The sequence below is a fragment of the Ranitomeya imitator genome, chromosome 3 (assembly GCF_032444005.1).
Source record: "Ranitomeya imitator isolate aRanImi1 chromosome 3, aRanImi1.pri, whole genome shotgun sequence".
NCBI classification, from domain to species: Eukaryota; Metazoa; Chordata; class Amphibia; order Anura; family Dendrobatidae; genus Ranitomeya; species Ranitomeya imitator.
The window spans coordinates 21,456,256-21,528,344 of NC_091284.1; positions in this window are offsets into that span (position 1 = coordinate 21,456,256).

The following is a 72,089-nucleotide window of genomic DNA, read 5'->3' on the forward strand; positions in this document are numbered from 1 at the left end:
AAGAGTCACTCTCATTCATCAGTCCATAAAACCTTCGAAAAGTCAGTCGTAAGATATTTCTTGGCCCGATCTTGACGTTTCTTGTTCACAGGTGGTCATATTTCAGCCTCCTTACCTTGGCCATGTCCCTGAGTATCGCACACCTTGTGCTTTTTGTTACTCCAGTAACGTTGTATCTCTGAAATATGGCAAAACTGGTGGCAAATGGCATCTTGGCAGCTTCACACTTGATTTTCCTCAATTCATGGGCAGTTATTTTGCGCCTTTTTTGCCCAACATGCTTCTTGCGACCCTGTTGGCTATTTGCCATGAATGAAATGCTTGATTGTTCGGTGATCACGCTTCAAAAGTTTGGCAATTTCAACACTGCTGCATCCCTCTGCAAGACATCTCACAATTTTGGACTTTTCAGAGCCGTCAAATCTCTCTTCTGACCCATTTTGCCAAAGGAAAGTAAGTTGCCTAATAATTAAGCACACCTTATATAGGTGATGTCATTAAACAACACCCCTCCTCATTACAGAGATGCTCATCACCGGATTTACTGAATTGGTAGTTGGCTCTCAGCCTGAACAGTTTGGAGTAGGACAACATGTATAAAAAGGATCATGGGATCAAAATACAACTTGCCTAATAATTCCGCACGCAGTGTAGAGCTCCGATCTGGTGTTTTATATCGATGGGGTCGTCCACTAATAGAGGACCCTCTGTTATTAGGATCAGGAAGGTTTTAAAAAAAAAAAAGTAGCGATAATTCCGGTACATTATCCAAGAGACTGACAAGGAACGTTGAGCATTACGGAGCACGGGGAAGTTGAGGAGATCTGTATAGTTTTTATACATGTTCCCCCCCTTACTAGGCCCTTTAACATGAGGTTGTCCGCTACCCTTTAATTTAGGCATCTGGCTGATGTCGAATTATTTTAGGGGTCTGATATTAACGTAGGTGGGTCTGATATGTGGTTTATTGGTCAGTACGATTGGGGGATATCATTCATTCCCATGATTGGGAGAGGCCGAGTATAGCTCGGTACCTGGTGCCCCCCGAACTCGCGGTTTGGAGACCTGGGGGGCCGCACTGCACATTCCTGTTCCATTAATGGACGACCTTGGCATGATAATTTCTTATTAATATGGAGGAGTCGTTTCCTGCCGCTCCTCATCAGGAGACCCCCGGGAATCACATCTCCTGTCTACTAAGAAACATGAAGCTTCAGCAGATGCTCCAAGGTGGAGACGGAGCGGACGGCCGCCCCTCGACCACCGCAGGGGGCAGGACCGCCGGGTCCGATGTTGTACGGTCGTGTCAGCTCAGGAGCAGCGATCCCAGGATTACACTGTACTCTGGAACTGAACGGGGGCTTCAAATAAATAAGAAAACCAACAACATAAATAAGGATTGGGGGTCCGAGGAAAGAGGAGGGTCTTCATTTCACTACTCTCTGCAAATGGAGCAGTGGGGCGGATTCTTCTCCAGCAAGAAGGCGACCAGCCGAGGAACAGCAGTATGTGAGGGTCAGTACCACACAGGAGTGGATTAGATACACAGCTCAGCAGACAGTATCACACAGGATAGGATTAGATACACAGCTCAGCAAACAGTATCACACAGGATAGGATTAGATACACGGCTCAGCAGTCAGTATCACACAGGATAGGATTAGATACACGGCTCAGCAGACAGTATCACACAGGAGAGGATTAGATACACGGCTCAGCAGACAGTATCACACAGGAGAGGATTAGATACACGGCTCAGTAGACAGTATCACACAGGAGAGGATTAGATACACGGCTCAGCAGACAGTATCACACAGGAGAGGATTAGATACACGGCTCAGCAGTCAGTATCACACAGGAGAGGATTAGATACACGGCTCAGCAGACAGTATCACACAGGAGAGGATTAGATACACGGCTCAGCAGACAGTATCACACAGGATAGGATTAGATACACGGCTCAGCAGACAGTATCACACAGGAGTGGATTAGATACACGACTCAGCAGACAGTACCACACAGGATATGATTAGATACACAGCTCAGCAGACAGTATCACACAGGATAGGATTAGATACACGGCTCAGCAGACAGTATCACACTGGATAGGATTAGATACACAGCTCAGCAGACAGTACCACACAGGATAGGATTAGATACACGGCTCAGCAGACAGTATCACACTGGATAGGATTAGATACACGGCTCAGCAGACAGTATCACACTGGATAGGATTAGATACATGGCTCAGCAGACAGTATCACACAGGATAGGATTAGATACACGGCTCAGCAGTCAGTATCACACAGGATAGGATTCGATACAAAGCTCAGCAGACAGTATCACACAGGATAGGATTAGATACACAGCTCAGCAGACAGTACCACACAGGAGTGGATTAGATACACGGCTCAGCAGTCAGTATCACACAGGATAGGATTAGATACACAGCTCAGCAGACAGTACCACACAGGAGTGGATTAGATACACGGCTCAGCAGTCAGTATCACACAGGAGAGGATTAGATACACAGCTCAGCAGACAGTATCACACAGGATAGGATTAGATACACAGCTCAGCAGTCAGTATCACACAGGATAGGATTAGATACACAGCTCAGCAGACAGTATCACACATGATAGGATTAGATACACAGCTCAGCAGACAGTATCACACAGGATAGGATTAGATACACGGCTCAGCAGACAGTATCACACAGGATAGGATTAGATACACAGCTCAGCAGACAGTATCACACAGGATAGGATTAGATACACAGCTCTGCAGACAGTATCACACAGGATAGGATTAGATACACAGCTCAGCAGACAGTACCACACAGGAGTGGATTAGATACACAGCTCAGCAGTAAGTATCACACAGGATAGGATTAGATACACGGCTCAGCAGACAGTATCACACAGGAGAGGATTAGATACACAGCTCAGCAGACAGTATCACACAGGATAGGATTAGATACACAGCTCAGCAGGCAGTATTACACAGGATGGGATTAGATACACGGCTCAGCAGACAGTATAGCACAGGATAGGATTAGATATACAGCTCAGCAGACAGTATCACACAGGATAGGATTAGATACACAGCTCAGCAGACAGTATCACACAGGATAGGATTAGATACACAGCTCTGCAGACAGTATCACACAGGATAGGATTAGATACACAGCTCAGCAGACAGTATCACACAAGATAGGATTAGATACACGGCTCAGCAGACAGTATCACACAGCATAGGATTAGATACACAGCTCTGCAGACAGTATCACACAGGATAGGATTAGATACACAGCTCTGCAGACAGTATCACACAGGATAGGATTAGATACACGGCTCAGCAGTCAGTATCACACAGGATAGGATTAGATACACAGCTCAGCAGACAGTATCACACAGGAGAGGATTAGATACACGACTCAGCAGACAGTATCACACAGGATAGGATTAGATACACAGCTCAGCAGACAGTATCACACAGGATAGGATTAGATACACGGCTCAGCAGACGGTATCACACAGGAGAGGATTAGATACACAGCTCAGCAGTCAGTATCACACAGGATAGGATTAGATACACAGCTCAGCAGACAGTATCACACAGGATAGGATTAGATACACGGCTCAGCAGACATTATCACACAGGATAGGATTAGATACACGGCTCAGCAGTCAGTATCACACAGGAGAGGATTAGATACACGGCTCAGCAGACAGTATCACACAGGATAGGATTAGATACACAGCTCTGCAGACAGTATCACACAGGATAGGATTAGATACACATCGCTCCCTGCTCTGCATCACACACATGTGCAGCGGCCATTGCCAGGGAGATGGAGCTCCATCCACTCCTGGGGTCTATAGAAGCCATGGTGGTCTGCACCTTCTGTATTACCTTTCGTCTAGTCTGTTCTTCATTTCCTCACAGCTTTCGTTACATTACGAGTAAATAGAAACATTCATTGTTGGAATAACCTGGTCCGGTCCTGTTATACACCCGCCTTCTGCTTGTAACAGGAGCAATAGCAGCTGGCTTCTGTAGCTGCTGTTTAGCCATTTAAACACATAGCACAAGCAATCAAATGATCAAAGGTTCAAGTCCCGTAAGGGGACTAAAAAACAAAAAAATCTAATGATAACCAAAAATTGCTTTTAAAAATAGGATAAAAATAAAAACATAAAAGTCAAACCTCCCTGCTGTTTCCTGTAGAAAATGGATTAAGAAGAACAATAACCATATTCGGCATCACCGCATTGGTACAAAGTCCGATCTATGAAAATATAAAATTATTTAATCTACTATGTAGACTTCCTATAAAAAAAATAGAAAATTGTGACATTTTCTTTTTTGTTTTACAAAGTTTATATATATATTTTTCTTAATTTTACACAAGTCTGTTATCACTGTAATCGTAGGAACCTGGAATATCATGTTACTAGATCATTTTTATTCTAAAATTAAGCCCAAATAACAATGACGGATTTAAATTATTAAAAAAAAAAAAAAAAAAATTGCAGCAATTTGTAATTCTTTACCCATTTTTCAGTGAGTTGTGGCCTGCAAATAACGAGCCTCTTACGGCTGAGCGGATGGAAAAATAAGAAATGTTTTGGATGTTTAAGGAAACAATAAAAGTGCAGAAACTAAAATTGGCTGCAACGTTAAGGGGTTAACGAAGGACATTTCTGCACATTTGGTGCCACAGAACAAGATATTTCTCGAGGATCAGAGTAAGGAAACAATCAGCCTTCTTTGTTTTTATATGAATCTTCCGTAGAAGGATTCGAGCTTTATCCCCTCCGCTCGGAGTGATGGTACAGTGTTGTTTCCTGGCTGTTTTTGTGACCTCAAGTGTTATTTCTCCAGAGGTCACAGCAGAAATTGCTTCCTCTAGAAACACACAAACCGTGTCCTGCGAGGCAATGATAGGAGGCTCACCGGGACGACGGGCGCAGCCGAAATCCCCACCGGATGAGCCATACCGCCTGCTTCTGCAGAGGTGAGGACGAGTCTATCCCCAGCTATAAAGATATTGCTGCCGAGGATGAGGAAGGTAATAAAGTCTGAAGATGCGACGGTGTCAGCAGAAGACAAGGAGGAATACAGGGGACGATACGAGACAGGTCATCTATTAAAGGGGTCCTCCAGGAACATGATAGACAAGCAGGTAAGGGGCAAGAACAGTGAGGGTCCCATATTTTATCACACTAATCCCCCGACCTGGATACAAATGATAACTTAGTATTTTATGTATAACACTTAATGTTAGAGACATAGATAGTACCACCAAAACACTTAATGGTGCATAAATGTCTTAAAAAAGACAATTTCTTTATTAATAAATACAGGTATATGCAAAAAAAATGTGTTTAAAAATGCCAGATGAAGCCTAGGGCGAAACGTCAGGACCGTATCGCTGTCAGAATATTTTACCTGTATAGGATGTAAGTATTTCTACTTTCATAACTACAGTCTATTATTTCACTGTAGTAAATATGTCTAATAGAATATTTATCTGCACTTGATACTTTATAGCCTTTGTAACATACATTGTATACCTTCATTGGATTACCGCAGCCATGTATGGCCCGCTGTTGCGTTACTCTGCTTTTTTTTTTAGACACTTTTTTTAAAAATATATTTGCATTTACTAATAAATAAATTGTTTTATTTGAGCCATTTATTCTCCATTTTGTTTATTTGGTGGTATGACCTTATTATTTCGGTCCACGCCCCTTTTTGGGGCAATCACTGGAAACAATCAATTTCAGAGACTTTTAGGCTATGTGCACACGTTTAGGATTTATCGCAGAAAATTCCTGAGAAAAACCGGACATTTTCTGCAAGAAATTCGCAAGCGGTTTTGCTGCGGCTTTGCCGCGTTTTTTTCCGGACATTTCCCAATGCATTTTGTAGTGGGAAATCCGCAAAAAAACTGCAAAATTAATGAACATGCTGCGGTTTTTACCGCGATGCATTTTTTTTCCGCGAAAAAAACGCATCACGGAAAAAAACGCATCATGTGCACAAAACATACGGAATTCATTCTAAGTGATGGGATGCTTATTGTATGCGTTTTTTTTTTTTTGCGGTTTTATAGTGTTGTTATTGGGAAAAACCGCGAAAAAAACGCAATGTATGCACACAGCCTAACCTTTGTCGACAGTTATTTTGGCTCCTCCTGGGCAGACGTCTCCTTATGTCTCAGGGGTGGAGTCGTCTTCTCCAGGCTGCAGGTCTCGGCTCAGTCCACAGACGTTCTGTGGGATTTAGGTCAGGGTCTACTGGGCAGCACGTTTGGCTCCAGATGCCTTACTAGTCCGTCCAGATTCAAGATCTCGTGCGCCAGATGAGCAGATTCATCTCAGATCATCCCGGATCTCCTCCAATGGTCACAGCAGGTACAACTCTCTCCTCAGCTTTCTTTGCTCCATGCTCAGTGTGGTGAACACCATGATAACAAACAGCACAATGACTACTTTTCACCCTTTAAACAGACAGGCTGGTTCCAAGTTTGATGCTAATTACAGAGTCATATGTCCCTATGATCAAATGATTTTCTATCTATCTAATAGGTTCTTGGGTATTAGATTTTGCGATTAATCATATTTTATATAGTAATAAACAAGTGATTAAACCCCAAACGACAGCACCTTGAGGCCACTTAATAATCTGCTGGCGAGCGTCAATCAGGTAATGGCGCCATCCATGTGCAGCTTTTTATCAGAACCGCTCCACTCCCCCCCCCAATCTGCAATCAATCGCGTCTCCCGTTTTCTGCGTGCGACCCTCTAGGGCTGCCGGCGCGGCTCTTTATCTTAGCCCTGAACGTGTGATTACACTTTATAAATAAATGACGTCTTTATGATCTCGGCCTCGAGTGATTTAATAGTTCGCTTGATTTTTTTTTAACAGCCAGTTGTTACTTTACTTTCAGTCCTGGATTTAGTGCAGGTGACGGTTTAATGGGACGGGAGGTGAAGGCTGCAGTCAGTCTGTGGCACGGATATGGCGAAGGTGGTCGCCGGATATGAATGATGGCAATTATTGGGGAGGAAATGCTGAAAGTGAAGACAAACTTTCTAAAGTCCAATGTGTGGCGCTGATCATCACAGGCGCTGATGGAGTATGCTACAAAGTTTTATTGAAGTCACAACATTTTTAATCACCAGTTCAGTTGATCTATGATCAGTTTTTGTATCTGAGAAACCCATGTAATGAGAAATGTGAAGATTGTCTGCAGTCACCACTAGGGGGAGCTCCCTGTATACAGATACATGATAAGATCCTGTCTGCAGTCACCACTAGGGGCAGCTCCCTGTATACAGAGATACATGATAAGATCCTGTCTGCAGCCACCACTAGGGGGAGCTCCCTGTATACAGAGATACATAAGATCCTGTCTGCAGTCACCACTAGGGAGAGCTCCCTGTATACAGAGATACATGATAAGATCCTGTCTGCAGCCACCACTAGGGGGAGCTCCCTGTATACAGATACATGATAAGATCCTGTCTGCAGCCACCACTAGGGGGAGCTCCCTGTATACAGATACATGATAAGATCCTGTCTGCAGCCACCACTAGGGGGAGCTCCCTGTATACAGAGACACATGATAATATTCTGTCTGCAGCCACCACTAGGGGAGCTCCCTGTGTACAGAGATACATGATAAGATCCTGTCTGCAGTCACCACTAGAGGGAGCTCCCTGTATACAGAGATACATGATAAGATCCTGTCTGCAGCCTCCACTAGGGGGAGCTCCCTATATACAGAGATATATGATAAGATCATGTCTGCAGACACCACTAGGGGGAGCTCCCTGTATACAGAGATACATGATAAGATCCTGTCTGCAGTCACCACTAGGGGGAGCTCCCTGTATACAGAGATACATGATAAGATCCTGTCTGCAGCCTCCACTAGGGGGAGCTCCCTATATACAGAGATATATGATAAGATCCTGTCTGCAGACACCACTAGGGGGAGCTCCCTGTATACAGAGATACATTATAAGATCCTGTCTGCTTCCACCACTAGGGGGAGCTCCCTATATACAGAGATACATGATAAGATCCTGTCTGCAGCCTCCACTAGGGGGAGCTCCTGGTATACAGAGATACATGATAAGATCCTGTCTGCAGCCACCACTAGGGGGAGCTCCCTGTATACAGAGATACATGATAACATCCTGTCTGCAGCCACCACTAGGGGGAGCTCCCTGTATACAGAGATACATGATAAGATCCTGTCTGCAGCCACCACTAGAGGGAGCTCCCTGTATACAGAGATACATGATAAGATCCTGTCTGCAGCCACCAATAGGGGGAGCTCCCTGTATACAGAGATACATGATAAGATCCTGTCTGCAGCCACCACTAGGGGGAGCTCCCTGTATACAGAGATACATGATAAGATCCTGTCTGCAGCCACCACTAGGGGGAGCTCCCGGTATACAGAGATACATGATAAGATCCTGTCTGCAGCCACCACTAGGGGGAGCTCCCTGTATACAGAGATACATGATAAGATCCTGTCTGCAGCCACCACTAGGGGGAGCTCCCTGTATACAGAGATACATGATAAGATCCTGTCTGCAGCCACCACTAGGGGGAGCTCCCTGTATACAGAGATACATGATAAGATCCTGTCTGCAGCCACCACTAGGGGGAGCTCCCTGTATACAGATACATGATAAGATCCTGTCTGCAGCCACCACTAGGGGGAGCTCCCTGTATACAGATACATGATAAGATCCTGTCTGCAGCCACCACTAGGGGGAGCTCCCTGTATACAGAGACACATGATAATATTCTGTCTGCAGCCACCACTAGGGGAGCTCCCTGTGTACAGAGATACATGATAAGATCCTGTCTGCAGTCACCACTAGAGGGAGCTCCCTGTATACAGAGATACATGATAAGATCCTGTCTGCAGCCTCCACTAGGGGGAGCTCCCTATATACAGAGATATATGATAAGATCATGTCTGCAGACACCACTAGGGGGAGCTCCCTGTATACAGAGATACATGATAAGATCCTGTCTGCAGTCACCACTAGGGGGAGCTCCCTGTATACAGAGATACATGATAAGATCCTGTCTGCAGCCTCCACTAGGGGGAGCTCCCTATATACAGAGATATATGATAAGATCCTGTCTGCAGACACCACTAGGGGGAGCTCCCTGTATACAGAGATACATTATAAGATCCTGTCTGCTTCCACCACTAGGGGGAGCTCCCTATATACAGAGATACATGATAAGATCCTGTCTGCAGCCTCCACTAGGGGGAGCTCCTGGTATACAGAGATACATGATAAGATCCTGTCTGCAGCCACCACTAGGGGGAGCTCCCTGTATACAGAGATACATGATAACATCCTGTCTGCAGCCACCACTAGGGGGAGCTCCCTGTATACAGAGATACATGATAAGATCCTGTCTGCAGCCACCACTAGAGGGAGCTCCCTGTATACAGAGATACATGATAAGATCCTGTCTGCAGCCACCAATAGGGGGAGCTCCCTGTATACAGAGATACATGATAAGATCCTGTCTGCAGCCACCACTAGGGGGAGCTCCCTGTATACAGAGATACATGATAAGATCCTGTCTGCAGCCACCACTAGGGGGAGCTCCCGGTATACAGAGATACATGATAAGATCCTGTCTGCAGCCACCACTAGGGGGAGCTCCCTGTATACAGAGATACATGATAAGATCCTGTCTGCAGCCACCAATAGGGGGAGCTCCCTGTATACAGAGATACATGATAAGATCCTGTCTGCAGCCACCACTAGGGGGAGCTCCCGGTATACAGAGATACATGATAAGATCCTGTCTGCAGCCACCACTAGGGGGAGCTCCCTGTATACAGATACATGATAAGATCCTGTCTGCAGTCACCACTAGGGGGAGCTCCCGGTATACAGAGATACATGATAAGATCCTGTCTGCAGCCACCACTAGGGGGAGCTCCCTGTATACAGATACATGATAAGATCCTGTCTGCAGTCACCACTAGGGGGAGCTCCCTGTATACAGAGATACATGATAAGATCCTGTCTGCAGTCACCACTAGGGGGAGCTCCCGGTATACAGAGATACATGATAAGGTCCTGTCTGCAGCCACCACTAGGGGGAGCTCCCTGTATACAGAGATACATGATAAGATCCTGTCTGCAGCCACCACTAGGGGGAGCTCCCTGTATACAGAGATACATGATAAGATCCTGTCTGCAGCCACCAATAGGAGGAGCTCCCTGTATACAGAGATACATGATAAGATCCTGTCTGCAGCCACCACTAGGGGGAGCTCCCGGTATACAGAGATACATGATAAGATCCTGTCTGCAGCCACCACTAGGGGGAGCTCCCTGTATACAGATACATGATAAGATCCTGTCTGCAGTCACCACTAGGGGGAGCTCCCTGTATACAGAGATACATGATAAGATCCTGTCTGCAGTCACCACTAGGGGGAGCTCCCGGTATACAGAGATACATGATAAGGTCCTGTCTGCAGCCACCACTAGGGGGAGCTCCCTGTATACAGAGATACATGATAAGATCCTGTCTGCAGCCACCACTAGGGGGAGCTCCCTGTATACAGAGATACATGATAAGATCCTGTCTGCAGCCACCACTAGGGGGAGCTCCCTGTATACAGAGATACATGATAAGATCCTGTCTGCAGTCACCACTAGGGGGAGCTCCCTGTATACAGAGATACATGATAAGATCCTGTCTGCAGCCACCACTAGGGGGAGCTCCCTGTATACAGAGATACATGATAAGATCCTGTCTGCAGCCACCACTAGGGGGAGCTCCCTGTATACAGAAACACATGATAAGATCCTGTCTGCAGTCACCACTAGGGGGAGCTCCCTGTATACAGAGACACATGAGCTCCAGTCCCTAGTGTTTATGCTCAATAATCCAACAACATGTAATAATCTAATAATATTACTGCCCCTAGTGGTGATTTCAGGTAGTTATATAAACTTTCAGATATACTCTTCCTCTTGGCTCAACCTATCCAAAGTATTGTGAAAATAGATGACTAACTTTGGAGAAAAAAAAGACTTGATTCTTTCTGGGGAGAAGTTTCTGCTATACAAGTACTTCTCACAAAAGTAGAATATCGTCAAAAAGTTAGCTTATTTTAGTTCTTCAATACAAAAAGTGAATTTCATATATTATATAGAGTCATTACACACACAGTGATCTATTTCCCGTGTTCATTTCTGTTATTGTTGATGATTATAACTTACAGCCAATGAAAACCCAAAAGTTAGAATACTTTATAACGCCAGCTTGATAAATTATTATATAAATCTGAAATGTTCCCCAACAGAAATGTATGATCAGTAAATGCACCCAATACTTGGTCGCGGCTCCTTTTGCATCAATTACTGCATCAATGCGGCGTGGCCTGGAGGCGATCAGCCTGTGGCGCTGCTGAGGGGTTATGGAAGCCCAGGTTGCTTTGATAGCGGCCTTCAGCTCGTCTGCATTGTTGGGTCTGGTGTCTCTCATCTTCCTCTTGACAATACTCCATAGATTCTCTATGGGGTTAAGGTCAGGCGAGTTTGCCTCCAATCAGGCCCAGTGATACTGTTGTTTGTACACCAGGTATCGGTATTATCTGTTTATACCAAGCAGCAGTAAGTAGCAGCCTGCGATCCTCACATGTGCTTGGATTAGGTTGCACACGTCCTGTAATATTGACAGACTTCTCGTAGTATTTATCAACCTTCCGGAAGATTAGAGACGGATAAATATGTAAATAGGAGTTATTAATTGTAGCAATCTAAACTTGGCTACGCAGAAAAAATGGGATTATTTTCATAAATCTTTAATGATACAGTAAACAAAAAAACATCTTTTCTTTTCCATTTTCTTGGCACCAGTAAGAGGGGAGGTTAATGTTTCTCTTACAGTGCGGCAAGATTGTGCTTATTTGGAAGATTCAATACATTTTATGTGTCTGCATTCACTTTAGATAACAGATCCACCCGGCACGCAAAAATATCTACCGTGTTGTGTAGAGTTACTGGCAACCACTATGGTAACTATTTCAGCTCTTATGTGGTTGCAACTGTGCTTTCCAGTGAATACAATGTACCATTGTTCGAGTAAACATACTTTTTAAAAAAAAAATATATAATATGAGGACAATTAGCAAGTGGCAGTCTGTGTCACTTGCTAACTATCTGGTGGAAACTTAATGCATTGGAGTGTGCCATTGGTACTATATTACGCATTTAGGTTAGGTTTGAAAGAAACATAGACTAGCTACAGTCCTATAATAGATAGTCCTTGCTGTTTAGATGATGCCATTGCTCTGTGTTTGGTTTGCAGACACGGTACAGATAGGTCCCATAGACTTCTGTGGATGCCATATTATAAATCTGCATGACTCAGAGAAGATTAAGAAACAGCCACAAGATGCATTTCATCAGCCTAGGAATCATTTTGTTCCGTATAACCGCGCCAACCTGACCCTGTGTGTAGGTCACTATGCGCCACCCTGCTGACAGGTTTCCTTTAAGAGCCTGCAGACTCCTCTTGCCAATTACTCTACATTTTGGGGCAAAAAATGGGCTCAGTCCTATACAAGCCGACAACGCACCTACACCTTACCGCCGAGCCGAGCCTCAACCTCACACACCGTTTATCTCAGCGCCGCAAAATGAGCCGCCACTGCCAAGATATTAATGTGTTTTCTCTTTGCTGATTTATCAACCGTTGAAATGAATAGGAACTGGACTCCATTTATTTTAATGGACCAACATGTTAATTTTAAACACAGCCTCCTTAAAAAATAATGTGCTGTGGGGGGGGGAGGAGGGGTTACAGCCGGCCACGTTCGCAGCACAATTTGGCAGCTACGGCAGCCGCACGGTCGGGCAGATCCCATACAGCGTTGTTAGTGCCGTGGAATTACGTTGTATCATTGTGTGTTTATTGAAACGTTCCATCGCTTCATCCGAATTCTGTGTTACTGGGAAATTAATTTAATTAGACAATTCTAATAAAATCCGAGGATGCTCTGCTCACACAGGTTAAATAGATGGGGCGGGTTATCTAGCTGTACGTTTATTCGGAAATAATCTGTTTATGATGGGGAAACAAAAGGCGTCGATTTACAGGAAGAGGCAAAGAAATTTTGGAAAATTGGTAACATCTGGTTCAGTAGGGTGTTCCATGCAGATTGTTTGGAACCATACTCGACAAGACTCCACATGGCCGGTGGTCTTTAGAAGCGAGCAAAGGGATTTGCAATCAGTTATCCGTGGTCACCGTACGTGTGCACTAGGAATCTCTTCATATCTGCCGGCATCCCCAACTCCTGGTGACATGTGGTGACAATAATCAAAAGTGTAGAGAGGAGGTGGTCTTTAGAGTTGAACAAATGGATTTTCAAGACCCACATTGATATTCCGTGGTCTTCTCCCATCTGCCGCCATCCTCTTTTGATTAGTTGGTTTGGTGTAACTGTGTCTCTTTGATGATATCGTGATGAACTGCAAAAAGTGCATCGAGCATGCTCTGTGACATGTGCAGAGTACACTGTGGAGAAAGGGAGTAGCGAACATGCTCTGTGACCTGTGCAGAGTACACTGTGCGGAGAGAGAGTAGCAAGCATACTCTGTGACCTGTGCAAAATATACTGTGCAGAGAGGGAGTAGCAAGCATGCTCTATGACCTGTGTAGAGTACACTATGGAGAGAGGGAGTAGCAAGCATGCTCTGTGACCTGTGCAGAGTATACTGTGCGGAGAGAGTAGCAAGCATACTCTGTGACCTGTGCAGAGTATACTGTGCAGAGAGGGACTAGCGGGCATGCTCTATGACCTGTGTAGAGTACATTGTTCAGAGAGGGAGTAACGAGCATGCTCTGTGACCTGTGCAGAGTACACTCTGCAGACAGGGAGTAGCGAGCATGCTCTGTGACCTTAGTAGAGTACACTGTGCAGACAGGGAGTAGCAAGCATGCTCTGTGACATGTGCAGAGTACACTGTGCAGAGAGGGGGTAGCAAGAATGCTCTGTGACCTGTGCCGAGTTCACGGTGCAGAGAGGGAGTAGCCAGCATGCTCTGTGATATCTGTAGAGTACACTGTGCAGAGAGGGAGTAGCGAGCATGCTCTGTGACCTGTGCAGAGTACACTGTGCAGAGAGGGAGTAGCGAGCATGCTCTGTGACCTGTGCAGTTCACTGTGCAGAGAGGGAGTAGCGAGCATGCTCTGTGATATCTGTAGAGTACACTGTGGAGAGAGGGAGTAACGAGCATGCTCTGTGACCTGTGCAGAGTACACTGTGCAGAGAGGGAGTAGCGAGAATGCTCTGTGACCTGTGCAGTTCACTGTGCAGAGAGGGAGTAGCGAGCATGCTCTGTGATCTGTGTAGAGTACATTGTGCAGAGAGGGAGTAGCAAGCATGCTCTGTGATCTGTGTAGAGTACATTGTGCAGAGAGGGAGTAGCAAGCATGCTCTGTGATCTGTGCCGAGTTCACGGTGCAGAGAGGGAGTAGCGAGCATGCTCTGTGATATCTGTAGAGTACACTGTGCAGAGAGGGAGTAGCGAGCATGCTCTGTGACCTGTGCAGAGTACACTGTGCAGAGAGGGAGTAGCGAGCATGCTCTGTGACCTGTGCAGTTCACTGTGCAGAGAGGGAGTAGCGAGCATGCTCTGTGATATCTGTAGAGTACACTGTGGAGAGAGGGAGTAGCGAGCATGCTCTGTGACCTGTGCAGAGTACACTGTGCAGAGAGGGAGTAGCGAGCATGCTCTGTGACCTGTGCAGTTCACTGTGCAGAGAGGGAGTAGCGAGCATGCTCTGTGATCTGTGTAGAGTACATTGTGCAGAGAGGGAGTAGCAAGCATGCTCTGTGATCTGTGTAGAGTACATTGTGCAGAGAGGGAGTAGCGAGCATGCTCTGTGACCTCTGCAGAGTTCATTGAGCAGAGAGGGAGTAGGAGCCAACCCCATAATCTGCCATCAATGGTGCATCATTTGTTTCCGGTCATCTGTAATGATTGTTAGATGATATATAAATATTGAAAATTTGGGGTAAAAAAAAAAATCTTTACATTTGACCCAACATTTAACATTTCATCTGTCCATTCAGTTCTATCAGAGAGGGCACTAATTATAAGACATTTCCCGCAGTCCGGGCCTTAATGCTGTGTAAGTGCAGATAATTACCAGAGCACTAATGAGCAGAAAGTTACAAAGTTCCAGTGCGTTCACCGGGACCTCAGTGGGTCCTTCAGATCTATAAATTAGTGGCTCCATCTTCTGCCTTTCTATATGGGGTCTTAAATGGACTCAGTGATTAGCCGGCCGGCTCAGTGATTAGAGAATAATGGTATGAAGGTAGCTCCGCGCTCCTCAGGAGATGCTTTCTGTTGAGTGCCATGACCTTCTGTAATGCTGACGATAAATCCGAGGTCGTGTTATATTACTCCTTGAAGATCTCAGCAGCTGATGGCAGGTACTATGCGCAGAAGGAACGAGCAAACCTCCTGGAATTGGTTTTGGACAGATTATCTCGATACAATTTGGTCAAAATATCTGCGATCCAAAATCAAAAGTGTTCCGACTGCCATAAGAACGATTTTATTATGCTCTGTGGGGTCTCTCCAGAAGGGGTTAAAAATAATAAAATGACATTGATACATTGTCTTCACCTGTCCTTACTCCATTTCCACCACTTTTCTTCTGGTTCCCCATACTCATCTGACTGATCTCACGAGACCACATGGCGGGAGGGCGACATATGTCAATGACATGCGTTGCCCCCCACGTCACCAATGCCCTCAATATTGGGACCTAAGGGTAATATTATAAGAGCCGCTGTCGCATCCACATGGGAAGTGTTATCGTTAGAACCTCTGATAACTGAAACAGCAGCTTGGTTCTAAAACAAGTTTTTCACATTTTTTTAAAGGAATTTTTCACGTTTTTTTTAGACAACTGGCAAGAGGGAAGGCAGGAGTTACCGTACTTTCCTATTTAACCCCTATCGCTCCAATGGTCCTCACCAGGACGGAAATGAATGGATCATCCGTCCATTCGGTCACCTGACTTTTATGCATTGACAAAATCGATCATCGCACGGTATCAGCTATTCCTAAGTCACCATCGTAAGTGGTCAAACTTTACAAAGATCAATAGAACAAGTGAAAGGAAAAGCTATTTTAGAAGAGAAATATTCTTTTCTCCACTTATCATCTCCTCTCCTTCCCCCACCTCCTGAGTTTATCCTTAACTCAGAACTGGTACAATCAATTTTGTGTCTCGAGCATCTCAATGAAGCATCATATTACAGCTTTCTATTGATATCTATGGAGAGTGGAAGGGAAGAACTGAGGAGGAGAGAGAGAGTGGTAGAGAAACACCAAGATCCCTGCTGTCTCTGATTTACCTTACCCTAGTTCTGGAGTCACAGCTACACTGCTCAATCCTCCTATATAATGTCCTCCAAGCTACAGCTTCTTTCTATTAAGTGTTTTAGCTTAACCCAAAGCTGGATGCACAGCTGCAAAGCTTAGTACTGTGTTATAATGGTACTTTCTAATAATCTCGCCTTAAAGCTTATCTCACAGCTCTTCTGCTCAGTACTGCCTCATATTCTCCTTCATGTTGATACTTTCTCATAATCACACTCTATAGCTGGATTCACACCTACACTGTTTAATAATGTCCTCCATGCTGACACTTTCTGGCAATCTCACCCTATAGGTGGATTCCCACCTACACTGTTTAATAATGTCCTCCATGCTGACACTTTCTGGTAATCTCACCGTATAGGTGAATTCACATCTACACTGTTTAATAATGTCCTCCATGCTGACACTTTCTGGCAATCTCACCCTATAGATGGATTCACACCTACACTGTTTAATAATGTCCTCACTTTCTGGTAGTCTCACCTTAAAGGTGGATTCACACCTACATTGTTTAATAATGTCCTCCATGCTGACACTTTCTGATAATCTCTCCATATAGGTGGATTCACAGATACACTGTTTAATAATGTCCTCCATGCTGACACTTTCTGGTAATCTCTCCCTACAGGTGGATTCACATATACACTGCTCATTACTTCTATGTATAATGTCATGAACATACGCTACATAGAGAAATTAGAGCAGAAATCCCTCATGCCTGTGTGTGCAGTATACCATTAGCTCAAAGTCCACTGAAAATTAGAGAGAGAATCTACAGAGGAGAAAACGTACGATACAATATACATCAATATAACGGCCAGAGATTATTGCACATGTACACACTCGTCAGCTTATTCTGGAAATTACTTCAATCTATAACATTTTTGCCAAAAATGCATTTAGTTAAAAAGTTGTTGACAACCAGGGAAATAAAGTTTTACTCCTTTATTACTCTAGACTCGGGCCTTGCAGACATTTTCTCCTGGGGTCTCGCTAGCCAGAAGTCTATGTCAAAATTGAAAATGTATTTTAAGTTTAACTTTTGTTTCCTTAAATAATATTATAAAAATTCATAATAAGAATTACATCATCAATCTCGGGACTCCCATGGGTCTTTCCAACAACTGAGTAAATCTTTACCAGTGAGGTTTGCTCTGATAATTTTCGTGGTGTTCTAGGGCAGTGCTTATTAACCCCTCAACTACCCTAGACCACCAGGGAAGGAAGCATTAACCCCCTCAACTACCCTAGACCACCATGAAAGGAAGCATTAACCCCCATCAACTACCCTAGACCACCAGGAAAGGAAGCATTAACCCCCATCAACTACCCTAGACCACCAGGAAAGGAAGCATTAAGCCCCTCAACTACCCTAGACCACCAGGAAAGGAAGCATTAACCCCCTCAACTACCCTAGACCACCAGGAAAGGAAGCATTAAGCCCCTCAACTACCCTAGACCACCAGGAAAGGAAGCATTAACCCCCTCAACTACCCTAGACCACCATGAAAGGAAGCATTAACCCCCTCAACTACCCTAGACCACCAAGGAAGGAAGCATTAACCCCCTCAACTACCCTATACCACCAGGGAAGGAAGCATTAACCCCCTCAACTACCCTAGACCACCAGGAAAGGAAGCATTTATCCAATCAACTACCCTAGACCACCAGGAAAGGAAGCATTAACCCCCTCAACTACCCTAGACCACCATGAAAGGAAGCATTAACAGCCATCAACTACCCTAGACCACCAAGGAAGGAAGCATTAACCCCCTCAACTACCCTAGACCACCAGGAAAGGAAGCATTAACCCCCTCAACTACCCTAGACCACCAGGGAAGGAAGCATTAACCCCCTCAACTACCCTAGACCACCAGGGAAGGAAGCATTAACCCCCTCAACTACCCTAGACCACCATGAAAGGAAGCATTAACCTCCATCAACTACCCTAGACCACCAGGAAAGGAAGCATTAAGCCCCTCAACTACCCTAGACCACCAGGAAAGGAAGCATTAACCCCCTCAACTACCCTAGACCACCATGAAAGGAAGCATTAACCCCCATCAACTACCCTAGACCACCAAGGAAGGAAGCATTAACCCCCTCAACTACCCTAGACCACCAGGGAAGGAAGCATTAACCCCCTCAACTACCCTAGACCACCAGGAAAGGAAGCATTAACCCCCTCAACTACCCTAGACCAACAGGGAAGGAAGCATTAACCCCCTCAACTACCCTAGACCACCAGGGAAGGAAGCATTAACCCCCTCAACTACCCTAAACCACCAGGGAAGGAAGCATTAACCCCCTCAACTACCCTAGACCAGCAGGAAAGGAAGCATTAATCCCCATCAACTACCCTAGACCACCAGGGAAGGAAGCATTAACCCCCTCAACTACCCTAGACCACCAGGGAAGGAAGCATTAACCCCCTCAACTACCCTAAACCACCAGGGAAGGAAGCATTAACCCCCTCAACTACCCTAGACCAGCAGGAAAGGAAGCATTAACCCCCATCAACTACCCTAGACCACCAGGGAAGGAAGCATTAACCCCCTCAACTACTCTAGACCACCAGGAAAGGAAGCATTAACCCCCTCAACTACCTTAGACCACCAGGAAAGGAAGCATTAACCCCCTCAACTACCCTAGACCACCAGGAAAGGAAGCATTAACCCCCTCAACTACCCTAGATCACCATGAAAGGAAGCATTAACCCCCTCAACTACTCTAGACCACCAGGAAAGGAAGCATTAACCCCCTCAGCCACCCCAGACCACCAAGGAAGAAAGTATTAACCCCCTCAACTACCCTAGACCACCAGGAAAGGAAGCATTAACCCCCATCAACTACCCTAGACCACCAGGGAAGGAAGCATTAACCCCCTCAACTACCCTAGACCACCAGGGAAGGAAGCATTAACCCCCATCAACTACCCTAGACCACCAAGGAAAGGAAGCATTAACCCCCTCAACTACCCTAGACCACCAGGGAAGGAAGCATTAACCCCCTCAACTACCCTAGACCACCAGGGAAGGAAGCATTAACCCCCATCAACTACCCTAGACCACCAAGGAAGGAAGCATTAACCCCCTCAACTACCCTAGACCACCAAGGAAGGAAGCATTAACCCCCTCAACTACCCTAGACCACCATGAAAGGAAGCATTAACCCCCTCAACTACCCTAGACCACCAGGAAAGGAAGCATTAATCCAATCAACTACCCTAGACCACCAGGTAAGGAAGCATTAACCCCCTCAACTACCCTAGACCACCAAGAAAGGAAGCATTAACCCCCTCAACTACCCTAGACCACCAAGGAAGGAAGCATTAACCCCCTCAACTACCCTAGACCACCATGAAAGGAAGCATTAACCCCCTCAACTACCCTAGACCACCAGGAAAGGAAGCATTAATCCAATCAACTACCCTAGACCACCAGGGAAGGAAGCATTAACCCCCTCAACTACCCTAGACCACCAAGGAAGGAAGCATTAACCCCCATCAACTAATAATAATAATAATAATAATTTTTATTTATATAGCGCCAACATATTCCGCAGCGCTTTACAAATTATAGAGGGGACTTGTACATACAATAGACATTACAGCATAACAGAAGTACAGTTCAAAACAGATATCAAGAGGAGTGAGGGCCCTGCTCGTAAGCTTACAAACTATGAGGAAAAGGGGAGACACGAGAGGTGGATGGTAACAATTGCTATAGTTATTCGGACCAGCCATAGTGTAAGGCTTGGGTGTTCATGTAAAGCTGCATGAACCAGTTAATTAATTTTTTTTTTTTTTTTTTTTTTTTTTTTTAATATAGGCCACACAGGGATCGTTAGGTTAATGCATTGAGGCGGTAGGCCAGTCTGAACAAATGAGTTTTTAGGGCACGCTTAAAACTGTGGGGATTGGGGATTAATCGTATTATCCTAGGTAGTGCATTCCAAAGAATCGGCGCAGCACGTGTAAAGTCTTGGAGACGGGAGTGGGAGGTTCTGATTATTGAGGATGCTAACCTGAGGTCATCAGCGGAGCGGAGGGCACGGGTAGGGTGGTAGACTGAGACCAGAGAGGAGATGTAGGGTGGTGCTGAGCCATGGAGTGCTTTGTGGATGAGGGTAGTAGTTTTGTACTGGATTCTTGAGTGGATGGGTAACCAGTGTAATGACTGGCACAAGGTAGAGGCATCGGTGTAACGGTTGGTGAGGAATATGATCCTGGCAGCAGCATTCAGGACAGATTGGAGCGGGGAGAGTTTTGCAAGAGGGAGACCGATTAGTAGAGAGTTACAATAGTCCAGACGAGAATGAATAAGTGAAACAGTAAGAGTTTTTGCAGAGTCGAAAGTAAGAAAAGGGCGAATTCTAGAAATGTTTTTGAGATGCAGGTAAGAAGAGCGAGCCAGTGATCGGATGTGGGGGGTGAATGAAAGGTCAGAATCAAGGATGACCCCAAGGCAGCGGGCATGTTGCTTTGGAGTAATGGTGGAACCGCAAACGGAGATGGCAATGTCAGGCAAAGGTAGGTTAGTAGAGGGAGAAAACACGAGGAGTTCAGTTTTTGACAGGTTTAGTTTCAGATAGAGGGAGGACATGATGCTAGAGACAGCGGTAAGACAATCACTGGTGTTTTCTAATAAGGCAGGCGTGAGATCAGGAGAAGAAGTGTATAGTTGGGTGTCGTCAGCATAGAGATGGTACTGGAAGCCAAATCTACTGATTGTTTGTCCAATAGGGGCAGTATACAAAGAGAAGAGGAGGGGGCCTAGGACTGATCCTTGAGGAACCCCAACAGTAAGGGGAAGGTGAGAGGAGGAGGAACCAGCGAAACATACAGTGAAGGATCGGTCAGAGAGATAGGAGGAGAACCAGGAGAGAACGGTGTCCTTGAGGCCGATGGAGCGGAGCATAGTGAGGAGGAGCTGATGATCCACAGTATCAAATGCTGCAGAGAGATCCAAGAGAATTAGCATGGAGTAGTGACCATTAGATTTAGCTGTTAGTAGGTCATTAGAGACTTTAGTGAGGGCAGTTTCAGTAGAGTGTAAAGAGCGGAAACCAGATTGAAGAGGGTCGAGAAGAGAGTTATCTGAGAGATAGCGGGTAAGACGGGAGTGGACCAGGCGTTCGAGGAGTTTAGAGATGAAGGGAAGATTAGAGACAGGTCTATAATTAGCGGCACAGTTTTGGTCGAGGGATGGTTTTTTAAGTAATGGATGTATGATGGCATGCTTAAATGAGGAGGGAAAAATACCGGAAGTGAGGGAAAGGTTGAATATTTTTGTTAGGTGAGAGGTGACAGCCGGGGAAAGGGACTGGAGGAAATGTGACGGAATGGGGTCACTGGTGCAAGTGGTCGGGCGAGAAGATGCAAGGAGCCTGCTTACTTCTTCTTCTGTAACTGGTTCAAAGTCAGAGAGTGAACTAGATGCAGTGGGGGAGGGAGGACAGTGCATGGTATGAAGAGATTGGGAGATGATTTCCTGTCGAATATGGTCAATTTTTTCTTTGAAGTAATTGGCCAGATTGTCAGCACGGAGATCCGTGGTTGGGGCCTGCGCTCTTGGGTTGAGTAGGGACTGGAACGTGTCAAAGAGACGTTTAGGGTTATTGGACAGGGAGGTGATGAGGGTGTTGAAGTAGGTTTGTTTGGAGAGGTGAAGGGCAGAATTGTATGTCTTTAGCATGAACTTATAATCAACTACCCTAGACCACCAAGGAAGGAAGCATTAACCCCCTCAACTACCCTAGACCACCATGAAAGGAAGCATTAACCCCCTCAACTACCCTAGACCACCATGAAAGGAAGCATTAATCCAATCAACTACCCTAGACCACCAGGTAAGGAAGCATTAACCCCCTCAACTACCCTAGACCACCAGGGAAGGAAGCATTAACCCCCTCAACTACCCTAGACCACCAAGGAAGGAAGCATTAACCCCCTCAACTACCCTAGACCACCAAGGAAGGAAGCATTAACCCCCATCAACTACCCTAGACCACCAAGGAAGGAAGCATTAAGCCCCTCAACTACCCTAGACCACCAAGGAAGGAAGCATTAACCCCCTCAACTGCCCTAGACCACCATGAAAGGAAGCATTAACCCCCTCAACTACCCTAGACCACCAGGAAAGGAAGCATTAATCCAATCAACTACCCTAGACCACCAGGTAAGGAAGCATTAACCCCCTCAACTACCGTAGACCACCAGGGAAGGAAGCATTAACCCCCTCAACTACCCTAGACCACCAAGGAAGGAAGCATTAACCCCCTCAACTACCCTAGACCACCAAGGAAGGAAGCATTAACCCCCATCAACTACCCTAGACCACCAAGGAAGGAAGCATTAAGCCCCTCAACTACCCTAGACCACCAAGGAAGGAAGCATTAACCCCCTCAACTACCCTAGACCACCATGAAAGGAAGCATTAACCCCCTCAACTACCCTAGACCACCAGGAAAGGAAGCATTAATCCAATCAACTACCCTAGACCACCAGGGAAGGAAGCATTAACCCCCTCAACTACCCTAGACCACCAAGGAAGGAAGCATTAACCCCCATCAACTACCCTAGACCACCAAGGAAGGAAGCATTAACCCCCTCAACTACCCTAGACCACCATGAAAGGAAGCATTAACCCCCTCAACTACCCTAGACCACCATGAAAGGAAGCATTAATCCAATCAACTACCCTAGACCACCAGGTAAGGAAGCATTAACCCCCTCAACTACCCTAGACCACCAGGGAAGGAAGCATTAACCCCCTCAACTACCCTAGACCACCAAGGAAGGAAGCATTAACCCCCTCAACTACCCTAGACCACCAAGGAAGGAAGCATTAACCCCCATCAACTACCCTAGACCACCAAGGAAGGAAGCATTAAGCCCCTCAACTACCCTAGACCACCAAGGAAGGAAGCATTAACCCCCTCAACTACCCTAGACCACCATGAAAGGAAGCATTAACCCCCTCAACTACCCTAGACCACCAGGAAAGGAAGCATTAATCCAATCAACTACCCTAGACCACCAGGTAAGGAAGCATTAACCCCCTCAACTACCGTAGACCACCAGGTAAGGAAGCATTAACCCCCTCAACTACCGTAGACCACCAGGGAAGGAAGCATTAACCCCCTCAACTACCGTAGACCACCAGGTAAGGAAGCATTAACCCCCTCAACTACCCTAGACCACCAGGTAAGGAAGCATTAACCCCCTCAAATACCCTAGACCACCAGGAAAGGAAGCATTAACCCCCTCAACTACCCTAGACCACCATGAAAGGAAGCATTAACCCCCATCAACTACCCTAGACCACCAGGTAAGGAAGCATTAACCCCCTCAACTACCCTAGACCACCATGAAAGGAAGCATTAACCCCCTCAACTACCCTAGACCACCAGGTAAGGAAGCATTAACCCCCTCAACTACCCTAGACCACCAGGTAAGGAAGCATTAACCCCCTCAACTACCCTAGACCACCAGGGAAGGAAGCATTAACCCCCTCAACTACCCTAGACCACCATGAAAGGAAGCATTAACCCCCATCAACTACCCTAGACCACCAGGTAAGGAAGCATTAACCCCCTCAACTACCCTAGACCACCAGGAAAGGAAGCATTAACCCCCTCAACTACCCTAGACCACCAGGTAAGGAAGCATTAACCCTATTTACCTTCAACCACCAGGGAAGGAATTTTCCCACCTACTCTTCTGGGGAATGCTAAGGGAAGTAGTCGGTAAGAAAGGCTTGAAGTCTTCCTTTTCTTACTCTCCCAGGAAACAAGAATAAACCACTCCAGCACCCTTAACCAATAGGAATGGTGGCACTAACCCCTTTACTGTAACAAACCCCTAAGAAAGCATTAACTATCTTAAGAAACAACAATAATTGGAATAGGCTTTTCACATCCCTAGCCCACCAGGAGATATAGTATTGATATCTTCAATACCTGAGACCACCAAATAGATTTCAAAGTACTTCTCTGATATAGCCTTACGTTGCGCTCATAGAAGGTAGCATGTAATAACTTCTATCAAGACAACTCTATACCCCAGATCACTAGAGAACCTGGCTTCCAAGCTTTCCTTACCCTAGCCCACCAGGAAATATAAGATAAACTACTCCACCACCCTAGATCACTAGGTAGGGAGTCATTCAAGTCTCCCTTGTTCTAAACACAGGTAAACAAGCATAGACCACTCTGTGTCTAACACCAGGGAAAGGAGGCCGTACCGCCTCCTACCCCACCAAGGAAGCAGGCTTGTATACCTCTCTTACTCTAGACCACCAGGGAAAATATAAAGTAAGCCACCGACAAGATCATAAGATAAGTCCTAGACCACCAGAGAAAGGAAGATAAGTTACTTCCCTACACTAGACCACCAGTTAAGCAGATATTCATGCCTCATTTGTTCTAAACAAATAGATAAAAATGCATAAACCACTGAACCTGTCCAGGCCACCAGGGAAGCAGACATCCAAGCCTACCGTACCCTAGACCACCAGGGAATATTGTTTAAACTACGCCACAACCCTAGAGCACTAAGGAAGCAGGCATCCAAGCCTACCGTACCCTAGACCACCAGGAAACATAGTTTAAACTACGCCACAAACCTAGAGCACTAGGGAAGCAGGCATCCAAGCCTACCGTACCCTAGACCACCAGGGAACATAGTTTAAACTACACCACAACCCTAGAGCACTAGGGAAGCAGGCATCCAAGCCTACCGTACCCTAGACCACCAAGGAACATAGTTTAAACTACGCCACAAACCTAGAGCACTAGGGAAGCAGGCATCCAAGCCTACCGTACCCTAGACCACCAAGGAACATAGTTTAAACTACGCCACAACCCTAGAGCACTAGGGAAGCAGGCATCCAAGCCTACCGTACCCTACACCACCAGGGAACATAGTTTAAACTACACCACAACCCTAGAGCACTAGGGAAGCAGGCATCCAAGCCTACCGTACCCTAGACCACCAGGGAACATAGTTTAAACTACACCACAACCCTAGAGCAGTAGGGAAGCAGGCATCCAAGCCTACCGTACCCTAGACCACCAGGGAACATAGTTTAAACTACACCACAACCCTAGAGCACTAGGGAAGCAGGCATCCAAGTCTCTCTTTCTCTAGACCCCTAGGTATACAAGCATAAACTACTACTCCTGCCGGTGGTCACCCGAGAAACAGGCATTCAAGACACCTTTATACTAGACCACCCAGTGAGCAGGCATTTAAGATTTCCAACCACCACCGCCAGGAAGACAAGAATAAGTGACTCCACCTCCATAGACCCTAAAAGAAACGAGGATAAACCACAGCACCCACCTAGACTATCAGGGGAAACCAGCAATAACCACTTCGCCACCCTAGACCACCAGGGATAATGATAATATATCCTTCTTTGCCTCAGACCATCAAGGAAGCAAATGTCAACTATCCCTACATTAGTGCAATGGAGTAACTTCTATTAGCTCTACCGCCAGTGGAGCAAACACTAACCCTTCCAATATCATAGACCGCCAAGGAAGGCGACATTAACCCAACGCTACAGCTGGGTAAGCGAGCAGCGACTATGTCACTACCTTAGACCATCAATGAAGTTGGCATCACCCCATCATTACCATTGACCCCCAGAAAATTAACTTGTACCCCTCAACTTTAGACCACTGGGTAATTAGGTATTAACTCTTTGACGACCATAAATCAGGAAATCCTGGCGACACACGGAACGTCTCTCCGACACACGGATACAATGTGTTTTGGGCAGATCCTTAGAGTCTCCCTTTATACCTGCAGATGGCAGAGCTTTCTCAGTCCAGGAGTCATTTTCATATTGTCATGTTTTATTTTGTTTGTTAGTTTTTTTTTTGCCCTGTGATTATTCTCCTAATTGCAGGTTAAGCCGGTCTGTAATCGGGCTCAGCTCGCAGTCCTCGGCGTTGTGCACTGATGTATATTTGTAAACACATGAAATAATATCTGAGAGTAATTAGTAAGAATTCCCCTATCTACTTACTCAGCCTAAAACTAATTAAGGAAGCTCCTCGTACGGGAAGATTCATTTAGGTAAAGTCAGGCAACAACAGGATGAAACCAAGTCAGGGAATGAAAGCATTTACAGCGTTTACACATAAGCTGACATTTAGGATAATTTGTGCTGGTGAGACGGCGCATCTAATCCGATCATGAGTGATACAATCCCCCTTATGAAACATTGTTGATTTTCAATATATGAATTTAAAGGGAAAGGACATCAATGTATCAGATCTTTTCATGTGTGCTCGTCTTATAGAATCATACAGCACTACAACTCCCATCATGAGGATCTGACTGATAGGTGATGTCACAGCTCACCTCCTCCTCCTGTACAATGACTGATAACACCTCTATATACAGTAGATAACACAGGATCCACCATTCACAATAGGTGATGTCACAGCTCACCTCCTCCTTCTGTACAATAACTGATAACACCTCTATATACAGTAGATAACACAGGATCCACCATTCACAATAGGTGATGTCACAGCTCACCTCCTCCTCCTGTACAATGACTGATAACACCTCTATATACAGTAGATAACACAGAATCCACCATTCACAATAGGTGATGTCACAGCTCACCTCCTCCTCCTGTACAATGACTGATAACATCTCTATATACAGTAGATAACACAGGATCCATCATTCACAATAGGTGATGTCACAGCTCACCTCCTCCTCCTGTACAATGGCTGATAACACCTCTATATACAGTAGATAACACAGGATCCACCATTCACAATAGGTGATGTCACAGCTCACCTCCTCCTCCTGTACAATGACTGATAACACCTCTATATACAGTAGATTACACAGGATCCACCATTCACAATAGATGATGTCACAGCTCACCTCCACCTCCTCCTGTACAATGACTGATAACACCGCTATATACAGTAGATAACACAGGATCCACCATTCACAATAGGTGATGTCACAGCTCACCTCCTCCTCCTGTACAATGACTGATAACACCTCTATATACAGTAGATAATACAGGATCCACCATTCACATTAGGTGATATCACAGCTCACCTCCTCCTCCTGTACAATGACTGATAACACCTCTATATACAGTAGATTACACAGGATCCACCATTCACAATAGATGATGTCACAGCTCACCTCCACCTCCTCCTGTACAATGACTGATAACACCGCTATATACAGTAGATAACACAGGATCCACCATTCACAATAGGTGATGTCACAGCTCACCTCCTCCTCCTGTACAATGACTGATAACACCTCTATATACAGTAGATAATACAGGATCCACCATTCACATTAGGTGATATCACAGCTCCCGCCTCCTGTACAATGAGATTTGCACACGCTCATTAGATGCTTCAATACAAAAGTAAATACAATGTAAAAATACATTGCTGCTAATGTACATGTAAATTTCCTGAAACAATAGAATTTTTTTATTGTCTAAAAAACCCAACCGTGAGAATTGTAAGCTATATATGTTTTTATAAAATTGCAACAATGTTTAAAAATATGCATTTAACACAAAAATTAGAGTTAAACAATGGGTGAGTTTCAGATGACACCTTCCCTTTAAGATGCATTGTATCAGATCCTGGGTTGAATGCACCCCGCTGTCTGCCTGTCCCTTTAATTCCCTCTGTAGCCCTCATCTTCATGTTGTCGGTGACATTCATTGCCGTTTATGAGGGTATCAGCCCCGGTCCATGTCGCGCCGCCTGTAATCCTGTCCCTTCCCGCAGACAACGCTCATCTTATAATTACTCGCCAAGTTTGTAAATATTTTACACTGTTTTATTTCCCAATAAAATAATCCATAACCTGCGTCCCAGGCTCCAGATGCTTTTGCAACAATATTTTCCTCCCACTATCGCTCCCTCCGCACGTCCTCGCCCCCATCGCGGGATCCAAATCTTTAAAGGCAATTTTATTTTTTTTGAGATTGCGGCTGTAATAAAGTTTATATTCGCCCTGGAAAAGTGTCTATAAATGTTTATAAATGTGATATCACAAATGAGTTTTATAGGAGACTCTAATTTCATTGCAGCAGAATCAGTAATCAGCGCGTCTGGGCAGCAGAGGGATCACATACGGACCCATGGGGACGGGCTGGGGGCTAGGGGCACGGGCTGGGGGCACAATGGGGTTCATACATCCCAGTCACATCAGTGTCAGGGAGAATCTTTAATTGCAGTTCCCTGACTGACCACAGGGTGTGCTGCTATAGAGGGAAATGTCTATGGGAAGAAGGGGGCACATTGTGCTGCTACCAGGCTCATACAGGGCAATTATGTGCGGCTCCACCTAGTGGTAAAAATGAGTATTATTGCAACTTACACTTTCTTCTACACATGAGAAACCTGGTATTCCTAAATATACCAGCTCTACAAACTGTATTGGATGGAGTTTAGATACTCGAGTTCTACAGACCGTATTACATGGAGGAAGCTTAGATACATCAGCTCTGCAGATCGTATTACATGGATGGAGATTAGATACCAGCTCAACAGACTGTATTACATGGATGGAGCTTAGCTACCAGCTCAACAGACTGTATTACATGGATGGAGCTTAGATACCAGCTCAACAGACTGTATTACATGGATGGAGCTTAGATACCAGCTCAACAGACTGTATTACATGGATGGAGCTTAGCTACCAGCTCAACAGACCGTATTACATGGATGGAGCTTAGATACATCAGCTCTACAGACCGTATTACATGGATGAAGCTTAGATACATCAGCTCTACAGACCGTATTACATGGATGGAGATTAGATACAGAGCTCAGCAGACAGTATCACACAGGATAGGATTAGATACACAGCTCAGCAGTCAGTATCACACAGGATAGGATTAGATACACAGCTCAGCAGACAGTATCACACAGGATAGGATTAGCTACAGACCTCAGCAGACAGTATCCCACAGGAGAGGATTAGATACACGGCTCAGCAGACAGTATCATACAGGATAGGATTAGATACACAGCTCTGCAGACAGTATCACACAGGATAGGATTAGCTACAGACCTCAGCAGACAGTATCCCACAGGATAAGATTAGATACACAGCTCAGCAGACAGTATCACACAGGATAGGATTAGATACACAGCTCAGCAGACAGTATCACACAGGATGGGATTAGATACACGGCTCAGCAGTCAGTATCACACAGGATAGGATTAGATACACAGCTCAGCAGTCAGTATCCCACAGGATAAGATTAGATACACAGCTCAGCAGACAGTATCACACAGGATAGGATTAGATACACAGCTCAGCAGACAGTATCACACAGGATAGGATTAGATACACAGCTCAGCAGACAGTATCGCACAGGATAGGATTAGATACACAGTTCAGCAGACACTATCACACAGGATAGGATTAGATACACGGCTCAGCAGACAGTATCACACAGGATAGGATTAGATACACGGCTCAGCAGACAGTATCACACAGGATAGGATTAGATACATGGCTCATCAGACAGTATCACACAGGAGAGGATTAGATACATTGCTCAGCAGACAGTATCACACAGGATAGGATTAGATACACGGCTCAGCAGTCAGTATCACACAGGATAGGATTAGATACACAGCTCAGCAGTCAGTATCACACAGGATAGGATTAGATACATGGCTCATCAGACAGTATCACACAGGAGAGGATTAGATACATTGCTCAGCAGACAGTATCACACAGGAGAGGATTAGATACACGGCTCAGCAGTCAGTATCACACAGGAGAGGATTAGATACACGGCTCAGCAGACAGTATCACACAGGAGAGGATTAGATACATTGCTCAGCAGACAGTATCACACAGGAGAGGATTAGATACACGGCTCAGCAGACAGTATCACACAGGAGAGGATTAGATACACGGCTCAGCAGTCAGTATCACACAGGATGGGATTAGATACACGGCTCACCGTCCCTACAGATTATTTTACAATGGCACTTTGGACAGTAGATGATGGGGGTTGTAGTCCTGGGAGATTTTTGTCTTTTCCGGGTATGATCTTTACTCTTTGTCTTCCTGCTCTGTGAAGCCTCAGAACTAGAGATGAATGAACCTGAACTTAAAAGTTTGGGGTTTGTGCCGGACAGTTAGTGTCCAATGCTAAACACCGAACACGGACTTCTCCCGGAAGAGAGAGAGAGAATATTTCCAGCTGCAAAATTCGGTTCCCATACATTTCAAAGGGGTTTGGGTTCTGGTACAATTTCGGGTAAAGCTCTGCTATCTCAACTTAACTTTGAACTAAAGTTCAGGTCAGATATCAGAATCCGAACTTCCATGAGTCCGTTCATCCCCATGGTCTGCTCATCCCCATGGTCCTCTCAACCCCATGGTCCGCTCATCCCCCTGGTCCGCTCATCCCCTTGGTCCGCTCAGCCCCATGGTCCACTCAGCCCCATGGTCCGCTCACCCCCATGGTTCGCTCACCCCCATGGTTCACTCACCCCCATGGTCCGCTCATCCCCATGGTCTGCTCATCCCCATGGTCCACTCATCCCCATGGTTCGCTCCTCCCCATGATCCGCTCAGCCCTATGGTCCGTTCAGCCCCATTGTCCGCTCACCCCCATGGTTCGCTCACCCCCATGGTTCACTCACCCCCATGGTCCACTCAGCCCCATAGTCCGCTCAGCCCCATGGTCTGCTCACCCCCATGGTCCGCTCATCCCCATGGTCCGCTCATCCCCATGGCCCACTCATCCCCATGGTCCACTCATCCCCATGGTCCGCTCATCCCCATGATCCGCTCAGCCCTATGGTCCGTTCAGCCCCATGGTCCGCTCACCCCCATGGTCCGCTCACCCCCAAGGTCTGCTCGCCCCCATGGTCCCAATCATCCCCATGCTCTGCTCACCCCTACTCAGAACCTCTTTGCTGCTCATCACTTATCTCCTCTCTAGGCTGCTCGACATGAAGAATCCTGCGTATGACTGTGGTATGACTGCAGCCGTCCTGTATTTATGACGCCCGTCCCCTTCAGCTCTCGGTGTCGGTTTTATCGGATTTATCGGTTTTACGGCTTTATCCGTAATCCAGCTCGTATTATGTCCCCTATGTTCCCGTCCCTCCACATGACCTTGTATCCCCACAGTATCTGCATGTCTCCATCACTTATTTCTGCCCCTTGCGTAGCGGACTGTAAAAAACCGAGAAATCATCTGACAGTGAACCCTGTAATTTTAGGAAATTATAGTTTTCTCCCTCTGGTTCTATCAGCCATGTCTTTCCTCCACGTTTCTCCCTCTTTATTAGGCCGCGGTGACCCTGACTATGAGCAGGAATTGACCACATAATCGTGAATGTTAAGAAATTGGATTAAATTCAGTGTGGAAAAATCAATAAAATCTAGTCTTAAAGGGGTTGTTCATAAAATGTGCGGAAGACACTGGGGTCGAGGGTCCTGTCCAGTGTCCATCCACCTTATGGTCATGTCCGGTGTCCATCCACCCTATGGTCCTGTCCGGTGTCCTTCCACCCTATGGTCCGTTCCGGTGTCCATCCACCCTATGGTCCGTTCCTTTGTCCATCCACCCTATGGTCCTGTCCGGTGTCCATCCACCCTATGGTCCTGTCCGGTGTCCATCCACCCTATGGTCCTGTCCGGTGTCCATCCACCCTATGGTCCTGTCCGATGTCCATCCACTCTATGGTCCTGTCCGGTGTCTATCCACCCTATGGTCCCGTCCGGTGTCCATCCACCCTTTGGTCATGTCTGGTGTCCATCCACCTTATGGTCATGTACAGTGTCCATCCACCCTATGGTCCGTTCCGGTGTCCATCCACCCTATGGTCCGTTCCTTTGTCCATCCACCCTATGGTCCTGTCCGGTGTCCATCCACCCTATGGTCATGTCCAGTGTCCATCCACCCTATGGTCCTGTCCGGTGTCCATCCACCCTATGGTCCTGTCCGATGTCCATCCACTCTATGGTCCTGTCCGGTGTCTATCCACCTTATGGTCCCGTCCGGTGTCCATCCACCCTTTGGTCATGTCCGGTGTCCATCCACCCTATGGTCATGTCTGGTGTCCATCCACCTTATGGTCATGTCCAGTGTCCATCCACCCTATGGTCCTGTCCGGTGTCCATCCACCCTATGGTCCTGTCCGGTGTCCATCCACCCTATGGTCCTGTCCGGTGTCCATCCACTCTATGGTCCTGTCCGGTGTCCATCCACCCTATGGTCCTGTCCGGTGTCCATCCACCCTTTGGTCATGTCCGGTGTCCATCCACCCTATGGTCCTGTCCGGTGTCCATCCACCCTATGGTCCTGTCTGGTGTCCATCCACCCTTTGGTCATGTCCGGTGTCCATCCACCCTATGGTCATGTCCGGTGTCCATCCACCTTATGGTCCTGTCCGGTGTCCATCCACCCTATGGTCCTGTCCGGTGTCCATCCACCCTTTGGTCATGTCCGGTGTCCATCCACCCTATGGTCATGTCCGGTGTCCATCCACCCTATGGTCATGTCCGGTGTCCATCCACCTTATGGTCATGTCCGGTGTCCATCCACCCTATGGTCCTGTCCGGTGTCCATCCACCCTTTGGTCATGTCCGGTGTCCATCCACCCTATGGTCCTGTCCGGTGTCCATCCACCCTATGGTCATGTTCGATGTCCATCCACCTTATGGTCATGTCCGGTGTCCATCCACCCTATGGTCCTGTCCGGTGTCCATCCACCCTATGGTCCTGTCCGGTGTCCATCCACTCTATGGTCCTGTCCGGTGTCCATCCACCCTATGGTCCTGTCCGGTGTCCATCCACTCTATGGTCCTGTCCGGTCTCCATCCACCCTTTGGTCATGTCCGGTGTCCATCCACCCTATGGTCCTGTCCGGTGTCCATCCACCCTATGGTCATGTTCGATGTCCATCCACCTTATGGTCCTGTCCGGTGTCCATCCACCCTATGGTCCTGTCCGGTGTCCATCCACCCTATGGTCCTGTCCGGTGTCCATCCACTCTATGGTCCTGTCCGGTGTCCATCCACCCTATGGTCCTGTCCGGTGTCCATCCACCCTTTGGTCATGTCCGGTGTCCATCCACCCTATGGTCCTGTCCGGTGTCCATCCACCCTATGGTCCTGTCTGGTGTCCATCCACCCTTTGGTCATGTCCGGTGTCCATCCACCCTATGGTCATGTCCGGTGTCCATCCACCTTATGGTCCTGTCCGGTGTCCATCCACCCTATGGTCCTGTCCGGTGTCCATCCACCCTTTGGTCATGTCCGGTGTCCATCCACCCTATGGTCATGTCCGGTGTCCATCCACCCTATGGTCATGTCCGGTGTCCATCCACCTTATGGTCATGTCCGGTGTCCATCCACCCTATGGTCCTGTCCGGTGTCCATCCACCCTTTGGTCATGTCCGGTGTCCATCCACCCTATGGTCCTGTCCGGTGTCCATCCACCCTATGGTCATGTTCGATGTCCATCCACCTTATGGTCATGTCCGGTGTCCATCCACCCTATGGTCATGTCCTGTGTCGTTCCATCCTATGGTCCTGTCCGGTGTCCATCCACCCTATGGTCCTACACATGCGCAATATAGAACCATGATTGCCGACATTAGATTCAGCTGCGAGCAGGGGTACAAATATACGGGGTTAGGCAGCGCACATACATGCCCCCATTTGAAGAAGCCACAAGGCGAAACGGCGCTGTCGGGGTTTTGCTGATGGGCACACAAGGAAGGACTCACAGTGAGGTATACAGAATTTAGCTGCTAATATATAGTTTCTCTCTCAATAGAAGTTTTTGTTATCTTGTACCTGGCACTTTCTTTAGCATAGCAGACACGCTCATATCTTACCTATAGCTTTTTTCCACAGCTGATACACACTTGTGTTGTTTTGCACAGCACTAGGCACCTTTATCCTACATGCTAAAGGTGCAGCTATGTTTATACTCAAACTTGCGTTGTTTTTGCACAGCACTAGGCACCTTTATCTTACATGCTAATGGAACAGACATATTTATTACCATAAATACCAGTATTTTTTACTGCTGATACGCACTTGCGTTTTTTTGCACAGTACTAGGTATTTTTACTTACCTTATATGCTAATGGAACAGACATATTTATTACCATAAATACTAGTATTTTTTACTGCTGATACGCACTTGCGTTTTTTTGCACAGTATTAGGCACTTTTATTCTACCTATTAATGGTGCGGACTGATTTATTTAAATCTGTTTTCCATAAATACTAGTATTTGTTGAGTAAAGGGTGTTTTTGTTACTATTGCTTATTCAATATATTCTAGTGATTTTTTGCAATTAACTCGCTTTCTCCCCTGGTTTTCAGGTGGTGCACATACGTCTATATTGATATGTGTTTTTTGGTTAGAACCATAGTATTTTTATATACGAGATAATTTTTAGTTTTAATCATTATAACAGATATACATACATGTCAATTATTGGCCAGATGTGTTTTTTCAGTAATTAAACTTGGTATTTGCCTGCTGCTATATGTAATATTCCTTATCTTTATAGGGCTGGTTCCCATAAAGATATTTTGAAGGTGTTATAATATACTGCAGTTTTGTTCGTTCATTCCTTCTCTTGTATGCGCTATATCAGTAATTTCTTTGTATATCCTTGTCTTGAAAGTTTTTATTGTTTATTGATTGTGTGTTATAATAAAATATTAAGTTTTTTAAATACATTATTAGCGCTTAATGCCTCTTTTTCACCCTTTATGATAGGGAGTTGGTTGGTATTATATAATTCACCCTATGGTCCTGTCCGGTGTCCATCCACCCTTTGGTCATGTCTGGTGTCCATCCACCCTATGGTCCTGTCCGGTGTCCATCCACTCTATGGTCCTGTCCGGTGTCCATCCACTCTATGGTCCTGTCCGGTGTCCATCCACCCTATGGTCATGTCCAGTGTCCATCCACCCTATGGTCCTGTCCGGTGTCCATCCACCCTTTGGTCATGTCTGGTGTCCATCCACCCTATGGTCCTGTCCGGTGTCCATCCACCCTATGGTCCTGTCCGATGTCCATCCACTCTATGGTCCTGTCCGGTGTCTATCCACCTTATGGTCCCGTCCGGTGTCCATCCACCCTTTGGTCATGTCCGGTGTCCATCCACCCTATGGTCATGTCTGGTGTCCATCCACCTTATGGTCATGTCCAGTGTCCATCCACCCTATGGTCCTGTCCGGTGTCCATCCACCCTATGGTCCTGTCCGGTGTCCATCCACCCTATGGTCCTGTCCGGTGTCCATCCACTCTATGGTCCTGTCCGGTGTCCATCCACCCTATGGTCCTGTCCGGTGTCCATCCACCCTTTGGTCATGTCCGGTGTCCATCCACCCTATGGTCCTGTCCGGTGTCCATCCACCCTATGGTCCTGTCTGGTGTCCATCCACCCTTTGGTCATGTCCGGTGTCCATCCACCCTATGGTCATGTCCGGTGTCCATCCACCTTATGGTCCTGTCCGGTGTCCATCCACCCTATGGTCCTGTCCGGTGTCCATCCACCCTTTGGTCATGTCCGGTGTCCATCCACCCTATGGTCATGTCCGGTGTCCATCCACCCTATGGTCATGTCCGGTGTCCATCCACCTTATGGTCATGTCCGGTGTCCATCCACCCTATGGTCCTGTCCGGTGTCCATCCACCCTTTGGTCATGTCCGGTGTCCATCCACCCTATGGTCCTGTCCGGTGTCCATCCACCCTATGGTCATGTTCGATGTCCATCCACCTTATGGTCATGTCCGGTGTCCATCCACCCTATGGTCCTGTCCGGTGTCCATCCACCCTATGGTCCTGTCCGGTGTCCATCCACTCTATGGTCCTGTCCGGTGTCCATCCACCCTATGGTCCTGTCCGGTGTCCATCCACTCTATGGTCCTGTCCGGTCTCCATCCACCCTTTGGTCATGTCCGGTGTCCATCCACCCTATGGTCCTGTCCGGTGTCCATCCACCCTATGGTCATGTTCGATGTCCATCCACCTTATGGTCCTGTCCGGTGTCCATCCACCCTATGGTCCTGTCCGGTGTCCATCCACCCTATGGTCCTGTCCGGTGTCCATCCACTCTATGGTCCTGTCCGGTGTCCATCCACCCTATGGTCCTGTCCGGTGTCCATCCACCCTTTGGTCATGTCCGGTGTCCATCCACCCTATGGTCCTGTCCGGTGTCCATCCACCCTATGGTCCTGTCTGGTGTCCATCCACCCTTTGGTCATGTCCGGTGTCCATCCACCCTATGGTCATGTCCGGTGTCCATCCACCTTATGGTCCTGTCCGGTGTCCATCCACCCTATGGTCCTGTCCGGTGTCCATCCACCCTTTGGTCATGTCCGGTGTCCATCCACCCTATGGTCATGTCCGGTGTCCATCCACCCTATGGTCATGTCCGGTGTCCATCCACCTTATGGTCATGTCCGGTGTCCATCCACCCTATGGTCCTGTCCGGTGTCCATCCACCCTTTGGTCATGTCCGGTGTCCATCCACCCTATGGTCCTGTCCGGTGTCCATCCACCCTATGGTCATGTTCGATGTCCATCCACCTTATGGTCATGTCCGGTGTCCATCCACCCTATGGTCATGTCCTGTGTCGTTCCATCCTATGGTCCTGTCCGGTGTCCATCCACCCTATGGTCCTACACATGCGCAATATAGAACCATGATTGCCGACATTAGATTCAGCTGCGAGCAGGGGTACAAATATACGGGGTTAGGCAGCGCACATACATGCCCCCATTTGAAGAAGCCACAAGGCGAAACGGCGCTGTCGGGGTTTTGCTGATGGGCACACAAGGAAGGACTCACAGTGAGGTATACAGAATTTAGCTGCTAATATATAGTTTCTCTCTCAATAGAAGTTTTTGTTATCTTGTACCTGGCACTTTCTTTAGCATAGCAGACACGCTCATATCTTACCTATAGCTTTTTTCCACAGCTGATACACACTTGTGTTGTTTTGCACAGCACTAGGCACCTTTATCCTACATGCTAAAGGTGCAGCTATGTTTATACTCAAACTTGCGTTGTTTTTGCACAGCACTAGGCACCTTTATCTTACATGCTAATGGAACAGACATATTTATTACCATAAATACCAGTATTTTTTACTGCTGATACGCACTTGCGTTTTTTTGCACAGTACTAGGTATTTTTACTTACCTTATATGCTAATGGAACAGACATATTTATTACCATAAATACTAGTATTTTTTACTGCTGATACGCACTTGCGTTTTTTTGCACAGTATTAGGCACTTTTATTCTACCTATTAATGGTGCGGACTGATTTATTTAAATCTGTTTTCCATAAATACTAGTATTTGTTGAGTAAAGGGTGTTTTTGTTACTATTGCTTATTCAATATATTCTAGTGATTTTTTGCAATTAACTCGCTTTCTCCCCTGGTTTTCAGGTGGTGCACATACGTCTATATTGATATGTGTTTTTTGGTTAGAACCATAGTATTTTTATATACGAGATAATTTTTAGTTTTAATCATTATAACAGATATACATACATGTCAATTATTGGCCAGATGTGTTTTTTCAGTAATTAAACTTGGTATTTGCCTGCTGCTATATGTAATATTCCTTATCTTTATAGGGCTGGTTCCCATAAAGATATTTTGAAGGTGTTATAATATACTGCAGTTTTGTTCGTTCATTCCTTCTCTTGTATGCGCTATATCAGTAATTTCTTTGTATATCCTTGTCTTGAAAGTTTTTATTGTTTATTGATTGTGTGTTATAATAAAATATTAAGTTTTTTAAATACATTATTAGCGCTTAATGCCTCTTTTTCACCCTTTATGATAGGGAGTTGGTTGGTATTATATAATTCACCCTATGGTCCTGTCCGGTTTCCATCCACCCTTTGGTCATGTCTGGTGTCCATCCACCCTATGGTCCTGTCCGGTGTCCATCCACTCTATGGTCCTGTCCGGTGTCCATCCACTCTATGGTCCTGTCCGGTGTCCATCCACCCTATGGTCCTGTCCGGTGTCCATCCACCCTTTGGTCATGTCCGGTGTCCATCCACCTTATGATCATGTCCGGTGTCCATCCACCCTATGGTCCTGTCCGGTGTCCATCCACCCTTTGGTCATGTCCGGTGTCCATCCACCTTATGGTCATGTCCGGTGTCCATCCACCCTTTGGTCATGTCTGGTGTCCATCCACCCTATGGTCATGTCCGATGTCCATCCACCCTATGGTCCTGTCCGGTGTCCATCCACCCTATGGTCCTGTCCGGTGTCATTCCACCCTATGGTCCTGTCCGGTGTTCATCCACCCTATGGTCATGTCCGGTGTCCATCCACCCTATGGTCCTGTCCGGTGTCATTCCACCCTATGGTCCTGTCCGGTGTTCATCCACCCTATGGTCCAGCCATTTGCTGGGCTCCCAGACTTTTATTTTAACATGTCTGAAGGTTACTTAAAGGGGTTTAGTGTAGCGTTTTCTCAGAAGACTACTTTGATGGCTCCCACCCATCACTGATCAACTGATTGAAGTGAAAAGGACTAACCTACAACCACCATCTGAAAACCAATGAAAGTGCCATGTTGTTTACTGTGAAGTTGAAGCCCCTATAATTAGGTGAGAGTCAGCCCCCCACCGATCTAATATTTAGTAGCCTTATCCCCAAAGAAAAAACACTCCGAAGTTCATCAGTCACAAATTAATTCTCTTACCTTAAACATTAAACAGTAGAAAGGGAAAGGGGTAAAAGGGAGATGCAGCTGCAGAATCTAATGGTGGTGTGATAAGGAAAGGCAGGTCATTATGGTCTACTTTCCTTAGGCTGAGACTGTGCGCAGCGAGAGGGAGGAGGGAGCTGCAGAGGACCTCATCGCATCTGCTGCGCAGCTTCAGAAGTCTTACGCCTCTCACCTTGCCAAATCAAATCTCATACTTTGCACTGATGAGGGTCAACACTCCGAAACACCGTGTCTGCAAATTGAGATTACTGGCTTGACTTTTATCCCAAATCATATTGCAAGGCTCTTTAAAGGGTCGATATTGACTTGTAGGATTGATACTTGCTGTAGGTGGTGGTAGAGTTCAACTCCTCTTCCTCTCTGAAGAGACAATTTGCATCCATCTTCAGGACACATGCTGAAGAGACCGCAGCAGCGGGGGAACAGGTGAGGAGAGTATTTATTTTTTGTTATGAGTACCTTGTAGAGGCCAATATATTATTTAGAGGGCTATGTGGGGGCCATTAAAGTTTTTGGAGGGCTATGTTGGGTCCGGTATACTGTTGGGAGGGTTATTTTGGAGCCATTTTACAGTTGGAAGGCCTGCGTGAGGACCATTATACTATTTGGAGGGCTATGTGGGGACCACTGTATTATTTTGAGGCCTCTGTGGGAACCATTATACTGCTGGGACAGCTATGTGGGGGGTATTATACTTTTAGGAGGACTATGTGGGGGCTATTATACTATTTGAAGGGCTATTTTGGGGTCATTATACTGTTGGGAGGGCTATGTGAGGGCCATTATACTAGCTGAAGGCCTATGTGGGGGCTCTTATACTATTCGAAGGGCTATTTTGGGGTAATTATACTGTTGGGAGGGCTATGTGAGGGCCATTATACTAGCTGAAGGCCTATGTGGGGGCTTTTATACTATTCGAAGGGCTATTTTGGGATCATTATACTGTTGGGAGGGCTATGTGAGGGCCATTATACTAGCTGAAGGCCTATGTGGGGGTTACTATCTTCTTTGGAGGGCTATGTGGGGGCTACTATATTATCTGGAGGGCTATGTGGGGGTTACTATCTTATTTAGAGGGCTATGTGGGGGTTACTATCTTATTTGGAGGCCTATGTGGGGGCTACTATATTATTTGGAGAGCTATGTGGGGGTTACTATCTTATTTGGAGGGCTATGTGGGGGTTACTATCTTATTTGGAGACCTATGTGGGGGCTACTATATTATTTGGAGGGCTATGTGGGGGTTACTATCTTATTTGGAGGCCTATGTGGGGGTTACTATCTTATTTGGAGGCCTATGTGGGGGCTACTATATTATTTGGAGGGCTATGTGGGGGTTACAATCTTATTTGGAGGGCTATGTGGGGGCTACTATATTATTTGGAGGGCTATGTGGGGGTTACTATCTTATTTGGAGGGCTATGTGGGGGCTACTATCTTATTTGGAGGGCTATGTGGGGGTTGCTAAATTATTTGGAGGGCTATATGGGGGCTATATTATTTAGAGGGCTATGTGGGGGTTACTATCTTATTTGGAGGCCTATGTGGGGGCTACTATATTATTTGGAGGGCTATGTGGGGGCATTATACAGTTTGCAGTGCTATGTGGGGTCCATGATACTGTGTGGGGAAAAAGGTGCAGGGTCCATCATATTGTGTGGTAGCCTTGTTTTGGGGGCCGTCATACCGTGTGGGGGCAATCATACTGTTTGGGGTCACTGTGGCGGTATGATACTTTATGGTGGAGATACTGTCTAGTAATGGACACAACTCCCATCACAGTACATCTCGTGTGTCTACAGCAAGGTTTACATGGGACCGCAGGAAAATGTGAAAAACAAAGAGGAACAGGACGCATGGCATATGGCTCTGCTACATCTGGAGCTTGTTTTCATCAGTTTTCTGTATTTTCTATTGTCAGGACTAGAGTTGAGCGACCTTGACCTTTTTAGAGTCGAGCCGGGTTTTGCGAAACCCGACTATGTCCAAAGTCGGGTCGAGTGAAATCGGCCGATTATGACGTAAAGTCGGGATCGACCGAAACACGAAACCCAATGCAAGTCAATGGGGCAGCATAGTCGGCAGTGAGTGGGGGCCAGGAAAACACCTAGAGTGGCCATTTTAATGTCAAAACCATCCATTCTTCTTAATGAAGCTTGTCAAGCGTAATTTACCTTATAATAATTGGAAGGCATTTGAAATTGGGGGTCATTTGGCTAAAGTTGTGGGGGGTAGGGCTGGTTCAAGTAATTAGTGGGCCCAGGAAATCTGGACCACGTCACGGCAGTGGAGCAGGGAGAGGTAAGTATTTCAACTTTGCAAGTGCTGTGAACCTGAGCAAGCAGGGGGGGCCCACTCGTTGGCATTGGCACTGGCACAGGGCCCCTCAAAGTACAGCGGTGTGTTTGCACGGCGGGGGCGCCTCCCACCGGCAGCAACACTTTTGCGTACTATGAGAGGCCCTGTGCCAGTGACGTCGCCAACTAGTATTCCTCCCCCCACCTGATGAAGGAACCTGCACTTTCATCTGCACCTTCCTCTTTGTCCCCGTGTAAGGTGGTATGGTATGCGGGAAGAGCAACCTGACTTTCAGCAGGGTCACAATGTTGTTGTGTAGCGTGCACGGGGAATGTTGCGTTATGGGTCAATGTACCAGCAGACTCATCTATCACTGGCTGGGCAATGGGCACGATGAAGTGGAAACACAGATATAGGCCCAAAGAAGAAAGTGGGCTAAATGCAGTTCAAAATTGGTAACACAGGAATAACCAGGGGGCATTGCAGTGGAGGACAACTGGAATGAGAGGCTGACACAGAGAGTAGGGCCAAATCAGTAAGTAGTCGAAATGCAGTTCAAAATTGGCAACCGTAGTAAACAGGCGGCACAGCTTTGTTCAGTGGAGGAGAACAGCAAGGAGTGGCAGACACCGATAGTAGGCCCCAAACCAACTAGTACGCCAAATGCAGTTGTTCCATTTAACCACAATTTAATGAGAGCCTGAAGATAGAAGCTCAGGAAAGGCAACCTGGGGAACACCTTGGAGTGTAACACACCATCTCTCTCCACCCCATACCCATTTTGTATGGCCTAATGCAGTGTACTTTTCTACAACTACTAAACGAGAGTCGGAAGACCGAAGCAATGGCAAGGAAACCTGGGGAACACCTTAGAGTGTAACACACCCTCTCTCTACACCCCATACCCAATTTGAAGGTCTAATGCAGTGTAGTTTCCAAGAACTACTAAACGAGAGCCGGAAGATCGAAGCTCAGGAAAGGCAACCTGGGGAACACCTTGGAGTGTAACACACCCTCTCTCTACACCCCATACCCAATTTGAAGGCCTAATGCAGTGTAGTTTCCAAGAACTACTAAACGAGAGCCGGAAGATCGAAGCTCAGGAAAGGCAACCTGGGGAACACCTTGGAGTGTAACACACCCTCTCGCTACACCCCATACCCAATTTGAAGGCCTAATGCAGCGTAGTTTCCAACAACTACTAAACGAGAGCCGGAAGATCGAAGCTCAGGAAAGGCAACCTGGGGAACACCTTGGAGTGGAACACACCATCTCTCTACACCCCATACCCAATTTGAAGGCCTAATGCAGAGTAGTTTCCAAGAACTACTAAACGAGAGCCGGAAGATCGAAGCTCAGGAAAGGCAACCTGGGGAACACCTTGGAGTGTAACACAACGTCTCTCTACACGACGGAAGGGCTGATTCTTAGGAAGGAAGGCTGTTGGAAATAAGCATTGCGCGTCCGAGGGTGATTATATTCTTATTAGGTATATACTCACCCTCGGACGCGCCCTGCTTCTTTATTTGGAATGAATGTTTATTTGCAATGTGGTGTTGACTTTCTCTATTATTTTGGTAATTAATGATTTTATTATTTTCATTATTTTGCATCTTCTCGGCAATAATATAAAGAAGACGCGACAGGACAACACTCGGTGGATGCCATATGTGTGTTTTCAATTTAAAAAAACTTTCAGTTAACTACTTGCAGGAGAAAGTAATTGTAGCTGGTGGCCATTTTTAGTACTGTACCAGATTTTAGTTGTGTGTTTGTTTTTAATGTTAAAATGTCTGCATTTGATATCTCACCAGTATTTTCTTTTTTATAAGCAAAATACTTATTTTTATATTTTCTGATGTTGGTTCCAGGGGTACACGGCCAGCAGTGCCCTGGTCAGTGTAGTAGTAGTTGAAAGAATGGACCGCAGACAGGCATCGAAGGCCTAAAATAATAACACATGGCTGTAGGCAATTTTAAATTGGTTCCAGGGGTACACGGACAGCAGTGGTGTGGTCAGTGGAGGCCTAGTGGAAGGAGTGACCGCAGACAGGCATCGAAGGCCTAAAATAATAACACATGGCTGTAGGCAATTTTAAATTGGTTCCAGGGGTACACGGGCAGCAGTGACCTGGTCAGTGTAGTAGTAGTTGAAAAAATGGACCGCAGACAGGCATCGAATGCCTAAAATAATAACACATGGCTGTAGGCAATTTTAAATTGGTTCCAGGGGTACACGGACAGCAGTGGTGTGGTCAGTGGAGGCCTAGTGGAAGGAGTGACCGCAGACAGGCATCGAAGGCCTAAAATAATAACACATGGCTGTAGGCAATTTTAAATTGGTTCCAGGGGTACACGGGCAGCAGTGACCTGGTCAGTGTAGTAGTAGTTGAAAAAATGGACCGCAGACAGGCATCGAATGCCTAAAATAATAACACATGGCTGTAGGCAATTTTAAATTGGTTCCAGGGGTACACGGACAGCAGTGGTGTGGTCAGTGGAGGCCTAGTGGAAGGAGTGACCGCAGACAGGCATCGAAGGCCTAAAATAATAACACATGGCTGTAGGCAATTTTAAATTGGTTCCAGGGGTACACGGGCAGCAGTGACCTGGTCAGTGTAGTAGTAGTTGAAAAAATGGACCGCAGACAGGCATCGAATGCCTAAAATAATAACACATGGCTGTAGGCAATTTTAAATTGGTTCCCGGGGTACACGGGCAGCAGTGACCTGGTCAGTGTAGTAGTAGTTGAAAAAATGGACCGCAGACAGGCATCGAATGCCTAAAATAATAACACATGGCTGTAGGCAATTTTAAATTGGTTCCAGGGGTACACGGGCAGCAGTGACCTGGTCAGTGTAGTAGTAGTTGAAAGAATGGACCGCAGACAGGCATCGAAGGCCTAAAATAAAAAAATTGGGCTGGCTGTAGGCAATTTTAAATTGGTTCCAGGGGTACACGGACAGCAGTGGTGTGGTCAGTGGAGGCCTAGTGGAAGGAGTGACCGCAGACAGGCATCGAAGGCCTAAAATAATAACACATGGCTGTAGGCAATTTTAAATTGGTTCCAGGGGTACACGGGCAGCAGTGACCTGGTCAGTGTAGTAGTAGTTGAAAAAATGGACCGCAGACAGGCATCGAATGCCTAAAATAATAACACATGGCTGTAGGCAATTTTAAATTGGTTCCAGGGGTACACGGACAGCAGTGGTGTGGTCAGTGGAGGCCTAGTGGAAGGAGTGACCGCAGACAGGCATCGAAGGCCTAAAATAATAACACATGGCTGTAGGCAATTTTAAATTGGTTCCAGGGGTACACGGGCAGCAGTGACCTGGTCAGTGTAGTAGTAGTTGAAAGAATGGACCGCAGACAGGCATCGAAGGCCTAAAATAAAAAAATTGGGCTGGCTGTAGGCAATTTTAAATTGGTTCCAGGGGTACACGGACAGCAGTGGTGTGGTCAGTGGAGGCCTAGTGGAAGGAGTGACCGCAGACAGGCATCGAAGGCCTAAAATAATAACACATGGCTGTAGGCAATTTTAAATTGGTTCCAGGGGTACACGGGCAGCAGTGACCTGGTCAGTGTAGTAGTAGTTGAAAAAATGGACCGCAGACAGGCATCGAATGCCTAAAATAATAACACATGGCTGTAGGCAATTTTAAATTGGTTCCAGGGGTACACGGACAGCAGTGGTGTGGTCAGTGGAGGCCTAGTGGAAGGAGTGACCGCAGACAGGCATCGAAGGCCTAAAATAATAACACATGGCTGTAGGCAATTTTAAATTGGTTCCAGGGGTACACGGGCAGCAGTGACCTGGTCAGTGTAGTAGTAGTTGAAAAAATGGACCGCAGAAAGGCATCGAATGCCTAAAATAATAACACATGGCTGTAGGCAATTTTAAATTGGTTCCCGGGGTACACGGGCAGCAGTGACCTGGTCAGTGTAGTAGTAGTTGAAAAAATGGACCGCAGACAGGCATCGAATGCCTAAAATAATAACACATGGCTGTAGGCAATTTTAAATTGGTTCCAGGGGTACACGGGCAGCAGTGACCTGGTCAGTGTAGTAGTAGTTGAAAGAATGGACCGCAGACAGGCATCGAAGGCCTAAAATAAAAAAATTGGGCTGGCTGTAGGCAATTTTAAATTGGTTCCAGGGGTACACGGACAGCAGTGGTGTGGTCAGTGGAGGCCTAGTGGAAGGAGTGACCGCAGACAGGCATCGAAGGCCTAAAATAATAACACATGGCTGTAGGCAATTTTAAATTGGTTCCAGGGGTACACGGGCAGCAGTGACCTGGTCAGTGTAGTAGTAGTTGAAAAAATGGACCGCAGACAGGCATCGAATGCCTAAAATAATAACACATGGCTGTAGGCAATTTTAAATTGGTTCCAGGGGTACACGGACAGCAGTGGTGTGGTCAGTGGAGGCCTAGTGGAAGGAGTGACCGCAGACAGGCATCGAAGGCCTAAAATAATAACACATGGCTGTAGGCAATTTTAAATTGGTTCCAGGGGTACACGGGCAGCAGTGACCTGGTCAGTGTAGTAGTAGTTGAAAGAATGGACCGCAGACAGGCATCGAAGGCCTAAAATAAAAAAATTGGGCTGGCTGTAGGCAATTTTAAATTGGTTCCAGGGGTACACGGACAGCAGTGGTGTGGTCAGTGGAGGCCTAGTGGAAGGAGTGACCGCAGACAGGCATCGAAGGCCTAAAATAATAACACATGGCTGTAGGCAATTTTAAATTGGTTCCAGGGGTACACGGGCAGCAGTGACCTGGTCAGTGTAGTAGTAGTTGAAAAAATGGACCGCAGACAGGCATCGAATGCCTAAAATAATAACACATGGCTGTAGGCAATTTTAAATTGGTTCCAGGGGTACACGGACAGCAGTGGTGTGGTCAGTGGAGGCCTAGTGGAAGGAGTGACCGCAGACAGGCATCGAAGGCCTAAAATAATAACACATGGCTGTAGGCAATTTTAAATTGGTTCCAGGGGTACACGGGCAGCAGTGACCTGGTCAGTGTAGTAGTAGTTGAAAAAATGGACCGCAGACAGGCATCGAATGCCTAAAATAATAACACATGGCTGTAGGCAATTTTAAATTGGTTCCAGGGGTACACGGGCAGCAGTGACCTGGTCAGTGTAGTAGTAGTTGAAAGAATGGACCGCAGACAGGCATCGAAGGCCTAAAATAAAAAAATTGGGCTGGCTGTAGGCAATTTTAAATTGGTTCCAGGGGTACACGGGCAGCAGTGACCTGGTCAGTGTAGTAGTAGTTGAAAGAATGGACCGCAGACAGGCTTAGAAGGCCTAACATAACAAACTTGGGCTGGCTGTAGGCACTTTTAAATTGGTTCCAGGGGTACACGGGCAGCAGTGGTCTGGTCAGTGGAAGTCTAGTGGAAGGAGTGACCGCAGACAGGCTTCCAAGGCCTAACATAACAAACTTGGGCTGGCTGTAGGCACTTTTAAATTGGTTCCAGGGGTACACGGGCAGCAGTGGTCTGGTCAGTGGAAGTCTAGTGGAAGGAGTGACCGCAGACAGGCTTCCAAGGCCTAACATAACAAACTTGGGCTGGCTGTAGGCACTTTTAAATTGGTTCCAGGGGTACACGGGCAGCAGTGGTCTGGTCAGTGGAAGTCTAGTGGAAGGAGTGACCGCAGACAGGCTTCGAAGGCCTAACATAACAAAATTGGGCTGGCTGTAGGCACTTTAAATTGGTTCCAGGGGTACATGGGCAGCAGTGTATGGTCAGTGGAAGTCTAGTGGAAGGAGTGACGGCAGACAGTCTTCGAAGGCCTAACATAACAAAATTGGGCTGACTGTAGGCACTTTTAAATTGGTTCCAGGGTAACACGGCCAGCAGTGGCCTGGTCAGTGTAGTAGTTGTAGAAAGAAGGGACCGCAGACAGGCTTCGAAGGCCTAACATAACAAAAATGTCAAAACAATGGTATTGTCACTGCCAGGCATTGAAGGATGTCAGCGCCTAGACTACACATTGGTGAAGCTGTGAGAGATAATTTTGCTAGTGGTAGAGCACTGTTTGAGCTGGGGGGGGGAACTGTCTTGTGGCCGGCGGTACAGGCACAGGGCCCCTCATATTACAACGGTGTGTCTGACGTTGGGTGCGCACCACCACCGCCAGAGACACTTTATTGTACTATGAGGGACCCAGTGGCAGTGCCGTCGACCAAAAGCGGCCACACCCACCTCTTCAGACAAACAGCACTCTCAAGGGTCCAAGCGCAAAGTGGCGATAGCACGGCCCCGTGTGGGGAGTTTGGCCATTTCGTGAGGTGGAAACATGTCGTATGCTGGACAATCAGGTGAAGAAAATTACGAGATTGGAAAAGTCATTCAGAATAGTCCACAGGCAAGACCTTTTCATAGGAAAGCTAGGTGTCAGCCGGGCAGGGTGGGGCAAAAGATTTTGAAATCCAGTTGTGGTTCATTTTAATGAAGGTTAGATCATCTACATTTTGGGTAGCCAGACGAGTCCTTTTTTCTGTTAGTATTGAACCTGCAGCACTGAATACTCTTTCTGATAGGACACTAGCTGCCGGGCAAGCAAGCTCCTGCAATGCATATTCTGCCAATTCTGGCCAGGTGTCTAATTTGGATGCCCAGTAATCAAATGGGAATGACGGTTGAGGGAGAACGTCGATAAGGGATGAAAAATAGTTTGTAACCATACTGGACAAATGTTGTCTCCTGTCACTTTGAATTGATGCTGCAGTACCTGTCCTGTCTGCGGTCATAGAAAAATCACTCCACAACCTGGTCAGAAAACCCCTCTGTCCAACGCCACTTCTGATTTCTGCCCCTCTAACACCTCTGGTCTGCTGGCCCCTGGAGCTCGTGTGAGAACGATCACGGGCGCTGTGTGCAGGGAATGCCAGAAGCAAACGGTCAACAAGAGTTGATTGTTTTGTTGCTAATATTAGTTCCAAGTTCTCATGTGGCATAATATTTTGCAATTTGCCTTTATAGCGAGGATCAAGGAGGCAGGCCAACCAGTAATCGTCATCGTTCATCATTTTTGTAATGCGTGTGTCCCTTTTGAGGATACGCAAGGCATAATCCGCCATGTGGGCCAAAGTTCCCGTTGTCAAATCTGCGGTTGTGCTTGGTTGAGGGGCAGTTGCAGGCAAATCTACGTCACTTGTGTCCCTCAAAAAACCAGAACCCGGCCTTGCCACGCCACCAATTTCCCGTGCCCCCGGGAAAGCTTCCTCATTAAAAATATACTCATCCCCATCATCCTCCTCATCCTCCACCTCCTCTTCGCCCGGTACCTCGTCATGTACACTGCCCTGACCAGACAATCGCTGACTGTCATCAAGGCTTTCCTCTTCCTCTGGTGCAGACGCCTGATCCTTTATGTGCGTCAAACTTTGCATCAGCAGACGCATTAGGGGGATGCTCATGCTTATTATGGCGTTGTCTGCACTAACCAGCCGTGTGCATTCCTCAAAACACTGAAGGACTTGACACATGTCTTGAATCTTCGACCACTGCACACCTGACAACTCCATGTCTGCCATCCTACTGCCTGCCCGTGTATGTGTATCTTCCCACAAAAACATAACAGCCCGCCTCTGTTCGCACAGTCTCTGAAGCATGTGCAGTGTTGAGTTCCACCTTGTTGCAACGTCTATGATTAGGCGATGCTGGGGAAGGTTCAAAGAACGCTGATAGGTCTGCATACGGCTGGAGTGTACAGGCGAACGGCGGATATGTGCGCAAAGTCCACGCACTTTGAGGAGCAGGTCGGATAACCCCGGATAACTTTTCAGGAAGCACTGCACCACCAGGTTTAAGGTGTGAGCCAGGCAAGGAATGTGTTTCAGTTGGGAAAGGGAGATGGCAGCCATGAAATTCCTTCCGTTATCACTCACTACCTTGCCTGCCTCAAGATCTACAGTGCCCAGCCACGACTGCGTTTCTTGCTGCAAGAACTCGGACAGAACTTCTGCGGTGTGTCTATTGTCGCCCAAACACTTCATAGCCAATACAGCCTGCTGACGTATGCCAGTAGCTGCCCCATAATGGGAGACCTGGTGTGCAACAGTGGCAGGTGCGGATGGAGTGTTTGTGCGACTGCGGTCTGTGGACGAGCTCTTGCTTCTGCAGGAGGACGAGGAGGAGGAGGAGGAGGGGGTGCGAACGGCTACAGACAACTGTTTACTAGACCGTGGGCTAGGCAGAACTGTCCCAAACTTGCTGTCCCCTGTGGACCCTGAATCCACCACATTTACCCAGTGTGCCGTGATGGACACGTAACGTCCCTGGCCATGCCTACTGGTCCATGCATCTGTTGTCAGGTGCACCTTTGTGCTCACAGATTGCCTGAGTGCATGGACGATGCGCTCTTTAACATGCTGGTGGAGGGCTGGGATGGCTTTTCTGGAAAAAAAGTGTCGACTGGGTAGCTCGTAGCGTGGTACAGCGTAGTCCATCAGGTCTTTGAAAGCTTCGCTTTCAACTAACCGGTAGGGCATCATCTCTAACGAGATTAGTCTAGCTATGTGGGCGTTCAAACCCTGTGTACGCGGATGCGAGGCTAAGTATTTCCTTTTTCTAACCATAGTCTCATGTAGGGTGAGCTGGACTGGAGAGCTGGAGATCGTGGAACTAGCGGGGGTGCCGGTGGACATGGCAGACTGAGAGACGGTGGGAGATGGTATTGTTGCCGCCGGTGCCCTAGATGCAGTGTTTCCTACTACGAAACTGGTGATTCCCTGACCCTGACTGCTTTGGCCTGGCAAAGATACCTGCACAGATACAGCAGGTGGTGCGCTAAATGGTGGTCCTACACTGCCGGAAGGGATGTTGCGTTGATGACTAGCTTCATTGGCCGAGGGTGCAACAACCTTAAGGGACGTTTGGTAGTTAGTCCAAGCTTTCAAATGCATGGTGGTTAAATGTCTATGCATGCAACTAGTATTGAGACTTTTCAGATTCTGACCTCTGCTTAAGGAAGTAGAACATTTTTGACAGATGACTTTGCGCTGATCAATTGGATGTTGTTTAAAAAAATGCCAGACTGCACTCTTTCTAGCATCGGATACCTTTTCAGGCATTGCAGACTGAGCTTTAACCGGATGGCCACGCTGTCCTCCACCAGGTTTTGGCTTTGCCACGCGTTTTGGGCAAGATACGGGCCCGGCAGATGGAACCTGTGGCGATGTTGATGCCTGCTGCGGCCCCTCCTCCTCCTCTGCTTCAGAACTGCTGCCGCCTGCACCCTGTTCCCCCAATGGCTGCCAATCGGGGTCAAGAACTGGGTCATCTAATAACTCTTCTTGTACCTCCTGCGCAACTTCGTCTGTGTCACCGTGTCGTTCGGTGGTATAGCGTTCGTGATGGGGCAACATAGTCTCATCAGGGTCTGATTCTTGATCAGCACCCTGCGAGGGCAATGTTGTGGTCTGAGTCAAAGGACCAGCATAGTAGTCTGGCTGTGGCTGTGCGTCAGTGCACTCCATGTCAGATTCAATTTGTAATGGGCATGGACTGTTAACTGCTTCACTTTCTAAGCCAGGGACGGTATGTGTAAAGAGCTCCATGGAGTAACCCGTTGTGTCGCCTGCTGCATTCTTCTCTGTTGTTGTTTTTGCTGAAGAGGACAAGGAAGTGACTTGTCCCTGACCGTGAACATCCACTAACGACGCGCTGCTTTTACTTTTACCAGTTTCACGAGATGAGGCAAAAGAGCTAGAGGCTGAGTCAGCAAGATAAGCCAAAACTTGCTCTTGCTGCTCCGGCTTTAAAAGCGGTTTTCCTAATCCCAGAAAAGGGAGCGTTCGAGGCCTTGTGTAGCCGGACGACGAACCTGGCTCCACAGCTCCAGACTTAGGTGCAATATTTTTTCCCCCACGACCACCTGATGCTCCACCACTACCACTACCCTCATTACCAGCTGACAATGAACGCCCCCGGCCACGACCTCTTCCACTAGACTTCCTCATTGTTTTAAAAACGTAACCAAACTAACGTTATTTGTTGCAGTCACACAACTTACACGGTGAGCTATAACTTCAGTATGATTTAGCTACCCCTTTACAGGTTGGTGAGACCACAGCGAAAATCAGGCCCAATGTTACACACTCTTTTTTTGGTGGCTGCAAATTAGAGAGATGCCCCACACGCAGGACTGTCACTGAAGCACAAATGTTAATATTAATGTCACACTATTATTTTTTTTTTATTTTTATTTTTTTCAGGAACACTTTAGAAACCCCCCAAAAAAAAAAAAATAGATTTTTGCAGGGAGAATTTAGAAAACAAATGTAACAAACTATATGCTTTCTATGGGCCACTGAGTGAGAGATGACGCACACAGGAATCAGGAGTGGCACACAAGCCCAGAGGCCAATATTTTTCTACCAATGATTGATGGAGTTATTTTCTCTGGTAGATTTTGGAACCCAAATCAAGGAAAAAAAATGTAGGCTTTCTATGGACCACAATTGGAGAGAGAGAGAGAGAGAGATGGCACACCCAGGAGTCAAGACTGGCACACAAGCAGAAAGGCCAATATTAATCTCCCACTGTTTTTTTTTTTTTTTTTTTTTTTCAGGGAGACTTTAGAAAAAAAAATAATAAAAAAAATATGATTTTATCAGGAAGAATTTAGAAACCAAATAAAATAAAATGATTTTTTCAGGGAGAATTTATAAAACAAATAAAAACAAAAATAGGCGTTCTATGGCCCACTGACTGAGAGATGACGCACACAGGAGTCAGGAGTGGCACACAAACCCAGAGGCCAATATTTTTCTACCAATGATTGATGGAGTTATTTTCTCTGGTAGATTTTGGAACCCAAATCAAGGAAAAAAAATGTAGGCTTTCTATGGACCACAATTGGAGAGAGAGAGAGAGAGAGATGGCACACCCAGGAGTCAAGACTGGCACACAAGCAGAAAGGCCAATATTAATCTCCCACTGTTTTTTTTTTTTTTTTTTTTTTTTTTTTTTTTTTCAGGGAGACTTTAGAAAAAAAAATAATAAAAAAAATATGATTTTATCAGGAAGAATTTAGAAACCAAATAAAATAAAATGATTTTTTCAGGGAGAATTTATAAAACAAATAAAAACAAAAATAGGCGTTCTATGGCCCACTGACTGAGAGATGACGCACACAGGAGTCAGGAGTGGCACACAAACCCAGAGGCCAATATTTTTCTACCAATGATTGATGTAGTTATTTTCTCTGGTAGATTTTAGAACCCAAATCAAGGAAAAAAAATATAGGCTTTCTATGGACCACAATTGGAGAGAGAGAGAGAGAGAGAGAGAGAGAGATGGCACACCCAGGAGTCAAGACTGGCACACAAGCAGAAAGGCCAATATTAATCTCCCACTGTTTTTTTGGTTGTTTTTTTTTTTTTTTTTTCAGGGAGACTTTAGAAATAAAAATAATAAAAAAAATATGATTTTATCAGGAAGAATTTAGAAACCAAATAAAATAAAATGATTTTTTCAGGGAGAATTTAGAAAACAAATAAAACCAAAAATAGGCGTTCTATGGCCCACTGACTGAGAGATGACGCACACAGGAGTCAGGAGTGGCACACAAACCCAGAGGCCAATATTTTTCTACCAATGATTGATGTAGTTATTTTCTCTGGTAGATTTTAGAACCCAAATCAAGGAAAAAAAATATAGGCTTTCTATGGACCACAATTGGAGAGAGAGAGAGAGAGAGAGAGAGAGAGAGATGGCACACCCAGGAGTCAAGACTGGCACACAAGCAGAAAGGCCAATATTAATCTCCCACTGTTTTTTTGGTTGTTTTTTTTTTTTTTTTTTCAGGGAGACTTTAGAAATAAAAATAATAAAAAAAATATGATTTTATCAGGAAGAATTTAGAAACCAAATAAAATAAAATGATTTTTTCAGGGAGAATTTAGAAAACAAATAAAACCAAAAATAGGCGTTCTATGGCCCACTGACTGAGAGAGAGAGAGAGAGATGGAACGCTTAGTACTGGCACACAAGCCCAAAGGGCAATATTAATCTCCCTTTTTTTTTCCAGGGAGAATTTCTAAAACCCAAAAAAAAAATAAAATAGGCTTTCTATGGCCCACTATTTGTGAGAGAGATGGGACGCTCAGGACTGGCACAGATGGCACGCTCAGGACTGGCACACAAGCCCAGAGGCCAATATTAATCTCCCTTTTTTTCTGGGAGAATTTATAAAACCAAAAAAATATTTAAATAGGCTTTCTATGGCCCACTATTTGTGAGAGAGATGGCACGCTCAGGACTGGCACAGATGGCACGCTCACAACTGGCACACAAGCCCAGAGGCCAATATTAATCTCCCTTTTTTCAGGGAAAATTTATAAAACAAAAAAAAAAATTAAATAGGCTTTCTATGGCCCACTATTTGTGAGAGAGATGGCACGCTCAGGGCTGGCACAGATGGCACGCTCAGGACTGGCACACAAGCCCAGAGGCCAATATTAATCTCCCTTTTTTTCAGGGAGAATTTATAAAACCCCCAAAAAAAATAAAATAGGCTTTCTATGGCCCACTATTTGTGAGAGAGATGGGACGCTCAGGACTGGCACAGATGGCACGCTCAGGACTGGCACAGAAGCCCAGAGGCCAATATTAATCTCCCTTTTTTTCTGGGAGAATTTATAAAACCAAAAAAATATTTAAATAGGCTTTCTATGGCCCACTATTTGTGAGAGAGATGGCACGCTCAGGACTGGCACAGATGGCACGCTCACAACTGGCACACAAGCCCAGAGGCCAATATTAATCTCCCTTTTTTCAGGGAGAATTTCTAAAACCCAAAAAAAAAATAAAATAGGCTTTCTATGGCCCACTATTTGTGAGAGAGATGGGACGCTCAGGACTGGCACAGATGGCACGCTCAGGACTGGCACAGAAGCCCAGAGGCCAATATTAATCTCCCTTTTTTTCTGGGAGAATTTATAAAACCAAAAAAATATTTAAATAGGCTTTCTATGGCCCACTATTTGTGAGAGAGATGGCACGCTCAGGACTGGCACAGATGGCACGCTCACAACTGGCACACAAGCCCAGAGGCCAATATTAATCTCCCTTTTTTCAGGGAAAATTGATAAAACAAAAAAAAAAATTAAATAGGCTTTCTATGGCCCACTATTTGTGAGAGAGATGGCACGCTCAGGGCTGGCACAGATGGCACGCTCAGGACTGGCACACAAGCCCAGAGGCCAATATTAATCTCCCTTTTTTTCAGGGAGAATTTATAAAACCCCCAAAAAAAATAAAATAGGCTTTCTATGGCCCACTATTTGTGAGAGAGATGGGACGCTCAGGACTGGCACAGATGGCACGCTCAGGACTGGCACAGAAGCCCAGAGGCCAATATTAATCTCCCTTTTTTCAGGGAAAATTTATAAAACAAAAAAAAAAATTAAATAGGCTTTCTATGGCCCACTATTTGTGAGAGAGATGGCACGCTCAGGGCTGGCACAGATGGCACGCTCAGGACTGGCACACAAGCCCAGAGGCCAATATTAATCTCCCTTTTTTTCAGGGAGAATTTATAAAACCAAAAAAATAAATAAATAGGCTTTCTATGGCCCACTATTTGTGAGAGAGATGGCACGCCTAGGGCTGGCACAGATGGCACGCTCAGGACTGGCACACAAGCCCAGAGGCCAATATTAATCTCCCTTTTTTTCAGGGAGAATTTATAAAACCCCAAAAAAAATAAAATAGGCTTTCTATGGCCCACTATTTGTGAGAGAGATGGCACACTCAGGACTGGCACACAAGCCCAAAGGCCAATATTAATCTCCCACTGTATTTTTATCAGGGAGAATTTATACACCCCACAAAAAAAAATACAGAAAAATGAAAAGGCTTTCTATGGCCCACTATGTGAGAGAGATGGCACACACAGGGATGGCACTCTAGCAGAAATGCCAAATTGCCAATCTTAATCTCCCACCAAAAAAAAAAAAAAAAAAAAAACAGGGAATGTCCTACAATTACTATCTCCCTGCCTGCAGTAATCTCAGCCAGGTATGGCAGGCAGCTACTATCTCCCTGCCTGCAGTAATCTCAGCCAGGTATGGCAGGCAGCAATAAGGAGTGGACTGATGCACAAATGAAATAAAAAGTGTGGACAAACAAAAAAGATAGCTGTGCAGAAAGGAAGGAACAAGAGGATTTGTGCTTTGAAAAAAGCAGTTGGTTTGCACAGCGGCGTACACACAGCAATGCAGCTATCAGGGAGCCTTCTAGGGCAGCCCAATGAGCTACAGCGCTGAGGGGAAAAAAAAAAAAAAAAAAACTTCCACTGTCCCTGCACACCGAGGGTGGTGTTGGACAGTGCAAATCGCTGCAGCACAAGCGGTTTTGTGGTTAATGGACCCTGCCTAACGCTATCCCTGCTTCTGACAAAGCGGCAGCAACCTCTCCCTAAGCTCAGATCAGCAGCAGTAAGATGGCGGTCGGCGGGAACGCCTCTTTATAGCCCCTGTGACGTCGCAGACAGCAAGCCAATCACTGCAATGCCCTTCTCTAAGATGGTGGGGACCAGGACCTATGTCATCACGCTGCCCACACTCTGCGTTTACCTTCATTGGCTGAGAAATGGCGCTTTTCGCGTCATTGAAACGCGACTTTGGCGCGAAAGTCGCGTACCGCATGGCCGACCCCGCACAGGGGTCGGATCGGGTTTCATGAAACCCCGACTTAGCCAAAAGTCGGCGACTTTTGAAAATGTTCGACCCGTTTCGCTCAACCCTAGTCAGGACTGAAGACAATGTGAGATGGGAGCGGAGGGAGGCAGCGGGGGGGTTCTCTTTTTGGTGGAGATGAATATATAAAATATGAAGTGGGTTCTGCGGTAATGAAAGGAAACAAGGGCAAATTGAAAAACTGAACAAATAACGGCAGGAGAGATTTTCACAAAATGAGATTATTTAACATTTTGGAGAAAAAAAATGCGCATTTTGCCAAATTTTATCGGCATTTCCATATAAATACATTTTAGATAAATAAATACATTTAATGAAATAAATGTAACAGATGATTGGAGGAAATGAGCGGCGCGCAGGCGGGGGCGCAGGGAACGAACACAAAACTGAATGTACGACTCAACTCAGAGGAAAAAGAAAAGGAGAATGAAAAAACCGTAATAAACGATGAAAAAGGAAGAAAGTGTTATAAGTTTGACAGAGGTAATGGACAATGAATGAATAAATGAATGAGTGAGTGAGTGAAAGAATGGGGACAATATGCAAATGGGTATAAAAGGGAAATAAGGTATGAAACATTAATAAGGACTCACAGGAAATAATAAATCAATGTGTAAGGAGATGTAATAGACAAATGAATACTGTACATTTAGAAAATGGAAGAAAGAAAGAAAGAAAGAAAGAAAGAAAGAAAGAAAGAGAAAGAACGAAAGAAAGAAAGATAGAAAGAAAGAAAGAAAGAGAAAGAAAGAAAAAGAAGGAAACAATGGGAGAAATGCCTCATAGAAAAGTAATAAAAAGAGGAAAGTAATTGATAAATCAACACATAATTGAGAAAACAAATCTCAGAAGTCAATGAATGAGAAAAACGTATGAATGAATAAACGAATGAATGGGGAGAGAACCCAAATGAGCAGAAATAAGAGTAGAAAGAGAAAAGAAGGTGCGAAAAAGTAATAAGTAATCACAGAAAATAGTAAAGCAATGTGTCAGTAGATGTAATAGATGAATTAATTAAGAAAATGGAGGAAAGAAAGAAAGAAGGAAAGAAAGAAAGAATGAATGAATGAATGAATGAATGAAAGAAAGAGAAAGAAAGGGAAAAATGCCTGATAAAATGAAATAGAGAGGAATGAATACATGGAGAAATTGACACAAAACTGAGCATACAATTCTCAGGAGTCCATGAATGAGAAAAAAACACGAATGAATGAATAAATGAATGAATGATGATACACCATATAAGCCTTATGAACCACTAAAATAAATCCTAGAATGTCAGAGTTGGATGTGACACAAGGGTCATCGTGATTGTAGATCAAATGAATGAACTGATGAATGAGCTAAATAATAGAATGAGTACAAATAGCTCTACCATTGATGACTTGTCCAAAGGATAATCTGGAAACCCCCTTTAAGGCAATTATTGTACAAGCTGAATAAATGCACAAATTAGGAAAGTTTGGAGGGTGAGGTGAGGTGCGCAGCTAAAGACTAAAATCAATAAACAAAGTGAATGAATTAGTGCAGCAGATGTTAGTGAATAAATGAATGAATGAATAAATGAGAAACCCGACTGACTAATAAGAAAGAGGAACGAAGAGACAAATAAAATAATAAATGACAAAAGAGCATACAAGTGATGTAAATCAATGAACGAGCAAGTCAGATGAATGATTAAAAAAAACCCAAACACAGCAATGAATAGAAAATAAACAAATGTAAAGATAGAGTAAATAACTGAATCAATGAACATGAATGCACGTAAAGAGAGGGGAAATCCATTAAAGAAACACATTGGAATGATTAAATAAGTGAAAGAGTGAATGAAAAAACATAATACGAAAAATGAAAGGATACAGTAACACAAATAATGAAAGATTGTGCAAAATCAATAAAACAATGAATCAAAGAACAAAATAAACGATTGAAGTGAAAAGCTAATAAAAAGGAATATAGCAAAAAATATGAAATAGTAAAGTAAAAAAGAATGAAAAGTGAAGAAAAATCAATAAAAGAAAAAATAAATACATGCATTGTAGATTGTGAGCCCTCGCGGGCAGGGTCCTCTCTCCTCCTGTACCAGTTATGACCTGTATTGTTTAAGATTATTGTACTTGTTTTTATTATGTATACCCCTCCTCACATGTAAAGCGCCATGGAATAAATGGCGCTATAACAATAATAATAATAAACAAGTGAACAAACAAAAGTTGGAGAAAAAGACAAAACAAAGAAACATGGTAAAACCTCTGAAAGAATACAGTAAAATGATGAAAGGATGTTTAGAAATTAGTAAATGAGTGAAGACTGAATAAAGACAAAAAATTTAAGAGAAATGAAAACCAATATTGACAGGTTGTGCAGAATCCATAAAAGTACGAATAAATGAATTAATGAATTAATGAATGAACATAAACTGAAAGGGAATGTGTCATCAGAAAATGTTTTTTTACTTCAAATCACAATCTTTATTAAAAATGAAAAATATAAAATAAAAATTTTCACACTGACCACTGTTGCTTTATTTTTTTTAGACTCTATCTTCTTGTTTCAGGAAATGCACACGTACATTAGCAGCAATGAATGGACTCTTACCCTAGCTGTTGTATTGAAGCATCTAATGAGCATGTGCAAAGGGCATAATGAAGGGAGGGCGAGCTGTGACATCACCTCCAGTGATTGGTGGATCCTGTATTATCAGCGGTGTTTAGCGGTGTTATCGGCATTGTACACGGGAGGAGCAGGTGAGCTGTGACACCACCTAGTGTGATTGATGAATCCTGTATTATCAACGGTGTACAGAGGTCTTATTGGCCATTGTAATCCTGCCTCTGATGATAAAGGGCCTGCTGTAAACTGTTCCTGAAAGGACTTTACCCTGCGTGGTCAAAAATAAAATCTAACAAAAAACAGGAGCGCCAGCCAACAAAGCAAGAATGGATGGTGGATAGTCAAACCGCACTAATTCCGCGAGTGAAGATGAATCCCAACATTCTTCCACTTTTCCCAGTGCTCCTTCTAAATCCTAGCTGAACCCGTGGATAATCTGACTTACAGTGATACATAATTTATTCAACCATTACAAAAGCAAAAACATTTATCGACGCGTTTCATATCATAACGATAGACGGGGCAACCTAAAACGCGTAGGTAGATGTTTTTACCTTTGCAATGGTTGAATCATCTTTCAAAACCATTGGATCAACTGGGATTGAGAAGGTGGGAATCTGGAGTCCATCTCCCCTCATGGACTAAATGCTGCCTTGTCGTGCTTTCCATATCCACAGTCTCTTCTTGCTTTGCCGGCTGGCGCTCCTATTTTTTGTTACATTTTATTTTTGACCACACAAGGTCCAGAGCGAGGACAACCGACTAAAAAATTCTGTTCTGTCTTGGAGGCGCTCCTGGTTCAGGCATATAAATACTGATGAAATACTGATCAAAAATACTGATGTGTGAATAAAGCCTCAGTAGAAGTGAGCAGCTGCAGGAAGAACGTAACTTCATTTTCTCCCTGTAGCCGCTGTTCCAGTAAAACAGCCTAATAAGATTTTATTGGGATTTACCGGCAGACTAGTCCGATATCTGGAAAAAAAACAATATTCCTGGATATGATGGGTTATGTTTAATAAATAAATATGGCAAAAGAAAAATAAGGAAAAATACAGCAAATAATGAAAGACTGAATAAAAGAATGAAAAAAAGAAAGAAAAAAAGAATGTACGTTGTGGTAAATAATGAAAGGATATGCGGAAATAGTGAAACAGTTGAAAGAATAAACAAAAGAAAATATAGTAAAAGAAAATGCAGGAATAAAAATGACATGTGTCAAAATAAGAATGAGTGAATGAAAACACAATAAACAGACTATAAATATATTTTATATAAACATAAAAAAGGAAGGAAGGAAGGAAGGAAGGAGGGAAGAAAGGAAGGAAGGAAGGAAGGAGGGAAGAAAGGAAGGAAGGAAGGAGGGAAGAAAGGAAGGACGGAAGGAGGGAAGAAAGGAAGGAAGGAAGGAAGGTAGGAGGGAAGGAAGGAAGGAAGGAAGGAAGGAAGGTAGGAGGGAAGGAAGGAAGGAAGGAAGGAAGGAAGGAAGGAAGGAAGGAAGGAAGGAAGGAAGAAAGGGAGAAAAAAACAACTGAATACAGAAACATAGTTAGAAATATTGAAGAATACATTCGTAAATAATGAAAGATTTTGCAAAAAGAATAAAAGAATGATGAACAAACAAATGAACATAGAGACAAAGAAGAAACAGTAATCAATAATGAAATGAATAAGTAAATTAAGAATGAATGGCAAAAACAAACTAGTCATCCTGCGATGTTTGCCGTTTTGATAGTGAGCGCCATCGCTCTGCGGTACGAGCCATCACAGTGACAGTCTCACTTACAGAGTCTGTCTCTTACACCTCGTTGTTGTGAGATCACGAGTCGCCTCGGGGTACAAGGAAGCCGAGGAGCGGCGCCCAGGAGGTTCCTTGTTAAGTTTCAATCAAAGCAAATATTAAACAGTACTGTTTTCACAAATAGCAGCAGACTAACAGCGGGGGGACCGGCGGAGGGGGATGAATTTTAATTTTGCTCAGAGCACTTTGGTGGGGGAGAAAATTGAGGGATATTTCCCTGGAGGCCGCTTCGTTCTTGACTTTGCATTTTAACGAACATTTGCATGTTTGCTCCAAAGAAGAGGCAAGAAGTTCATTTCCTTCCATAATGTTTCTTCCTACATTCTCTACTCTTCAGGATGTAAATATAAGAAGTAGCAAACTTATATTCCAACATCCAATAATCCAGAAGTTCTGGAATTTATAAGAAAGAAATAGAACTAAGAAAAACAACATGCACTTTACCCTCACACCCGACATTTCAGATGTTTCTATGGGCATAACGTTAAATATTCCAGCAAAACTGTGGTTTTGTTTTTACAGAGCCCCTGATTTTCCATTTGTTAATCACAGTGTGAACGCTGCTGACTGGCATTATCACTTCCTTCTTTTTCTATCCCTTTCCTGTTTTATACAGTTCAACTACCTTTTCCCGTAGATCCGTTGACAATTCTTTTGCTTTCCCCATGACTCACAATCCAGAAATGTCAGTGGCTGGATGAAAGATGCAAGAGTCTGTTTGGATCCCAGAAACTCACTCAGCTTTTATGCACACACTGATTACAGGCAAACAGGTCACAGGTGAGGATGTTACCTTTAGTAGCCATTCAAACCCATTTGTGTCAACTTCTGTGCATGTTATCAGGCCAAAATCACCGGGGTGTGTGAACTTTCCATCAGTGTTATTTGGATGTTTTGGGTTGTCATAATGATTTAAAAAGAGAAAACACAGTAGGTTACCAATAAACGGCTTCACCCAACCACTAAGCATGAGTGGAGAAAAAGACTTGGTGTTATTATTCATATTCTCTGAAAAAAAAAGGCCAAGAAAGCAAAAATTCTGTTGGGGTATGTAAACTTTTGAGCACAACTGTATGTGCACAGTGACTGCATCAGCAGAATAGTGAGTGCAGCTCTGGAGTATAATACAGAATGTAACTCAGGATCAGTAATGTTATGTATGTACACAGTGACTGCACCAGCAGAATAGTGAGTGCAGCTCTGGAGTATAATACAGGATGTAACTCAGGATCAGTAATGTAATGTATGTACACAGTGACTGCACCAGCAGAATAGTGAGTGCAGCTCTGCAGTATAATACAGAATGTAACTCAGGATCAGTAATGTAATGTATGTACACAGTGACTGCACCAGCAGAATAGTGAGTGCAGCTCTGGGGTATAATACAGGATGTAACCCAGGATCAGTAATGTAATGTATGTACACAGTGACTGCACCAGCAGAATAGTGAGTGCAGCTCTGGGGTATAATACAGGATGTAACCCAGGATCAGTAATGTAATGTATGTACACAGTGACTGCACCAGCAGAATAGTGAGTGCAGCTCTGGAGTATAATACAGGATGTAACTCAGGATCAGTAATGTAATGTATGTACACAGTGACTGCACCAGCAGAATAGTGAGTGCAGCTCTGGAGTATAATACAGGGGGTAACTCAGGATCAGTAATGTAATGTATGTACACAGTGACTGCACCAGCAGAATAGTGAGTGCAGCTCTGGGGTATAATACAGGATGTAACTCAGGATCAGTAATGTTATGTATGTACACAGTGACTGCACCAGCAGAATAGTGAGTGCAGCTCTGGAGTATAATACAGGATGTAACTCAGGATCAGTAATGTAATGTATGTACACAGTGACTGCACCAGCAGAATAGTGAGTGCAGCTCTGGAGTATAATACAGGGGGTAACTCAGGATCAGTAATGTAATGTATGTACACAGTGACTGCACCAGCAGAATATTGAGTGCAGCTCTGGAGTATAATACAGGATGTAACTCAGGATCAGTAATGTAATGTATGTACACAGTGACTGCACCAGCAGAATAGTGAGTGCAGCTCTGGAGTATAATACAGGATGTAACTCAGGATCAGTAATGTAATGTATGTACACAGTGACTGCACCAGCAGAATAGTGAGTGCAGCTCTGGGGTATAATACAGGATGTAACTCAGGATCAGTAATGTTATGTATGTACACAGTGACTGCACCAGCAGAATAGTGAGTACAGCTCTGGGGTATAATACAGGAAGTAACTCAGGATCAGTAATGTAATGTATGTACACAGTGACTGCACCAGCAGAATAGTGAGTGCAGCTCTGGAGTATAATACAGGATGTAACTCAGGATCAGTAATGTAATGTATGTACACAGTGACTGCACCAGCAGAATAGTGAGTGCAGCTCTGGAGTATAATACAGGATGTAACTCAGGATCAGTAATGTAATGTATGTACACAGTGACTGCACCAGCAGAATAGTGAGTGCAGCTCTGGGGTATAATACAGGATGTAACTCAGGATCAGTAATGTTATGTATGTACACAGTGACTGCACCAGCAGAATAGTGAGTGCAGCTCTGGAGTATAATACAGGATGTAACTCAGGATCAGTAATGTAATGTATGTACACAGTGACTGCACCAGCAGAATAGTGAGTGCAGCTCTGGAGTATAATACAGGGGGTAACTCAGGATCAGTAATGTAATGTATGTACACAGTGACTGCACCAGCAGAATATTGAGTGCAGCTCTGGAGTATAATACATGATGTAATTCAGGATCAGTAATGTAATGTATGTACACAGTGACTGCACCAGCAGAATAGTGAGTGCAGCTCTGGAGTATAATACAGGATGTAACTCAGGATCAGTGATGTAATGTATGTACACAGTGACTGCACCAGCACAATAGTGAGTGCAGCTCTAGAGTATAATACAGGAGGTAACTCAGGATCAGTAATGTAATGTATGTACACAGTGGTTGCACCAGCAGAATAGTGGGTGCAGCTCTGAAGTAAAACAAAATGAAGTATGATGTGCAGTATTATATTTTTATAAGGTATTGAGTAAAAATGAGCTAATCCTTTTGATAGAAATAGAATTTAAGTTGAATTGTATTAAATTTGCCGGTATGAGCATATTCGAACAATTCTTTTAATGCAAATTGACGTTAGATTAGAAGCTGCCTTTTCACAGATTGCAGAAGATTTTATCAGCCACATATGGCTTTAGTGACCTCAGGTGCAACCATGGAGGCTTACACATAATAATAATAATCTTTCTTTTTATATAGCACTAACATATTCCGCAGCGCTTTACACTTTGCACACATAATGCATTACAACTGTCACATCCCATGGTATAGTGTACTAGTATGGATTGTCATAGCCTGTAGAAAAGACGAGGAAGGGAATGCAGCTGCCATTTTAGGGTTATTTAGTATTAATAAAGCACATCAGAACGCAAAGCTGAGATATAGAGATCTGGCGAGAAGCCTTACAGCACTGTATAAATACTCCTGATAGAGTTTGTTCTAGAGCTGTAGCAGTGAAGATGTGGGTACCAGTCTGAAGTTAATGCAGAGATTCAATTGATTCAATGAAGGAAATATAGGAGACATTGGTTTTGGTGCTGCATCTTTCCTGCTGCATTTGAATTACAATTACACAATTTTTTCTTCATTCTTAATGCACTAGACAGTATTAGCAAGTCAGCACAATTGTTTTTACAGGAAAAAAAAAGTCTGAAACCAGTGTCAGACTGAGATAGTATTTACTTCATTGACACAAGCAACTGTACTAAGTGACTGCATTGATTGTGTAATCACTGCACAGAGGATAACTATTTTGTTAAAAAAAAAATATATAGAAAAAACAGTAAAAAAAAAGTTAATAATATTTAAAAATGCAGTCATTTAACTGTTCACGTCTGTTTTTGACATGTTTTCTTAGGTCCAATTTCACAACCATTCACTCAGCTATACAGTGGTCTGCTCCCACATTTTATTTGTGTACTTACCTAGAATTTCTTCTTACATTATTTTTGTCAAGGGTTTGAATAATAGGGGTTGAAAAGATTGTAAAAAGTTGAACAAAATGTGGGGTAAAAGATAAAGGAGCCATGGGTGGGGTAGTGTAAAAGAAAAAAATGAAAACACACTTTAGGTAAGAGTGTAGGTGTTACTAGCAGTAGCGGGGGAAACACCACAAATGGCACTAGCCATCCCTGCAGTAGAGCTCCTGAATGCAGGCCACAATTGGCCACCTTTGCCTCTGACAAGATGGTAGAGAGGAAGCAGAGGGCAATATAGAATATATGGCCTATCACTCATCCCAGTCACAGCAGGATGATGTCACCTCTGACAGCAACACCGGCAGTTTGAGTAACAGTTACCTCTGACAATAACATCGGCAGTTTGAGTAACAGTTACTTCTGAAAGCCACATCGGCAGTTTGAGTAACAGTTACCTCTGACAGCAACATCAGCAGTTTGAGTAAGAGTTACCTCTGACAGCCACATCGGCAGTTTGAGTAACAGTTACCTCTGGCTGTGACACGGACAGTTTGAGTAACAGTTACCTCTGACAGCAACATCAGCAGTTTGAGTAACAGTTACCTCTGAAAGCCACATTGGCAGTTTGAGTAACAGTTACCTCTGGCTGTGACACGGACAGTTTGAGTAAGAGTTACCTCTGGCTGCGACACCGGCAGTTTGAGTAAGAGTTACCTCTGACAGCAACATCAGCATTTTGAGTAAGAGTTACCTCTGACAGCAACATCGGCAGTTTGAGTAACAGTTACCTCTGACAGCAACATCGGCAGTTTGAATAACAGTTACCTCTGGCTGTGACACCGGCAGTGTGAGTGAGAGTTACCTCTGGCTGCGACATCGGCAGTTTGAGTAAGAATTCAACACAGAATTTTTTGCCTAATCACAAATGACTAGAAGGGATAGCATCTAGACAAATTTTTTAATTTTCAAAAACAAGAATACCCTATCAGTTCACTGTGTTATTAAATGGTTCCTGTTGGGTTACCATCCCTTCTATGCTGAGGATCTGTTTGCGTTTAAAAGATTGAAAATGCTTGGATACAGCCCTTAGAGACTTCAGCATGGTACAAGCTTTGTAATAACAATTGTAAGCTTTGCAGCAATGCAATTTTCAACATCAATTTTTGGGGAAAATTTGTAGAATCTGGCGAGTTCTAATTTCAAAAGATTTGATCATCTCTAGTTTTGGGTATCTTGACCCTCAGTCCAGTGACCAAGACTTTACTCTAGAGGGTTAGTCCTGCATACTTCTACCTTAGTAGTAAGTTGCTTCCACACCTCTTGCCATATTGCTGGAGAGACACTTTGAAGAACCTGCTCGGTGCACAGCCCATCATTGTCAGCACATGCATATTCATTCTTTTGTGCTGTTGCTATGCCTTTTGTTTGCTTTTTGAGTGATCAAACTATTTCAGCCCCTTTTGTAATAAAAATGACAAACTATGTTTTAGAAATGTTGCTCTTTCTGGAGAAAATGCAGAGTGACATCCTGACAATCTGAGCATTAATGAGATGCTGCATCAAAGTGAATAATGTATGAGGAATATTGTCTTATCGACACAAAGGAACAGCAATGGGGCAGAGCGGGCCTGCAACTACTGATTACGGAGAACTAAAGTAGATCCATCACACAGTGTAGAAGCTGCTGTGGAGGAGACATGGACTCTTCAGAGTAATACGGACCATGCTGCTATAACCTGTGCATCCCCTGTATATAAATATATACAGTTAAGTCCATATATATTTGGACAGACAACATTTTTCTAATTTTGGTTATAGACATTACCACAATGAATTTTAAACAAAACAATTCAGATGGAGTTGAAGTTCAGACTTTCAGCTTTCATTTGAGGGTATCCACATTAAAATTGGATGAAGGGTTTAGGAGTTTCAGCTCCTTAACATGTGCCACCATGTTTTTAAAGGGACCAAAAGTAATTGGACAATTGACTCCAAGGCTATTTCATGGACAGGTGTAGGCAATCCCTTCATTATGTCATTCTCAATTAAGCAGATAAAAGGCCTGGAGTTGATTTGAGGTGTGGTGCTGCATTTGGAAGGTTTTGCTGTGAAGTAAACATGCGGTAAAGGAGCTCTCCATGCAGGTGAAACAAGCCATCCTTAAGCTGCGAAAACAGAAAAACCATCCGAGAAATTGCTACAATATTAGGAGTGGCAAAATCTACAGTTTGGTCCATCCTGAGAAAGAAAGAAAGCCCTGGTGAACTCATCAATGCAAAAAGACCTGGGCGCCCACGGAAGACAACAGTGGTGGATGATCGCAGAATAATCTCCATGGTGAAGAGAAACCCCTTCACAACAGCCGACCAAGTGACCAACACTCTCCAGGAGGTCGGCGTATCAATATCCAAATGTACCATAAAGAGAAGACTGCATGAAAGTAACTACAGAGGGTTCACTGCACGGTGCAGCCACTCATAAGCATCAAGAATAAAAAGGATAAAAACATCTAAAAAAGCCGCACAGTTCTAGAAGAACATTCTATGGACAGATGAAACCAAGATCAACCTCTACCAGAATGATGGAAAGAGAAAAGTATGGTGAAGGCGCGGTCCAGCTCATGATCCAAAGCATAGCACATCATCTGTAATACCCGGCGGAGGCAGTGTGATGGCGCGGGCATGCATGGCTGCCAGTGGCACTGGGTCACTAGTGTTTATTGATGATGTGACACAGGACAGGAGCAGCCGAATGAATTCTGAGGTCTTCAGAGCCGCCATACTGTGCGCTCAGATCCAGCCAAATGCAGCCAACTGATTGGTCGTCGTTTCATATTACAGATGGACAATGACCCAAAACATAAAGACAAAGCAACCCAGGAGTTTATTAAAGCAAAGAAGTGGAATATTCCGGAATGGCCAAGTCAGTCACCTGATCTCAACCCAATTGAGCAGCATTTCACTTGTTAAAGACTAAACTTCAGACAGAAAGAACCACAAACAAACAGCAACTGAAAACCACCGCAGTGAAGGCCTGGCCGAGCATCAAAAAGGAGGAAACACAGCGTCTGGTGATGTCCATGAGTTCAAGACTTCAGGCAGTCATTGCCAACAAAGGGTTTTCAACCAAGTACTAAAAATGAACATTTTATTTAAAATTATTGAATCTGTCCAATTACTTTTGGTCCCTTTAAAAACAGGGTGGCACATGTTAAGGAGCTGAAACTCCTAAACCCTTCATCCAATTTTAATGTGGATACCCTCAAATGAAAGCTGAAAGTCTGAACTTCAACTGCACCGGAATTGTTTTGTTTAAAATTCATTGTGGTAATGTCTATAACCAAAATTAGAAAAATGTCTCTGTCCAAATATATATGGACCTAACTGTATGTACAGCTGGTATAACCTGTGCATCTACTGTATATAATTATATATGGACAGCTGGTATAACCTGGGTATCTCCTCTATATAATTATATATGTACAGCTGGTATAACTTGGGCATCTCCTGTATATAGTTATATATGTACAGCTGGTATAACCTGGGTATCTCCTGTATATAATTGTATATATACAGCTGGTATAACCTGGGCATCTCCTCTCTATAATTATATATGTACAGCTGGTATAACCTGGGTATCTCCTGTATATAATTATATATGTACAGCTGGTATAACCTGGGCATCTCCTGTATATAGTTATATATGTACAGCTGGTATAACCTGGGTATCTCCTGTATATAATTATATATGTACAGCTGGTATAACCTGGGCATCTCCTGTATATAATTATATATGCACAGCTGGTATAACCTGGGCTTCTCCTGTATATAATTATATATGTACAGCTGGTATAACCTGGGCATCTCCTGTATATAATTATATATGTACAGCTGGTATAACCTGGGCATCTCCTGTATATAATTATATATGCACAGCTGGTATAACCTGGATATCTCCTGTATATAATTATATATATGTACAGCTGCTAGAACCTGGGCATGTCCTGTATATAATTATATATGTACAGCCGGTATAACCTGGACATCTCCTGTATATAATTATATATGTACAGCTGGTATAACCTGGGCACCTCCTGTATATAATTATATATGTACAGCCGGTATAACCTGGGTATTTCCTGTATATAATTATATATGCACAGCCGGTATAACCTGTATATACGGTAATTGTACATATACCGCAGGTGTAATTTATATGTCTGCTTGTATATAGTAATGTGTGTCATGCTGGTATAACCTGGGTATTCAATATTCATTTGCTGTCATTAGTCTTGCAACAATATATAGCTAATATTAGGGAGGAAATCTAGGGATGAGCGGACCTGTGGAATTTCGGGTTGTGGTACCCGACCGAAATTTAGTCCAAACTTTGGTTCACGTACTCGAACTTGAAACTGAAGCCGACTGAAATCAATTGGAACTGAAACCTTGTAGTTGGAATATCTCTCTCCCTCTCTCTCTATCTTCCTTTCTCCTTTTCCTCTCTTCCCCCTTTCTCTCCATTTCTCTCTGTCCTTCTCTCTATCTTCCTCTCTCCTTTTCCTCTCCCCCTCTCTATCTTCCTCTCTCTCTATCTTCCTCTCTCCTTTTCTCCCCCTCCCTCTCCATTTCTCTCCCTCCTTCTCCCTCTCTCTCTATCTTCCTCTCTCCTTTTCCTCTCTCTCTATCTTATAATAATAATAATAATAATCTTTATTTTTATATAGCGCTAACATATTCCGCAGCGCTTTACACACATTATCATTGCTGTCCCCGTTGGGGCTCACAATCTAAATTCCCTATCAGTATGTCTTTGGAATGTGGGAGGAAACCGGAGTGCCCGGAGGAAACCCACGCAAACACGGAGAGAACATACAAACTCTTTGCAGATGTTGTCCTTAGTGGGGCTTGAACCCAGGACTCCAGCGCTGCAAGGCTGCTGTGCTAACCACTGCGCCACCGTGCTTTCTCTCTCCTTTTCCTCTCTCTCTATCTTCCTCTCTCCTTTTCCTCTCTCTCCCTCTCTCTCTATCTTCCTCTCTCTCCCTCTCTCTCTATCTTCCTCTCTCTCCTTTTCCTCTCTCCCTCTCTCTCTATCTTCCTCTCTCCTTTTCCTCCCTCTCTCTCCTTTTCCTCTCTCCCTCTCTCTCTATCTTCCTCTCTCTCCTTTTCCCCTCTCCCTCCCTCTCCATTTCTCTCTCTATCTTCCTCTCTCCCTCTCTCTTTCTTCCTCTCTCTCCTTTTCTCTTCCCCCTTTCTCTCCATTTCTCTCTGTCCTTCTCCCTCTCTCTCTCTATCTTCCTCTCTCCCTCCCTCTCCATTTCTCTCTGTCCTTCTCCCTATCTCTCTATCTTTCTCTCTCTCCCTCTCTCTCTATCTTCCTCTCTCTCCTTTTCCTCTCTCCCTCTCTCTCTATCTTCCTATCTCTCCTTTTCCCCTCTCCCTCACTCTCCATTTCTCTCTCTATCTTCCTCTCTCGCCCTCTCTCTTTCTTCCTCTCTCTCCTTTTCTCTTCCCCCTTTCTCTCCATTTCTCTCTGTCCTTCTCCCTCTCTATCTTCCTCTCTCCTTTTCCTCTCTCCCTCCCTCTCCATTTCTCTCCGTCCTTCTTCCTCTCTCTATCTTCCTCTCTCTCCCTCTCTCTCTATCTTCCTCTCTCCTTTTCATCTCTCCCTCTCTCTCCTTTTCCTCTCTCCCTCTCTTTCTATCTTCGTCTCTCTCCTTTTCCTCTCTCCCTCCCTCTTCATTTCTCTCTGTCCTTCTTCCTCTCTCTCCCTCTCTCTCTATCTTCCTCTCTCCTTTTCATCTCTCCCTCTCTCTCCTTTTCCTCTCTCCCTCTCTTTCTATCTTCGTCTCTCTCCTTTTCCTCTCTCCCTCCCTCTTCATTTCTCTCTGTCCTTCTTCCTCTCTCTCCCTCTCTCTCTATCTTCCTCTCTCCTTTTCCTCTCTCCCTCCCTCTCCATTTCTCTCTGTCCTTCTTCCTCTCTCTCTATCTTCCTCTCTCTCTATCTTCGTCTCTCTCCTTTTCCTCTCTCCCTCCCTCTCCATTTCTCTCTGTCCTTCTTCCTCTCTCTCTATCTTCCTCTCTCTCTATCTTCGTCTCTCTCCTTTTCCTCTCTCCCTCTCTCTCTATCTTCCTCTCTCTCTATCTTCCTCTCTCCTTTTCTCCCCCTCCTTCTCCCTCTCTCTCTATCTTCGTCTCTCTCCTTTTCCTCTCTCTCTCCCTCTCCATTTCTCTCTGTCCTTCTCCCTCTCTCTATCTTCCTCTCTCTCCCTATCTCTTTCTTCCTCTCTCTCCTTTTCTCTTCCCCCTTTCTCTCCATTTCTCTCCCTCCTTCTCCCTCGCTCTCTCTCCTGCCGATCTGTAAGCTGACTTCCAGGAGACGTCTGTGTTGGAGCCCCGGCTGCACTATCACGTCTGTGCCAATGGTGCAAAAAAGTGGAAAAATTAGTCAAATTGATTACAAAGGCCGTCACTTCTTATACAGGCGGATCGCACAGTGCACGACGCGTACAGGCCGCAACGTCTCATCGTCATTGCTTCTTCCTGCCCTTACAGCATCACATGACTCAGCCATTACTCCGACCAGGACGATACAGTTTACACCTATTATTTGCACAGGCGGCACAATGAACCTGATGAATTCTACCTGCTGCCCCCTGCTGGTTCTGAGAAACATTGACGGTGTCAAGGGGCAAAATGCTGAAGTTTGAATGCAGCTCCGGAAGTAACTCTTAAGATCAGAATAAGTTACCTGAACCGCAGTACAAGAACAGTCTGATAATCTGGCATCCTGCAGGATAAAGAGTTTCCTTAGTATTGGGGGTTTTGAACCATCAGAAGCTTACAGTATAGCTCTGATATAAGGATGTAGACAGGGTCAGGGCACTAAACTTGTTCCCCTACCTAAGGTTCTGGCCTAAAGGGACCCAGAATCCTTCATTCAGTACCAACAAGTGATGATGAGCCATTACTAATTAGTAATCTTTTCAAATGTTTCAAAGAATTACATATTTTTGGCTAATTTACAGCAGCATAAATCCTCCACTTGCCCTGAACAGATGTGAACGCTACCATTCTCACTTCCTCACACATTAATCGTCTTCGCTTCTGTGCAGGATCTTCAGTGTTTTAATGCTTTCTCTCTCTTTTTCTCTATGGCTATGCGGTGACGTCATCTCACTATCCAGATTCACCCTAAATTGGCTGCTGCATTCCCGCCCTCAGCTTTTATACAGGCTACGATAGTCCCTGATTGGATTAGCTATAACCACGCGATGTGATAGTTGCAAGGAGTTCTGGGAAAGCGCCTCTTGGCCATGTTCTAGGCCATATGAACCTTCTCTGGCAGATGGAGATTTTTGCAATGTGTTAATTGGA